Here is a 72089-nt window from a genome sequence, read left to right as displayed (position 1 = left end):
CCCATATCTGAAGCTGGGAGCTCTGGTGATCGCTTCAAGGCCACCACCTGCTCAGTCTACATCGCCGTTGTCTCAAGCCACCCACGTCCCCAAGTGTGGTTGAGCGCACCACACCACCGCTGAAGAGGTTCACAAGGGTGACAACGTGCTGATGGGTACGTTGCTTATGCATTCAAATTCTGTCGTTGCTCCTACAGTTGTTCTTTTCGATTCTGGAGCTTCTCACTATTTCGTAGCGACGAGTTATACATGGTGGCATGGGTTGAGAATCGGCACCACCCCTACGCCTTATCTTATAGATGCACCCAGAGCTAAGGTTCTTATTAAGCAATGCGTGTCCAACGCATCGTGATTATCAACGAGATACCTTTCTGGGCCAATTTTTTGGTGATGGACTCAAAGGGGATAGATGTCATATTGGGGATGAATTGGCTTACCAAGAATGAAGCTGTCATGGATTGTGCTCAGCGGACCGTTACCCTTAATGGTCCGTCCGGCACCCGAATTCATTTGAAGCTCGAGGCCATTGATCCTAACCTTTACACTCTGAAGGTTGTCCCCACCACGGATCTATTGAGTATTCCTGTGGTGTGTGAATTCCCAGATGTCTTTTCGGATGAGTTGCCAAGGATGTCACCTGACTGCGTCATGGAATTCTCTATTGACCTTGTGCCCGGAGCGGCCCTAGTTTTTGAAGAAGCAGATTCAGGAGTTGCTGTCGAAGAGTTTCATACGTCTGAGCTCCTCACCTTGGGGATGCTCAGCACTCTTTGTGAAGAAGAAGGATGACACTCTGCGGATGTGTGTTGATTACCGTCCGTTGAATGAGGTCAAGGTCAAGAACAAGTACCCACTTCCTAGGATTGATATTCTGTTTGACCAGCTAACCAATGCCCGAGTTTTCTCAAAGATTGACTTAAGGTTGGGCTACCATCAAATTAAGGTCCGACCGGAGGATATACCGAAGACAGCTTTCTCGACTTGTTATGGTCTTTATGAGTTCACCGTCATGTCCTTTGGATTAACGATTGCTCTGGCGTATTTCATGTACTTGATGAACATGGTATTCATGGAGGAACTTGATAATTTTATCATGGTTTTGATCGATGACATTCTTATATACTCCAAGACTGAAGAAGAACATTCTGAGCACCTCCGTTTTGTTCTTGGCCAACTCCGAGATAACCAACTCTATGCCAAGTTCAGCAAATACGAGTGTTGGCTCAAGGAGGTCGCTTTTCTAGGTCATGTCTTGTCAGAGAACGGTGTTGCAGTTGACCTGACTAGGTGCAGGCTGTGCTCAGTTGGGTTCAGCCCAAGAATGTCACCAACATCCGGAGTTTTCTTGGACTTGCGGGTTACTACCACCGGTTCATCGAAAACTTCTCTAAAATTACCAAAGCAATGACTGAGCTTTTGAAGCAAGGAAATGTGTTCGAGTGGTCGAGCGAATGTGAGTCTGCTTTCCAGACCTTGAAGAAGTTGCTCACAACCTCTCCTATTGTCGCTCAGCCTGACGTAGGCAAGGGTTTCGATGTCTATTGCGATGCTTCCCACATGGGCCTTGGATGTGTCCTTATGTAAGAGGGCAGAGTTGTCGTTTATGCCTCCCACCAGTTGAAGCGCCACGAGGAGAACTACCCAACACATGACTTAGAGCTTACCGCAGTGGTGCACGCTCTGAAGATCTGGCGCCATTACCTGATGGCCAACTTGTGCCGTATCTACACGGATCACAAAAGTCTCAAATATATCTTCACTCAGGCGGATTTGAATATGAGGCAGCGAAGGTGGCTCGAGTTGATCAAAGACTATGAGCTGGAAGTTCATTATCACCCGGTAAGGCAAATGTGATCGCCGATGCTTTGAGCTGAAAGGCTCATTGTCATTGTTTTAGAGTTGAGCCCGGGAATGCCACACTTTGTGATGATTTCTGCCGACTTGGGCTTAAAATGGTTCCAGATGGTTATCTTGACAATCTAGAGATCAAATCCACCCTCCTGGATGATATCAAGGCAGCTCAGAAGGATGATAAGGGCATGGCCAGAATCTGGGAGAAAATGAAGATCGGCAAGGTCGTGTGCTTTTCTGAAGATGACCATTGTATTCTGTGGTTCAGGAACCGTCTAGTGGTTCTGAAGGTTGAGGCACTAAGGAAGAAGATATTGGATGAGGCTCATGACTCGTTACTATCCATTCATCTAGGGAGCACAAAAATGTATCAAGACCTCAAGCCATGGTTTTGGTGGACTCGCATGAAGCGCAACGTTTACCTATTCCCTCCTGGAAGTGGGAGAAGATCTACATGGATTTCATTACTAGATTGCCGAAGACCTTGCATGGCTATGACTTGATTTGGGTCATTGTGGATTGGTTGATGAAGTTCGCTCACTTCTTGCCCGTTAAGACCACATTTTCGGCCAAGCAATATGCAGAGCTATACCTCACTCGGATTGTTTGCCTCCACGGGATCCCGAAGAAGATCAGTCAAACTGAGAGGGTGAGTTAGATTCCGGAGGACATGCTCCGAGCATGTGTTCTCACTTATGGGAAGAGGTGGGACATTTGCTTGCCATTTTCTGAGTTCTCATATAACAATAGCTTCCAAACGAGCATTGAAATGTCACCATTAGAAGCTCTATACGGCCGACGATGCCGAAGGCCATTGAATCGATCCGAATCCGATGAAAGGGCTTTTCTAGGCCCAGATTTGGTCAAAAAGGTCGAAGAGCATGTTCTAGCTATTCAAAAGTGTCTTCTCATGGCACAATCACGGCAGAAGAGCTATGCGAATTGTTGCTGCCGAGACCTCGAGTTTGCAATTGGAGATTATGTGTATCTCAATGTTTTTCCTCTCAAAGGCGTCCGACGTTTCCAAGTTCGAGGCAAGATAGCGCCTCACTATGTGGGGCCTTTTCAAATTGTTGGCCGGCGTGGAGAGGTATCCTATCAATTGGACTTGCTGCCATCTCTCTCCGTCGTGCATGACGTGTTTCACGTCTCGTAGTTGAAGAAGAGCCTCCAAGTCCCAACCGAGGTAATCGAAGTGGCAAACCAAGAGTTGCAGCCGGATCTTACATATTGTGAACGACCAATATGGATATTGGACGTAGTGGAACGCAAAACTCGGTGTCATTCCATAAAGTTTGTCAAAGTCCAATGGAGCAACCATTAGAAAGCCGAAGCGACGTGGGAGCATGAGGATAAAATCCACTCCGAGTATCCTGAACTCTTTGAGGATTTGTAAATACCATTGTAACATGTGTACATTTGGAACCTCTCGCATGTATATATTCATCGCCATGATGAATGGAAATCAAGTCTCAAAGGAGTTATGTTTGGAAGATGACCCAACCTGAAGCAAGTGGAACCTGTTTTTGCTCTCTGCTGGCTCGCGATCTGACTACAATTGATTTGCCGGTCTGACCGTTGGTGGGCGGTCTGACCACCACAAGACCTATGGTCCCACTGTCAGAGCCCAAAACTCTCTGTATAAATTTTGGTCTAACCTACAAACCCGCGGTCCAACCGTGTCACAGTTTGACCGGTCGTAGCGTCGGTCTGACTGCCAGGACACAGTGGGGTCCGTTGGCCTTCTTTTCATTCCGACGATGAGTTTTGGTGAAATTCTTCTCCGTTCATGGAAGAAACCTTCCCTCCTTTTCGCCGTCAACTTCACATGAATTTTACCGAATCTCGGGACGAGATTCTTCTTAAGGGGGAGGTTTGTCATGTCCCAAAATTCGTAATTGCATAATTAAGCATAAATATGCTTCTTAAGCATTATATTTAATTTTATGTAATTTTGTTTTGTAACTCTAGAGCAATTCTTTTAAAGTCATTCGGATGAGAGAAAGAAATTCTTCATTGTTGTTCATCAGAATGGAGACATTTTTATCAACTGCAAGATAGGCTTGAATGCCCATTTCTTGCTGAATCATGGCTGATGGTTTGGCAGCAATGCAATCTAGTTCTGACTCATGTGTCGTCAAGGTGCAGCTAGATCCGGATGATTGCGAGTTGCTCTTTGAAGATGATGATTTGGTTGACATTGTCCAAGTTTGTCAATCATCTTTTTGCTAGCTAGGTTTATGTGTTTTAAACAATGTGTGATGTTCTTAACCTTTATGATATGTAAATATCTGTGTTTTATATTCTAAACAAGGTGTGATCAATATTCTGAATAATGTGTGATCGATGTTTTGAATAATGTGTCAATGTGTTTAATTTGTGAATCATAAAGTGTGTATTCATGTGACCCTTTACCCCCATAGGGAGGAAGCAAATTTGCTTATAGAGGGGAAAGGGATGCACAGACGGTTTTTAAAAAATTGTCTGTGACTCTTAATATTCAGAGACGGATATAAACAAACACCGTCTATGAATCTTACTACGCACAGAAGCTTATCTAGAAAATCCAACTATGTGCAAGTGTATTGCAGATGCTTCTGAAACCGTCTGTAACAAGGTCGATATCACAGATATTTTTGCAGAGACAGAACTTATAACCATCTGTGATAGGGTTTAAAATCCGTCTGTAATAACCTGTTCTAGGATAGTATTAGACATGAACCAAACATGCCTTATATTTTTCTATAGAAATTCTTTTCAACTAGGCGTAAGCTTTAATCTGTCTTTACTGCAAAAAACCGCTACTATTTTCAACATTACCTATAATTAATATTTCGGCGGTTAGATACTATGGCCCCGTTTGGAACCGCTTCTGGCTAGCTTACCATGGAAATAAGCGGCCAAACAGTACCAAACGGTGCAATTCTTCCCAGCTACTAGCGGATGTGATTTTGGGAGATGCCACGGATTGGCCTGCAACGCGAAAGTGACCACGAACCCGCTTCTGAGCAATGCGCTAGCAAGAAAATGAAAGAGCCCAAAAATTATGGGTGTAATTACCTGCACATGCCATCCACTTACCTATTCAACCCGCTCCCTCCAGACTCGCCCCTCAATGTCTAAGCACATGCAAGCGAGTAACAAGGGAGAAGGTGATAAGGGTTAGCAGTAGTGGCTCCCCGGAACGGTGGCTCACCGGCGCCTCATTCCTCATCGCTCGGCCCCCTCCTTCCTCGGTGCTCGGCCCGCCTCGATGCCCTCCTTCCTCACTGCTCAGCCCCCTCCTTCCTCAGCACTAGGCCCGCCTAGACACCCCTCAACTGCTGGACGTTAGCCCATTTGCTGGTTGACGCTATACGCTGGAAGCCGTCAGCTCACCGAGATGCCTCCTCGACCGCCCAAGTGCACGTGCGACGTGTTAGACGTCGAGAAGTATAGGTGAGACTTCATCCCCTTTCCCTCTTATGTGATAAAAATGGATAGATGTGTGTATGTAAAATCAAAACTAGATGTTCTTATTTGGATGGATCTAGGGTATACTAGCTTTTGTACATATGTAATTTTGTTCTTGGTTTTGGTTTCAACTATCTGCATGCCTTCCATCTTTTTGGTGATGAAAAATGGCTTCTATGGATGGAAAAACAAAATCAATTACTTGTTATAGATCGATGGATGTCTGTATGAACAATTTAATTCGCTGTTGTGCACATGTGCCATGTAGTCCCAATTTTGATTGCTAGGTCAGTATGTATGTTAGTTTTTGAAAGAAATAGAATGCACATATTAGATGGAGCATGGCTTTGGAGTTATAAAGATGAAGTGGCGTATTTTGTTAAATATGTCAAGCTATCCAATAGAGAAGTAATCACAAATCATAATTGCTTCATAATCTTACTAATACAGTGATATATGTCTTTTGATGTAAATAATTCCTGGCATTTTTACTTTAATAACCAATGTGCTAAAACTTGGAACTCTTAATAGATGGGGGAAAAAAAGACCATTGCAAAGTGGGATTCATTTGCCAGCAAGGTGTTCATAGACATTTATGTGGAAGAGGTTGTTGCCAACAATAGGCCACAACAATGCTTAAATAGTTTAGGCTATGTTAATCTGATAAGGAAGTTCCATGAACGCACTAAGAGACCATACAGCCGTGACCAACTTAAGAATAGGTGGGATGTTTTGAAGAAAACATATACACAGTGGAAGACATTGAACATAAGAGCCTCCGGTTTGGCAAGGGATCCCATCACTGGCTGCATTGCAGCTAGTGAAGAATGGTGGTTAGAGCGATATGCGGTGAGTTGCAATTAACATGTTGCTTTTATAAGCCTGAACATTTATTTGCATTGGTCAAATGTCTGTGGTATCTCTATTCTCAGGCTATACCAGGGTGTATTCAATTTGCTACTGCACCACTAGAGCATGAAGAACAACTACGGATCATATTTGAAGATATTAGTTGTACAAATGAGAGTTCAGTGGTTCTAGGAGTTCATGGAGCAGCCCCTAAAGATAATGAAAATGGAAGTGGGGATAAGAATGGTGCATCCAATGTTGAGAAATGTGGCAAAGAGAAAAGAGTTGCTAATGATTCTCCCAAGGGGAAGAAGGTGAAGAAGACTTTTATAGACCAGTGCATGAAACGACTTGTGGATGCATATGAGAAGGCTGACAGCAGCAAAAATTATGCAACTTATGCAATGGTTGATCATGTTAGAGAGGAGATAGCTCAACTGATGAATTTAGTAATTGAGGATGGGGCAAAAGAAGGGAGTGATGAACACTACTATGCCACTCAACTTCTAATTGGTTCTCCTGTAGCTGGATTCCTCGGAACCACAAGAATCCTTAGAATATTGGACCCAGTGCTCAAGTTGTTTGGCCATACGATTCCACTTCGACAAAAGGAGAGCATACCCAAGTTCAATAGCTTTATGTCCGTTATCGACTTTTCCACTATCAACCCCAAAAAACCCAACTCTGCCTTATGTAAAGTTCCCAGTGTATGATTAACCTTTGGATTTGAAATCACTGCTTATATACCTAGTATTGAAAGGAGTATCGTGACATGTTCATCTCTTTAAAGACACTAAATGGAAGACTTGGTTGGCTAAGGAGGGCATGGGAGGACATGAAGCATTAGACTACTATGTCATTACTTGCATGTACTAATTTTTATCATGTTGTTCTGTTATGTAATAATATGGCTTTGTTTCTTCATGTGTAATGAACTTATCCGTATTGTATGGTCTTATTTTCATATGTGTGGATTGGATGGTTATTTTCATATGTGTGAATTGGGTGGTCATATTTTTATATTTTTGTATATGTGTATCATGTGGTAGTAATCCTATCATTCTTTTAACTAGTGTTTAAATGCATACAAGTGAGACTGATGATGATGATGACTTTATGGTTGCATATGCTGCTTTGGAATGCATTGATACTTATGGTGGCTCAAGTATGGAAAAGAAGGCTACGACAATACCTATCATGACTGGAATTCAATGGATTGAGAAACAACTCCAAGACAATGATAAGTGTTATGACATGTTCAGAATGAGAAGGTCAGTTTTCCGATGACTCCATAAACCATTGGTTGATGATTATGGCTTGAAATCAACTACAGAACATTGTAGTAAGGAAACGTTAGCAATGTTTTTGTGGACATGTGGTGCACCCCAATCTAATAGACAAATGAAGAATCAATTTGGCTGTCACACCTTGAGTTTTAGATTTCTCAAATTTCTAAAATTTTCGAACATTATTGAATAGCTTCACCAGTAGAATAGGTTTAAAACCTATTTTCATAAACAATTAATCAATATAGGTTATTATTTTGTGTGCATTGCATGCTGAGTTTTGTTAGGAGCCAGGTAAATGCATTAGAATTCTTTTTCGTTTTCTTTCTCTTTGGTGTTTTGAGTGAAAAAGGTTTTGAAAAGGTTTTACAAAACTCTGTAGTAAGCTAGTTAAGGATCTTAATGGTTGGAATTCAAAATCCTTGAATTCATCATCTATTCAATCTTTGATCATACTTGATCCTTCTCTAGTTCAATTCAAATCTTATCCAAATCCTTATTTAAAGCTAATCTCTCATCTTTCTCAAATTCTACCCAAATCCAAATTCAAATTCCTTATCTACTCCTATTCTTGTTCAACCTCATTTTTCATTTCTCTTAAATTCACTCCAAGATCAATTCAAAGTCAAACCCTATCCAAATTTCTCTGCAAAAGTTTCTTTTCTAAACCCTAGATATACTTAAAGTGTCTTTGGGCTCAATCTTGCTCAAGCCCAAACCCTTAGCTAAGTCTTTTAGATGGCCTAATAAAGGATCTACGAAATCTGCAAATTTTCGTAGAGTCCTGGACAGCCTCATCTTCTCATGAAGTTTCGGAGTTCAAAACGGCCATAAATGCAAATCTTGACAATACCAAAGTTATAGGTATCGTCGAGAGCTTCGATTTGAACCTATGTAAGTCCCCATTTGGATAATGGAGCTAGGAGTTATGGCCCCCCGAAATCAGTGTTGCGTAGATAAGTCTGAGTTCAAACAGTTTATCTCATGGTGCATTTTTGAAAATCAAGATGGTGTTTTCAAAAGTTCCAATGAATACTAAAGTTATAGATATTTTTTATTAATATAATTTAGAGTCCAGAAACGTCCAATTTGGAGTCTGAACGATGGAGATATCGTCCTCAAAATAGAGAGCTGTGAAAAAGAAAATCCTAACCGACTTGAACTCGAACTCGATTCGTGTTCGGCTTGGACTCCACATCAACCAGCCACCCCTAGCCCTATAAATATGAGTTGCACGCCCTCTCCTACCCCTATTCCATGCCACCAAGCCCTAGACATCGCTGTTGTCCTGTCTGTTCGCCAGAGCCGCTGCCGCTACCGCCCGTGATGCGTTACGTCGTCTTCTTCGCGAATCCTCCTTCCTCGACCATCAAAGCAAGGTGAGGACCCCTTCTTATCCTCCCTTAGTACTTTTTTATCATCATACTAAGTCCCTAGCCAAGCACTAGCCCTGGCTAAAGCCCGATCTACACCACCACAGTCGTCGCCATCGCGGACAACTGCGTTCTAGCCGATTGGTATCGACGTTCCCAGCCAACTAGTGCACCGTTCGCCATGCCCTTTCACCAACGCATATCCCATGATATTCCCCACGCCCTCACCGACTAGGTCTACCAGTAGAGCAGCCAAAACACCGGGATCAAGGACGACATGCCCGCTATCCGTCTTCTGGACGCGTTCTGCGTGTGCACCGGATCTGCATTCGCGTTCTCCGTCCGAAAGTCATATGGATGCACCAACTGTGTCACGGCGTGTCCCATCAGTCTTTTACGTGACCCTAGGAGCCCATCCCCATTTGTGCAGCGACACGACCGGAACGCGATTGCCAACCACAGCATGTCACAACCATCACCCGTCTCATCTCTGCTGATTGTTCTTCCTCTCATGGGATGATCTACCAAAACCCATACCATAGCGTTGTGTTCTCGGGATATATGAACATCTTTGTTCAAACGGTTTCTCAAATTTCATAGCCAATCCCCTGGAACGGCGAGCATCTTCATTGCTGCGTCTGTTCGCGGTCACCACCAAACCTAGCAGCAGTCATCGCTGTTTTGCAACTACCTCGGATGACCCCTTCCAAAACCAACCATACCGCTGAGTTAGTCTTTCCGTATTCTACGCCATGCTTCCCTCATTTCACTGAAACTCCATCGAAGCCCGACATCGATGTCAGTGGCCACGTGTCCGATCGCCATCTCCGACGAAACCCGAACCACTACCGCTACATATAGCCACCGGTAGTATCCTTAACCAAGAAGCGCAACCTTCGGCCTTTTTGATCCATCATAGGCAGTCGAGACTAGATCTCAGCGTATCCCTTCTTTAATCCAAGATGGTACTTGCATAGCATACCAAGTCAGCGCCACATCATTCTCCTTAGCCTAGTCAGCGAAGTCTGGTCTGCCCTACACTTCTTAAATCTTGCACAATGATGTTGTCAAGCCTGACACAGTGATTGTGCAATAAAGCCTTTTCCCATAGGAAGATAGTTCCGGTAAATCAGCATTTTTTTCAGTCTAATCCATCTTCTGAAAGCTAATTCTCTTTTCATCTTAACTCTGATTTAGGCAATTCTTACATCTAAATATTTCTCAAATCATCCCTATCCAACCATAGTATTTTTAAAGTGTTTTAATGATGTTTGGTATGTTGTTCTTAGTGTTTTCCTTTGTATTGTTTGTCCGTAGTTCTCGCGATTAGTCGATAATGTTCCAGAGTAGTTCGAGGGACTTTAAGATCAAGATTTCGACAACATTGAGCAGCATTGGGTAAAAGACAAGTGTCCTTAATCATCTTGAACATATGATTTAAACTGTTTTGTTTTACAAAATTGCATATAGTATCTGTCAATATGATAAGTAGTCACCTATGTTAGGGTTTTTCCTAGATTTTCCCTTATTATCCCTTGAAACACAGATGGTTTATGGTTAGGTATTTTTGGTGGGTAAATTGCTTAGCCATGCTTTTGGGATACTGTGAAGTGTCATATACTTGATTAATGAACTTACACAACAATGATGGTTAACTTGTTAATGGTATAGCAACATGGAATCTTAGACCTTGAGCAAAATAGTGTTGTTAATGATGATGGTTATGTTGTTGACTTAGTGTTTGCTCAAGTGACCTAAGTAAAGACCGGTTTATGGAGCGACAACCCAAGAAATATCGTACCAACCACGAGACCTGGTATGGGACAGGCCTGGCCTATTAATTAGTGGATTCCAGTTTTTGTGCGTGCCAAACGGAAGAGTGGATGTGTGGGGACGGCTAAGGCCAGAACCATTTGGTTAGTGGTATGAGATGTGTAGTGGAAGGGAAGGGTGAAAACTTTCTAGAAACTACAAGGAGCAAAAGGGGGCTTCTGGGTGGGGCGAAAACCACTTTTGACGGTGGTGAAACCTAGTGGGCATGCACATATTGGATGAAACTTTGTAACGGCTTTGAAGTGACTTTCTGGGCTACACACCACTAGCGTATGTTAAGTGTCTAGCTAACACGGTAACATGGAAATCACGACTTGTGGGAAAAGCTGGACAACCTCTGCAAAGTGTAAAATCCGATATACCAGCCGTGCTCACAGTTATGAGAGACTTGGATCCTCATATGATTAGTGGGTTATGGTTATGGGTTTGGTTGTGGTTTTGGTTATAGTACAGAGAATACTAGACGGTTATGGTATGTAAGGTGAGGAGCCTTGTATGCTGGGTATTGGACTGTATGAGTTACATTCACTTAATAATTGTTTAATGTTTTTTTAGTCCAAATATGTTTTCATTACTCGCATTTACGCAAATATACCATGTATTAGCCTATTCTTGATATAAGCATTCATATCATTATCTTTCTCACACTTATTGAGCGTGTCATGTGCTCACACTTGCTATTTTCTCTATACCATGCGACATGTGTGCTGCTGCTCAGTGAGTGAAGATGTTGAAGACTATCAAGACGAGCTTATGACGTTCTAGGTGCGTGTCTCCCGGTCTGTTGCCTGCGGTGTTGTTGGACACCAGTGCTTCTGTCCCGCTGCAGATATCTTCATAGAAAATAATATATGTCAATTGTTGTAAGAGTTAACGTTTATTTAATAAAAGCATTGCTTTTGTTACTTCACCTGTGACGTCCTTATGTGTGTTGAACATCCTGGGCATACATAAGTCGCATCTGGTTTTGTCTGTTAAAACCGGGTGTGACATTGGCCATTCAACGAAAACTGTTAGTAGAAAGTTTACTGAGGTATTAGATTGTTTCAATTGTTCGACTATCGACATAATAAAACCTAAAGACCCCCAATTTTTGACTGTGCATTCTAGACTTCGAGAAGCTAGATTTTGGCCTTATTTCAAGGATTGCATTGGTGCAATTGATAGAACACACATACATGTAACCATGCCATTAAGTGAACAACCTAAATACTTTAATCGACATGGATATGCTTCACTAAATGTTATGGTAGTTTGTGATTTTGATATGAGGTTTATATTTTCTATCACTGGTTGGCCTAGATCTATTCATGATACTCGCATACTCTTGGATACTTTGGTAACCTTAAAAAATCAATTTCCACTTTCTCTAGAAGGTATTTTACTTTCTTGTGATATTTTTTTATTAATTAGGCATCAAGCACTATACTAACTCTTATACTATGTAGGGAAGTATTATCTTGTCAATTCAGGATATCCAAATCGAAAGGGTATCCTAGCACCATACAACGGTCAAAGGTATCATATTTCTAAATTCAATATGGTCACCACCCAGTTTGATGAAAGGAGGTGTTCAACCATGCACATTCATCCCTCCGGAATGTGATCGAGCATTTCTTTGGAATTCTAAAGATGAAATGGCGTATTCTCTTAAACTTACCTATCTATCCAATGGAGAAGCAGTAAAAAGTCATAATTGTTGTAATGACTCTTCATAATTTTATTAGGGATAGTGCCACGCAGATTTTGAAAAATATGCTGCTGAGAATGCGGCCACTCAAATTCCAAGATATTGTGGATGATGGTAGTGTGAGAGATGAAATTGACAAGGGCGCATTGCACAATTCTATTGCCATCACTTTGCTACCATGAACTTTGGAACTACACTTGACTACAATTTTGTTGGACTTATTAGTAATTAACTTTGTTATTGTCCTACTTTAACTTTATATGAAATTATTCTCATGTTAGATGAGTTCATACGATTATACGATTCAGGTGCATAACGGTCATGAAAATAATTATTCTCATGTTTAAATGCAAAAAATTTAATGAAAAATAATGTCATATATACGATTATTCAGATGCTAGACGAGTTCATACAATTTAGGGGCATAACAGTCATTAAACACTCAGGACAAACAATCTCTCTCAAAAAAATCAGGGTTGTCAAACGGCCAGCTTTTCCAGCTAGCCGATTCTTCAGGCAACAACTTCTTAGAAAAGCCAGCTTATTAGAAAAGCTCATCAGAAAAAAAAAGCTATCACAAACAGGGCCTATATATCCTAGCCAGAGAGAGGCAGATTAGAAGAACCTAAAAAATGATGGTGGGCGGTCTTTATTGTAACAATCTTGAGCATTCATATTGTTAGAAACAAAGAGGTGTTTGATGATGGTGCAGCACCAGCAGAATGAACAAAGGATAACTTCATAGGCTACTGGAGCTTTGGTCCCATATGACCAAAAGGTGGTAGCATCCTAAGTGTTGCGACTTGCTACAAAACCATGATATGCAACCAACTCTATTGTATCAGAAAGCTCTTGCCTGAATGAGCACTACTACAAAATGTTACATATCTAACGGCATATCACAGTGGGTTAAGAAAACCTTATTGCAATAAAGATAAGCCAAATGATTCCCCCTTATGGAGCTGTCTGCTATTAGCTCGGAGGAGCTCGAGAGGTAAAAAACGTCTGGGATAAAGGCACATCACAGATGACTATTAGAGTGGACCATCTGCTTTCATATTGTAGACGGCTAACAACAAAAAAATGATTGTATGGACCGTCCATAGCATAGACAATTTTTTATACTAAAACCCATCTATGATATGAACCGTTTTCATTTCGCGCTGAAAAAGTAGTGTCCCTCGACAGTTGCTCTTGAGCACACAACACCTATGATCGCGCAAGGACCGCTCCAAGCATCAACCCCCTGGTTGAGCAGTGACACTGCCCATGAGCGCATGCTAGCCTCGACTGTGGCAGGAATTTCAAGTAACTACCGAGAAGCGCCCCTCAACATATATGTGTTGTACATGCCCTTACAAATAGCCTACAAATGATGTGTTCAATCCTGATTTTCCTCAAGTCCCTATTGGTGGAACACTCGTTTGAAATATGTATGACATGAGTCGTATATTTGCGTGGAGGTGATTAGTGTTTCTTGCACAGTCACACTTCACTCGCTCCACTCACTTCGTCATGGCATCCTCCTCCTTATCATCACCCTACCCATTGGAGTCACCACCTCTTTTGCCCTTCAGTTGGCCCTAACCTATGTTGTTCTCCAATCATTGTACAATCATTGTGCGATGGCTCTCTTTGTCGAGCTAGGATATGGCAATGAGGAGGTGTTGACTGACTATCTGCCAGCCAAGGATGAGGAATAGGCATAGGACCGTGAGGAGCTCGTGGAGTTGGACAACGAGGCTAAAGAGGAGGAGGAGGTGGCTGAGGATAAGGAGGAGCTCATGGAGGTGGACGATGACAAGCCCGAAGAAGAGGAGGAGGTTCCCAAGAATGACGCCAAGCATGAAGAAAAGAAGGAGGTGTCCAAGACTGATGCCGAGCATGAAGAAGAGGAGGAGGTTCCCAAGACCGATGATGAGGACCCAGAGAAGGAGGACCCAGAGGAGCCAAGGCCAACGACAAGTAATACAGAATATTTTTATTTCTTAACCATTTGCAATGATTTGTGATAGCGGATAGTTTTTAGTTATTAACCATCTACAATATCTTGTTTATTCCTGACATTTTGCAATAGACGGTTGTAGAAATATCTGCTTTGTACCTTTTTAGTGAGGCACGAATGTAATGCAGTCAATGGCAATGATATACTCTCTCTCTCTCTATTCCTTTTTCTCCACTGAGTTTTTGGAAGGAATATGCCCAAGGGAAAGCGTTACACAATGGCCGCTAGGGAGGTCAAGTATGGGAGCTTGTGGTCGTGGAGGAGTGAACCCGTTGCGGTCATGAGCGACACTTGCAGAGGTCAAGTATGGGAGCTTACAACCGACGCGCTTGCGAGGGAACTCTAACACCTTCTCTCATTCTCCTCTCTTGATGTGGAATGGGGAAAATGGGTTGCGAGGAAAGCAAACCTCCATGTTTGACCACATGACAGCCACGGAGTGTAACTGCTAGGTGGAGGATTATAGGGTAACCACAAATTAGTGTTTCGGTAGTGGTGGTGGTAGAGAGGACCGGGAAAGTGAAGCAGGCTCAGAGGAGTGGATTAAGGATGGCTGGCCCAAGCAACGCTTTTGACATTATGAGAAATTGCTGAGAAAAAGGGATTTCAGTTCAAGAATAATTCAAATGACTAATGTGAATGCATATGGTAATCAAAGGTACAATCACATCCCTCGTCATAGTCTGAGCATTGCCGACGCAAACATTCAGGTTAGATTCAAACTTAGTGAAGATAGAAGTAGGTAGTCCTTTGGTGAACATGCCAATGTATTGTGGCGTATGCTGGAATATGAAATACCCGTAGATCACTGAGGGCAACACGCTCCCGAATGAAATTTAGATCGATCTCGACGTGCTTGGTGCACTGGATTTGTCAAGAGATAAATGACACTGGAGGGTGCATAAGCAGCAGCATAGAAGAGCCCAATGGTGAGAGGAGAAGGCTAGAACAACATGTGGTGACCGGAGCATATGAAGCTGGAGCGAAGAGAAAAACACATGCATGCATGCAAATAAAAAGACGATGACATTTAAGGGTGCAAAAGCAGTAGCAAAGAAGGACTCGATGGTGGTTCCAATGTGCTCGACAGTGAGAGGAAGAAAGCAGAACAACATGCAGAGGCTCGAGGAGCGCAAACTGATCTAAGATAAAAACAAAAAACAAAAACAAAAATATTGGACAAGCGAACGTCAAGAGAAAATCGATCTAATAGAAAAAAAAACTCTACTGCAAGCCTATCTGAAGGATAGTGACACAACCCTTGCACTAGGAGCTATGCAACCCGCATCATAGATCATGGGGATTGATCTAGAGGAGCACCAGACGACGAGGAACATTGGCACAGGGTAGCAGCGGGTAGCGACACGTGGAGGCATGGGTTGCACAATGGAGAGCACGTCGGGTGCCACCCTGACAAAGGAGCATCAGATGATGAGAAACACTAGTGCAATGACACTTGGGGTTGTGCAACTTCCAAAGGAGATTATGGGGATTGATCTGATCTCCACGAGGATAGCGCGACAGAAGCAATGTAGTGGCTAGGTCGAGGAACAAAACTCTCCGATACCATGTAAGCTGGGATAATCATGTGCACTTTCATTGATGCAAAATAAGTCACAAGAGGTTATATATAGTTATATATAGCCCGTGAAGGCTAATATGAACATACGACTAATGTGAAAATATGACTAATATAAACACATGACTAATGTGAATGCGTGTGATAACCAAAAGGTATAGCAGGTTGGGCTGTTACATTCAACTCACGAGTGTACATTACATGTGAGGGTTTTCATGGTAGAAATTATAGAAACAGAACTTCTAAACAGTAGTCAGCTAATTAATTTCGTGTTTTTAGTCAAATTTTGAACCCTCCGATCCACCCCACGATTCGTGCCGCGCTCCTTCACGTCAGTTTCATTTGTCGTCGGCTGATTTACTTTTGTTAGTGGGCTTTGGTCATTGTTTCGGCCTGTGCTGAGGCGGTGTGGACGAGGGGAGGCGAGCACACCGAGAAGGAAGGCAACATGCACTCAACCTGTGATTTTCAATATATTTTTTAATAAAAATATAAATCATTTTGAAAATTATAAATCTAGAGTCCTTTTAATGGGTGAGACATATAAAAATAAAAAATACCGCATTCCAATGCTCACAAAATTCAAAAAAAAAACTATCAAATAGTTATGAAAAATTATGAAACAATTCTATCATATAGAGAATGATATCATCTAGCTCTTTAAAAAAATTCAAATAAAAATATAACATGTACAATAAAAACAAAAAAGACAATTTTCAGGGATCTTGGAATTTATCTTTTTTTGCTTATCATTGCACAAGTAATTTTTTGAGTTAAAATATCCTGGAGAGTTATATGATAGCATGTTTTTACACCACCAAATTTTTTATGACCATTTTGATAGTATTTTGAATTTTAAGAGTATTGGAACGTAATATTTTTTTATTTTAAAACCTGTTTCTCATTGGAAGAGCGATATCTAAATCTCTAATTTTTCAAAATGGGTGTATATATTTGCAATTTTTATTATAAAAATATATAAAGATAAAAGATTACTATTTCGATAGTAATGAGAGAGGGGAAAGCGATCGGTTGTCCGTTAAGGGAGAGGGAAAGGTGAATCGCCGAGTCGATTTGTTTCACCCACAACTTGTCTTTGTGTGAGAGTGGAACCACTGCTGGTGTCACTTCAAATCCCTATGCTTTTTGTTTCTCACGTCAGTTAGTACAACTCACCTCTATTCATTTTTTTTATTTTCCTCGAGCCTCTCGCCCTTTTTTATATTTTCCTTTATGTTGTGTTTATTTATTTTTGTTTGTTAGCCCTGAAATTGACACTCTAATAATTTTACAAGCAAAATGAAACCTTGATTATGTTTCTACCTCAATCCCTGGTTAGTCCTTTTGTTGTATTTGATAAATTTTTTATATTTTAGATGGCTTTTTTTCTGTTTTTAATTTTTTGTTTATTTGTTGCAGCTCCTAAAGATTCACCCAATGAATAAGAAAATTCAAACCAGTCTGTAGAAATACTGCATACACGAGTTTGTTTGAACAAGCAAAGAAGCCCGTATGGGAGCAGGCCCATCAGGCAAAGAAACCTAGGTGTGGAGGGGGACCAAGCCTGCCAGGTAGCCCACGTGCAGTGCAAAGAAAAGCCTGCTGAAAAAGGAGTCCAAACTTGTAATCGATTCTTTGCGCAAAAAACAAAAAATTGACTGAAAACAAACAAAAAAACCAGTCACATTTTCATTTACAGGAAACTGTAACATCCCAGATGGCTTAAGCATGTTATTAAGCATCATAAACATCATTGGAATCATGTTTAATTGTTTTGGTGAATTATCAACATGCTTTTTCAATTAAACATAAATTGTTAAAATCGATGTTAATTGGTGCATTGTTAAGCAACTCACAAAATTTCTATACAACATAGTGTTGAAAATAATTTCAGAAATTAGTCCATGCAATATGAAGAATATAAATGAATTTTTCCAAATTTTGGGGATGGTTTGGAAGGCATAAAATTACTACAAGTTAGAAAAGGTTTTATATTTGGAGAATTTTAGTTTGAATTTGGCTCAGGCATTATGGGTCAAAACTAGTTAAAATGAGTTGCATATGAATTTTAGTTTCACACAAAATTTGTTCCATAATTTTTGGACCATGGGAAGATATTCTTTTGAATAGATGAAATGGAATGGATATTTTTGTCGGATGGCTACTGTTCATCACCCATCCCTCCTGCTCTCTCTGTGCTCTCTGCCGCTGCTGCTGATTTTGATGACTTTGGAGGCTAGCCACGTCACCGGCAAGTTGAGCACGGCACCGTGCTCCTTCCCGAGGTACTAGCGTTGCCCTTATCTCCTTCCTCTCGGCCTCTCTCTGCTCCGTCTCTCACTCAGCCGCGCACACAGAGTAGAGCCGAGCAGTGCAGAGCACACGCACGCGCCCCGCCGCTCAAATTCACCGGAGCTTTGTGGTCTTGAGCCCGCCCGACCGTCGAGAAGCTTGAAGGAGCTTCGTTGAGCTCTCCTCACGCAATTTCCCTAGCCGAATTCGCCCTCTCCTCCACCGGACTGAGCTTCCCGCACTCCTGCCTCTTCTCCGGTGTGTTTCCTCCGCCACTCACCGTCGACTCGCCTCACTGCAGCTCCTCTGTCCAATTCGAAACCACGATGAGCTTCCTCGAGCTCTCTTCTTCCTTCCGCGCGTGTTATTTTGGGCTTAGCCCACGGCCGGTGCGCCTCCCGTTGTAACGACTGTGCACCATCGAACCACCGCGCACGTTGCCGGCCGAGCCGCCGTCGGGCCCATCGGCAGCCAGTCGCGCCGTTGTGTTCGCCGTCATGCGTAGAAGCTGTTGGTGCCCTCGGTTATCCGGGTTTCACCGCCGTTTCACCGTCGGCTCGCCGAACTGCGTTGTCGTCGTATTGTTCTCGTCGTGCGCCGCCGCTCACCGCCCACTGGACCTCGCCGTTGATGACATGTGCCACCGGCGGGTTCCCCTTGGCGCGCTGATGCTCGTGTTGCCCTCGGCTGGCCGGAGTCCGCCGTCGGCGAAGCCAGCCGAGCCGGCTGGCCATGCGCCATGGGCTCAAGGTCATGTTGACCTGAGTCAACTAGTCCGACCCCACCAGTCATGGCTGTGGCTAGCTCAGCGTGGGTACAAAAAGGATTTAGAGCATTTAATAATCCGGTTAATTCAAAAATCGTGAAATAGATTGTTTTCAATTGATAAATCGACTGAAACATTGTTTAATGTGTAGAAAAATAAATATTACTCCAAAAATTGTGAAACTAATTTTTATTAGATTTGGATGATCATTATCTACATATTAAAAATACTAGGAGCTATGAAATGTGTATTTAAATTGCATGGGTTAATAAAATAGGTTTGAGCTTCATTAATCCATAATTAAATATTGGTAACTCCAAAATTGATGAAATTAATTTTGTAAATTTTGTTAATTGTTTTCCTTATCATTAAAAGTAATCACCCTCATGTTAGACATGATTAAATTCCAATTTAGGGTTAAGCTTGGTGTTAAGCTTAATTAATCCAAGGAAATGAGTAGATACTTAACATTAATCCCAAATTAAGAAAATTTTGATGCTTTAAAACTCATGTCATGATGCATTTCATCTCCACCTTGTCATGCATTGTGGAGCATCCATCATTGCATGTCATTTGTGCTCATCATAGCATGCGTTCTTCAGTAGTGAACGAAGAATCGGAGCGTGACGCGAGTGTGATCGAGGGTGACACCGAGGCACACCACTTCTGCAAGTTCTGTTCGGGAAGTATCAGGAAAACCTTGGAGCAGCAAGGCAAGCATCTAAGCATACTGCACCCTTTGTTCAAATTAAATGGAGTCTAAAATTGATAAATTGTACTTTATATATGTTTGCATGTGTTGAGTTCAGTGTCGGGCTAATATGGATAGAACCTATGTTGATGCATTATCTCTACCTTGACTTATTGATGAATCTTTATCCTTGTAGCCTTGATGATATAATTGTGTCTAGCTTCGAGGTTTATTCGAAATGCTTAGCAATGCTTAGGTCATCGGTAGAAGTTGAGCGACGGTGCTACCGTTGTTCGTGAGCTTAGGGCTCAATCACTGTTTACAGATACAAAGATGAGGTTGAGATGAATGCTTGAGGCGTGAGATTGAGACTAGATGTGTGTGGTGTTAGGGGTATCTTCTGCCCATGAGGAGTCCTCTGGGTAGTTCAGGAGAGGAGCCCGAATACCATAGACCGCTTGCATCGTTTAAGGCCGTCCGTCGGTACAGTTAGCTCTAGCACTTACCGTACTCACCACATGCTAATCTAATGGTAAGGTAAGCCGATTATCTTATGCCATACTGACACTTGCCTTGCGGCTCTATGACGCGTAAGAGAAAAAGAAAAGGAGAAGCAAGGTGGCGGGGAGCCGGAGGTGTCTGGGACATGCTCGCGAGAACCCCGGTGCCATAGGGGTATTGCAAGTGGGTGGTTCCGGGTATGAGAAAGGTCGACTCGAGTACCCCCTTGTGCGTACTTTCGTGAGTAGCATAAGCCGAATGGTCCTCAAGTTGTGTGGTTAAAGTTGTACCCCTGCAGGGTGTAAGAACAATTTGAATTATCACGCTCTTGGTCATGAGTATGCTATTGTTTCATTTGTATCGGTCGTAGAGTTTATGAATGTGGGATAATAAGGTTGTGGTGTGATGGTTTAGTTGGTGGTTTGTTGATGAGGTACTATGGTTACTATACATATATGTTCAAGTTGTGGTTTATAAGGTAGAAAGGTAGTGGTTTTTGAGTTAAGTATAGATGCTCATACATATGTGTCTAGGTTGCTTACCGTATATGTTTTACTTAACCTTGTGGCCTACTCTTGCTAACAGCTTAATGCATAATTTTTGGAGTCGAGCTAAGTATATGTGCTCTATATGGATTAAATCTTGCGAGTACTTTCGTACTCATGCCTGCGCTTTCAGGTTTTGCTGGTGAGGGTGATGCGGTGTTTGGCTACTTCGTGCCCGCTGATGCAGGTGGTGAGCAAGAGTAGTGCATCCTACATTGGTGAGGTGTAGCTTTTGAGGTGGAGTCTAAGGGCATATGGTTCCACTCTCATTTTGTTGTTGTTAAGGTTTTATTTTTCCGCTGTGTAGTTCCTCTTTATGTAAATTGTTGCAAATGGTTGCATGCTTAAGAACTTATAATATAACTTTAATTACTCGCTCTTTCTTAAGCTATGTTGTGATATGTATGTTAAAAATGCATGTGTTTCGATCTTGGATATAAAACACATGTCGGGACTATTAGAATAGTATTTTGATTAATCACTGAGGTTATGATTATAAATAATGATCCTTCTAATAATTAATTAGAATACTATTTAGACAGTTCCTTGTCGAAATCATTTGATTCATGATGAGCTGCTTTTTCATTAGTTTAAATCTGACTGTAATTTGTAGCTATCAGGGAGTCATTCCGTATATTGGCCCTTCTGTGACAACTATATGTTCTAGAAGGTTATAATATCAATCACTTTGTGTCCATTTGACGCATCAATTAGAGATATTTCATATCTTTTTCTTTACATAGTATTTTTTTCTATATCTATTGACATAGCATTATAGACAGTATCGTTACTTTTGCTATCAGGTATGGACCATACCGAGGAAAACGTTACAGTAAGAATTAAACTCGTTTGCAGTGGTAGTCTAGATGTTAAAAAACCTCAGCAAAACTGCAAGAAGAGAACAATGTTGGGCCGTGTAATGTGAAAATCCATATGGGCCTGATTTCTCCTCGTCAAAAATTCCTTCGGGCCCATGGACTAACTGAATTGGGCCCAAATTTCGTCCAGACACGTGCCATAGTGCTGTCCCTCCCTGTTCTTCGCTAGTCTTGCCGCTTCTCCTGTCCCCTTTGCAACTGCAGGCAGCTTTTCCCCCACCTCAATTTTGTTCGCCACCCGCCGCCGGCGAGCTCCGCTCCGCTCCTCTCTGCTCCGCCGCGTCGTCGCTGCCGCCCCCGCCCCCTCTCAGAATCTCTTCCCTGGCACACTCTCTCTCTCGCGCGCATTGATTTGTTTCCTCTCTTTCAAAACCACCCAAGCGGGGTAACTAATTAAGGCTTGCCGAGCTGGTTGGTTCTGTTAACCTAGACGGGATCCCAGCGCGAGTCAACCAGCCAGAGCAGGGAGCAGAGCGCCGCCGGCTCCTACCTCTCTCTCCGGCGTGGCGGGCGGGTCTTCCACCACCATCAGGCACTAGTCTCTCCTCCGCCCGCCGCAGCGCCGCCCCTCTCCCTCGGCCTAGTGTCGTGGAATCGGTTGATTTGAGTTCTTCTCCTGTTGGTAGGAAGGAAAACCCTAGATTTGCGTCTTTTGGGTGGTGGATCCACCAAATTGTTGTAAGGGAGAGTGGGTTGGTTTTGTTCCCATTCAAAATCCAAATCTTTTATCTCCAATTCAGAGAACTGTGGATTTTATTTATTCATTTATTTTGAAAAGAGATAGCTGCGGATTTGTCCGCCCCAACCCATCCGTCCATGGTCCGAGCAGGCTCTTCTTCCTCAGCGCGCAAGGTGAATCAAGCCAAGGTGACGGTGCTCCCAGTTCCTTATCCAATGCACTTTGGCTTCATAGTTTGTCTTTGTTCTACTAAGCCTGCTTACTGTTCCTGCTTAGTAGTAATAGCTTACTTGCACTGTTGGGTACTCATCTTCTAATTTTGTGCAATAGCAAGTTGAGAACGTGTTTGAGGAATTAATCAGCAAGATAGAACCTGCGGAGTTTGATCTGCCCCCCGTGTTGAAACAATGGAAGTTAGGCTACTATGTACCAATCAAGCGGAGTATCCTTACCTACCAATACCATTCTTTTCAACCATTGCCTTATCTATTGTTTTCTTAATATAGATGGTTTGCGCCTTTGCTGGATTTCGTTAGGTACTGTCTCAATCAATGTCTCATATTATGACACTTCACCATTTCACCGTATGCTACAACTTTCCATGTCTCTCGTGTAGCAGGTCAGATTGGTGTTCCATCCAAGCGATTCTGTAACTTGTTGAGAATCCCTGTTGTATTGTAATAGTCCTTCTTCGGAGTAGAAAGCGGTACATGAAAGCAACTGGCTATACTTTCCAATACTGTGCTAACACAGGGATGCATTTCAAGATGGCTTAATGTGGTCTGGTTCCTCATTTTTTCAATGAGAGCGGAGTCACAAATTCCCGATTCTAATGCTATTTTCCCATAGCTTATTTTCAATTCCATGGCTATAGCTTCTAAATTAAACATAGTAATGGAAATATTACTGTACTTTGATGAAGCTGAACATGTTCCTTTTTATGGACATATCCGCATTACTATTGTCCTTAATTCTGTTAAGATGTATATCGCACTAAGAGGCGCATTGAAGATTATGGCATTTACTGTTCCTGTACCCCTTCTTCTGGATCATCAGTTGCTTGCGACAAAGACTGCCAATGTGGGTAAGTTTTCTCTGTCCTCCTCCATGTCAAATACTCATGGGACTTTTACTGGCTTCATAGGATTCCAAAATCACAAGTTTTCATGAAGTCCTTGCTCATATCTCTCATCAAAAGGTGCTATTTCATAATGTTTCTATAACAGATCTCTTGCTATTCATGTTTCTTCCCCCAATTTTTTATCTGTAACGAATCTAATTTGTTCATCAATTCTCCATGGTATTTCTTTGCACACGAGTGTACACAAACTTTTAGCACATACTATCATCTTGATACTGCATTTTGTAATCAGTTATTTGGATATTGATTTCTTCAGTTTATTTAGAAAAAAATGGAAAAAAGCATGCAAATTTATTAGCTATTTGATTGATACACCTGTAAGTTTTATCGTTGTTGTGACTTACTTAAATACTGGATTTTGTTGATGCAGGATGCTGTTCTCCTGTTGTTCGTCAAACTGTAATTGTGACAACACATGTGCCAACAAATCATTCCAACACAGACCTCTTAAGAAAACAAAACTGATTAAAGTAAGTTTTCATAATTCTTTGTTTGGAAAGGAATGGCTATTTAGGGAGAGAAGCGATGATCAACAGTCAATGCATGTTGTACCGACATAGCCTATCTTTACTGTGTTGGTCCCTTCTAAAGAAACTCTTTATGTTCTTTGTAAAGCGCAGTGTTGCATGAATAGGAAGGGGATTGTAGGTTACTTTACAAGATTAGAGTAGCTGATAAAGGAACAATAGGTCGATGTATTGATGCAGAAAGAAGTTCTACTTCAAAGAAAAATCTAAATACTAATCTGTGAGGTCAGTAGCGATATGATGGATCCTACCAGATTGTGATTGCTAACAGAAGTTTTCTGCCAAAAATATACGGTTGTCTGTTTCCCAGAATATTTCTTCGGGCATGTTTCTCTGTGTCACAGCCGGTGCTTGATCGTAGTGCGTAGTCATGTGAGACAGGAGGCCTAGGCCTAAACCTCGGGCCAGGAGCCGTGATGGAGATAGGGGTGGCGTAGGGGAAGGGCATCGAATAGACTGGAGCTAGGAGAGAGGAGGCAGAGGAGAGAATCGGATGATTTCTGCTTGATTATTTCTTGATTGCGCCCCATATATAAATAGGGCAGTACATATCTAGTAGGGAGAGTCCCTGCCGCAATCAATATCACTTTCCTAACCGACTCCATATTTCTTTCCTAACGACTCCATATTACTTTCCTAGACTGACTCTATCTCTTCCTAACCGAATAACCTTCCTCAAATAATCTCTCGTACCTAATCTGAAAATCACCTTTATTTTGTAAATTCGAACCTTCCTTCTAAGCCCGTGGCTGCCTATTCCTGCGGTTGTACTGTTGGTCCACAATAACATCTCTCCCCCCCTCGGAGATTAGCTCGTCCTCGAGCTGAAATGTTGGGTATTGACGCCTGAAATTGTCAATAGGAACCATGACGTTTCAGCATTGGGCTGACCTTGCCATTGCATGTTGGGTACTGACGCCTCGAGCCAGCTTGGCGCGCACGACTGCCCATGAACAGAACAAACATGCCCATGTTGCATCTCCAGAAGTGGCGGTGGACTACTGGTTGTTGTACCGAAGAACGGCTTGAGAAGTCCCACGTGAAATACATCATGAATTCGAGCGCAGGATCCAGCTTGGAGAACTTTGCACTCGGAGTTCGTCAAGAAGTTCGTCCACCATAGGGATGGGGAACTTATCCTTGACAGTCTTATCGTTGAGGGCGTGGTAGTTGATGCAGAAGCGTCACGTGCTGTCTCGTTTCTTGACCAACAGTACAAGTGAGGAGAATGGAGAGTGGTTGGGCCAGATGAGGCCTCGCCGTTCGAGCTTGTCCTTGAGGAGCTGGGGGTAGCGATACGGATGAACCACAATCAGATCCATTCCTGGTAGCAAGTGGATGTGGTGGCTGCGTGAACGCTGTGGTGGCAGCCCTGTTGGCATGGCAAAGATCGGCGCGAACTCATCCAACAACTCATCCATCAAGTTGAGGGAGCAAGGGAGCGTCTGGGGAGTCGGGCCGTGCACCCCCATGCCTTCCCAGGTCACCTTGCAAGCGCCGCGGTGGAAGGAGATCGTGCTGTTGGTGAAGTCCCAAAGGATAGGGCCCAGCGTCTCAAGCCCCTGGATGCCGAGCACTAGGTCGAACTCCTCCAACGGGATGGCGTAGCAGTCGATTGCGAAGTCTTTGGTGCCAACCTGCAGAAGTAAGTTGCGACCAAGCCATGAACTTGGGACACGCTTGCCATTGGCAACTAGTACCTAGGGTCCGCGATGTTGTTGGAGTGTGATGCTAGTGCGCTGCGCTGTTGCTGTGTTGACGGAGTTGTGGGTCGATCCGGTGTCGAGTAGCCCCGTGAGGGGCACGCCGGCCAGGCGGACCCTGATTTGCATCGTGTAGCAGGACCGGGGCTGGATGCTAGTCAAGGCACAGAGGTAGATGCCTGGTGCGGCGATGTTGTTGGGCATGATTCGTCGTCGCCTATGCTGGGCGCGATGAGGACGAACAACCGTTTGCAGTCGTGGCCCAGTGTGTAGCGGTCCTCGCAATTGAAGCAAAGCCTAGCCTCCCTCCGGGCCGCCATCTCTTCTGGAGTTAGACAGCGGCGACGCATGGGCGGGTGGGAGGGACGAGCGGTCCCCATCGGTTCGGGATGTTTCCCTTGACCCGTTGTCAGAGTTGAAGCTGGGGTCGCCGAAGGTGTAGTAGAGGCTGTCTTGGGTGGTGTTGCGTGATGAGATGTTTGCTGGTTGTTGCGTAGAACTTCCTTGGCCGCCACGGCCCGTCGTTCATATGCCCAGGCCAAAGCCATGGCCATTTGTAGGCTTGCCGGGTGCGAATTGGTTCGATCAGCCCTGTAGTAAAGAGTTGCACTTGCTGGCGAGGCTGAAGATGTTCTACATGGCATAGGATTGCCAGGAATTTGCGCTGATAGTCCACGATTGTACCTGTTTGTCGCAGCTCCTTGAGTTCGCCAAGTGGATTGTGTCGGATGGAAGGAAAACGCAGGTTGATGAACTCTTTGAAGTTGCGCCAGTTTGGCTTGCCCTCGTCCCACTCCAGCTGGAAATACCACTGTTGTGCGGCATCGGTGAGGTGGTATGAAGTGAGCCAAACCTTCTCGGTCTCCATCGTCTTCTACCCTCGGAAAAACTGCTCGCAGCGCTGCAGGCAGCCCAAGGGGTCTTCCTTGCTGTCGTACTTGGAAAACTCGAGCCTGTGGTAGTATGGTGATTGTGTGCCGTCGGGCCGTGGTGCTACTGTGTGGCCCGCGTCATGGCTGCTGTTAGGCAGGGACAGCAGACCATCGGTGGGTTGTTTCTCTAGGTTGATGACGCACTCGCGCATGCTGGTGAGTTGTTCCTAGAAGGAAGTGATGGCACGGTCCGCGTTGGTGGATGTGGTTGTGAGCTAGGCAAGTTGCTCCGTAATGGCAGCAAGTTGGTCAGCGATTTGCGCATCCATTCTGGTGCCCAAGACCGGAGTCTCTGATACCAAGATGCCACGGCCGGTGTCTGATCGTAGTGTGTAGTCGTGGGAGACAGGAGGTTTAGGCCTCAACCTTCGGCCAGGAGCCGTGATGGAGATAGGGGTGGCGCAGGGGAAGGGTGCCGAATAGACTAGAGGTAGGAGAGAGGAGGTAGAGGAGAGGTCTAGATAATTTCTGCTTGATTATTTCTTGATTGCGCCCCATATATAAATAGGGCAGTACATATCTGCCAGGGAGAGTCCCTGCCGCAATCAATATTACTTTCCTAACCGACTCCATATTTCTTTTCTAACGACTCATATTACTTTCCTAGACTGACTCTATCTCTTCCTAACCGAATATAACCTTCCTCAAATTATCTATCTCTTACCTAATCTGAAAATCTCCTTTATTTCCTAAATCCAAACCTTCCTTCTCACCTGTGGCTGCCTATTACTGCGGCTGTACTGCTGGCCCACCATGACACTTCGGCCCTGATCTGCCATTTTTCTAACGCACCCTACTTAAACACAAAGGTTCATAAAGACTTCCCATTTTAGGGATTGCATTATGGGGCTCCATTTCCTGTTCCCAGCTGAGCATTTCCTCTATTTCTCTTCTTTTGAGTTGGCCAGGATTTGGCTGAATCCTAGCCCACCGGAAATGGGCCTTAGGGTTCAGGATTGGGCTTTTTCTTCCCAAGATGCAGGGGCAAGGATGTTCTTATGTCCCGTGTCTGCATTCCCATCTAGATCCAGGGACCTATGAGCACCAGAACCATAAAACCCTAGATCTGGTAGCTCCAGCACCCAATTCCATCCCATTCTATTCCTGTGTCCTCACCTCACGCCGCCAACCCGTCCGCACCCAGCTTCTCCACCAGAGGGACAATGGCAACTCGTAGTGATGCCAGCGTCCTCTCTCCACCTCGTCCAATCCCTGCTGGTCGCTGTCATCCTCTCCCTCTGAGTCCTTCTGCTTCTGGCGCATCAAACAGTGGACCTCAGTCTCCTCTGACTTACAATTCATCCCACCATAGTTTCTTGATTTTGGTGAGTGATTGTTGCATCCTTTGTGGTATTTTTTTAGCTAACTGAGTGCATGATCCTTGCTGCATCTGATGTGTGTGTATTGGCCTTCAAGGATATAAATAGAACTGAACAAATGCTCTTTGATGATTGACGTGCAAACAATTGCTGGTACATCTGCCTTGTTGAATGAGGTCCCAACAATGGCTCGTTTTTGTAATTAACTGGTGGCATTTTCCTGGACATATTCTTGCATTTACATTGTAGTGATATTTGTTTTCATAGTTTGATCCATGCAGTAGCTTAAATATATGTTATAACATCAACCAGTAATCTTTATCATGTGATGTCGTGTTTCTGTAGAATGCTTTCCATTGTTCTCTTATTAAAATGATATTTGTTAAATGAACAATTGTAATTTGTTTTTCTTTTTTGATGATATTATCCTTGGAAGCAATTTAAAGAAAGTTTAGAAGCCCTGTTTCATATCTCTGTGTTTTTTGTATTTAACTATTTTTTCCATTATAGCTGCATATTTGTTAGTGTTTAACCATCCTTTTTTGTATGATATCCAGCATTAGCATGTTATAGAGGTATATTGTGTCCAGAACTAAATTCCCTAAGCACATTGAATACTTCCTTCATCTTAAGAGGTAGCATTGCATGAGCAAGAAAGGCTATACTTCAGTCATTGACTACTTTGTAGTTGGAATACTTAAATGTGTTATGAGCAAATGCCGTCATGTGTTAGGTATTGGCCTTTGAAACCCACACCATAAACTTTTATCGATGTGTTAAATTTAATCATCCTATAAACCTTTTCTTAGTATATAATAAAGATTTATCACTTTTTGTCAGATCCTAAAAGACTGTTATTTTATTTCAGACAGAGAAATGTGGCTTTGGATTGGTAGCTGAGGATGAAATAAAGAAAGGAGAATTTGTTATAGAATATGTGGGAGAAGGTATGGTTTTGTTCAAATTTTATGTGAGCAAGCAAATAAATTGCACGGAGATAGTTTTATATATTATGATGTATTTCTCTGTTCTCACATCTGATGCTGTACAATCAAACTGACATCGATATATCTTGCGTAAATGTTATAGTTATTGATGACAAAACATGTGAGGAAAGACTATGGAAAATGAAAAGGCTGGGTGACACTAACTTCTATCTTTGTGAGGTCAGTAGCAATATGGTCATTGATGCTACAGACAAGGGAAACATGTCCCGGTTTATAAACCATAGTTGTGAACCAAACACAGAGATGCAGAAATGGTTAGTTATACTCTATATGTGTCCTACTTAATCCCCATTGATGAACATGATATATGCTACATCATGTTGTTTCAGGACTGTCGATGGAGAGACCAGAGTTGGGATTTTTGCTCTTCGTGACATAAAGAAAGGGGAGGAGCTGACCTATGACTATAAGTATGTCCATCCCAGTCTCCCAGCTTGTCCTATCGTTCATATTTTCTTTTCATTTTAACACATTTCTTTCACCCATCTTGATCTATTGTTTGGTGTATATGGGATTTTTTTCTGTCTTTAATCTCTTAGCATTATTTACAGATTTGTCCAGTTTGGAGCAGGTCAAGATTGTCACTGTGGATCTTCAAACTGCAGAAAAATGCTTGGCACAATGAAGTCAACGAAGTCAGTTAATTCAACTGTTCTTCACAATGGCAATTCAGGAAGCTCACAAGATCAGCCTGTCAGGAAGAAAAAAAAGACAAAGTGTGAGAATTGCCTTGGGCAGTTTCTTCGTTTGTGGCATCCACGAGAAAAAATGTAGGCCTCGACAGCCATGAATTTTTCCACCCTGTGAACAACTGAACATATATAAGTTTCTTAAAATGAGGAAATTTTTTGAGTTATTATATCACCGTTTGGGTAAATAAGAAAAGCTGTCTTATTCAACATTGCTCTGTACTTGGTTAATGAACTCATGTTAACATAGAAAGGGAAATAGCTTTGAAGACTACCTAGGAAGAGTACCTTTCACCTTCCTGCAGTGTTGTCATGTTAACATTGACTTTGAGTACATACATATGCTTTTATAAGATGTATTAGTGTTTATCTGATTAAGTTAAATGTCCTTTTATTTGTTGTGATCAAGTTTTGATGCATTTTGACCTTGTCTTTCCCAATATTCTTTCAGGTACCTCGCATGTTGGGTATATGACTTCGATCAAGAAACTAAACTACATACTGTGAGTTTGTCAACAGATGACTTTGTAATTCTATAATTGATATGATTTCTCATGAATATTTTGTATGATCTTTGTATTAATTCAGCTGCAGTTTTGTGACCTCCATACTGAAAAGTTTAATTTGAAAGAAGAAGACTGGGCCTTCTTACCGGTATGACATTCATAATGACCAGACAAGTTAGAGTTCTGTTTATGTTATGAAGCACTTGGATTCTGTTACTCCTTGCTTTATTTGGCTGCTCCACATATATCTTGGATCTTTCTAGTTACCACATCCTGAAAAGTTACCATGACCTTGCTAGCTTCTGCTTCTGCTATTAATATTACACATTGTTAATATTTTTGTTATGGATTCTGAAATAGCTTTTGAGAGTATATTGCGTCATTTAGCAGTTTTGCATCCCTGAGTCAAGGTCAACAGAGAGCATTCTCAACATTTTTCTGCATATTGCATTGTAATTGAATATTCTTAGATTGGCTTGCCTTGTGCTTCTGTTGGTTGCGCTTGTGCTCCCTATTGAGGGTAAGGGTACCAACTTCTGATCGTACTAATGTCAATGCCCCTACTACCAGCAATTGAACTCTGCCCCGAGAATGCCAATATTAGCACGAATCCTATGTTGGAATAGGATTCTAGCAGGATTAATATTACAAATTTAGGATTAAGATTCCATATAAGGAGTTGATGGGTGTATATCTGATATGGCTTGAGGATTTGCTCGGGTAAGCAAAGATAGATGGAGTGTACTCTCCCTCCAAAGAGGCTCTGAGCAGCTATTTACGTGGGTTTTTGGTTTAATCCTTGCTTAATTCTCAAAGGGAATGTGTCTGGCATATAGGGGATATTTGGTTTTTGGCCCCAACAGGCTAAGCCAAAATTTGGCTAGAGGTCAAATTAGGGTAGTGCCAAATTTTGGCCGCCAAAATGGCATTTGGTTTGAGGCCAAGCCAAAATTTGGCCGGTCAAAAAACTTGGCGGACAATTTGGCCGCTCAAGATTTGCCCAAAAACGCTATAGAAAAATTTTAGCCGGCCAAATTTTTTCGGGGTATGATTTTGGTCTCAAACCAAACGGAGGCCAAATTTTTAGGGCATGGCCAAAATTTGGCTTGGCTCCCTTTGGCCCCTAACCAAACAGCCCTATATATTGCTGGCCCTAACAAAAGATGCTGACCAACCGAAGCAACAAACTAGCAATCTTATCTCTAACTAACCTATCTTGCTAACGAATATGCTAACTTGCTAATGAAGGAACTAAACAACTTGATTAAGGATAATTGGCTTTTCTCTAAGCCATGGACGCTGGGCTGCCTTGAGCTGGGCTGCTGCTGGCTGACTTGGACTTGGTCCCTTTCTTGCGCCTATAGGTCTTGCCAATGAAAGCATCCACAACAATATCTATTCAATCTTTGGGGAAGTCCCAACAGTTAAAAATCAGAACTGATTGAACTACATTGTTGTGGGATCCACATATAATAGTGTTTAGATTGCATGGAACATGGCAAGTTATTGGCAGAAAATTAGTTTTTAGAATATACAAATCTTGGCCAATTGTAAATATTTGTATATAACAAAATTTGAATAACTTGTTACAAAAATAATAAGCTATATTTTATTGAAATTGTTACCACCTCCGGTCCTCATTAGATGACATTTTAGGTTTTGGTTTCCAGTTAGCTGTCCTTTTGGGTGTTCTAGGTAGTCCCTGAAATGCTCCATATTGAAAGTTGGTTGGGATGACTGTTACCACTTCACCAACTTACTTATGCCCAATTATCCAATGTGCACTATCCTTTAATTAGTAGAAATACCCCTCCAGCCTAAAGAAAAATCAGATTCCCCACCCATTTTATTCCTACTCCTTCATTAGACCTTTGATTTGACCTTTTTTTGGGGTATGAATATCTGCATATATACTCGTACACCTGCAATAGGTGTTCAATCTCATGGAGAATTGTCATCAAGTCGTTGCCTAATCGTTGATTAGTCATCCGGTTGGCCTGGGCTGGTGACTAATATTCTTCAACTCAACTATTTAAGCAAATCGCGGGATTTGGTGACTCACGGCAGACTGGGCTGGTGACTAAATGCTGGAAAAAAAGGCCAATAATGGGTAGGTGTGAGGCAGAAATCAATCGCTGGGGCAGCATGGAGTCTTCTCAGCAGCAGCAGCCGCTTCTGCTTCATGACCCGGCGCAGAACAGCTCACCATCACCACTTCACTCATTGTCCACCACCACCTTCCCTTCTTACTTCTCCCTTCCAGTTGACCCGTGTGCCGCTCCACCCCACTATGCCTAGCCATATTAATTGTTGCCTTTGATCACCTAGGTGCTTCGGCTACCCAGCTTTCTGATTATGTTCAGATCACAGCGACAGGGTGGCGCAAAACATCTATGCGCGGCGCTGCCCTCCATTTAGAACACTGGCTTTCATGAAGTTCAATCAATGGTTGCTGTGATTTTGATTTTTTTTCTTTCAATTTCTAAAATCTTCATGAATGACTTCATCACTTGGTGTAGAGAAACTTACTCTGAACCCAACTTGTTTCAATCGTGGAGGGGAAATATGATAGAAGGAAAGATCTTTGAACCAATGGGATTTCTAACAGGATGCTCTCTGGATGGGGAAGAATTTGGGAGATGGGTTGAGGATGAGATTTCTTTCCCCACTATCCATGCGATTAGGCTGATGGGTTAGCTGTGAATAATCTAACTCCTCTACTGTTGACCGAGTGGCTGAGGATTACTTAGCACCCCGTTGCATGTTTGCCAACTCCTACACAAAGAACTTGTTTTATGGCTGCTCAGGTCAACTTGGCCTATTACAAGCATGGTTGTTACGGCGATGTGGTGAGGTGTAGCGACTCAACACCTTCACACCTTTACAGTGCTTATGGCACGTGGCGTGGTGATGCTATACACATCGGTGTGGCGAATACACATGTCATAGTATAGGACAGTAAGAAATTATATTGGCAATTGACTATAAATGTAGCTCAAAATTGATAATCTAGAATGTAAATGTACTCGGAATGGGCCAAGTTGGGACTAGTTTTTGCGCTGGCCTAGTCCACAGAGTCTAGGATGTTGGGCCCCAATTGGCCTCTACCCATCAGCCGCAATTAATCACTCCTCCCTAGTGCGATGCAAACCTCATTCCTAAACAGCTTCCCCTTAAACCCATCGTGATCTGGTGCGGAGGCCGTTGTCGACGCCCCCGTCCCCCCAGGCTGCCACTGACTCCATGCCGCTCCGCCTACCGAAACAATGCGGCACCTCCTCTCCTGCCGCCTCCACAGCAACAGCTCTTCCTCCCACCTTCACCTGCTCCGCGCCGTCTCCTTTGCCCCCTCCACCACCTCCTCCGATGTCGACCTCCGCAAGTACACGCTTCTCCTCGGTTGTGGCCTCGCCACCTACTACTCCTTCCCCTTCCCTACCGACGCGCTCCACAAGAAGGTCGTCCCCTTCAACTACGTGCAGCTCCCCGAGGACCTCCACGCCGTCTCCAACTGGAGCGTCACCCCACGAGATCCACACCTTCGCCCTCCTCTAACCCGACTCCCTCCCCATCCTCGAGGACGCGCTCGTCGCCGCCTAAAACTATTGCGCCAGCCACGGTGCGAGATGTCGCCACAGGACGCCAATTCCGTACCATGGCAACACCATAGTGATATGGCGGATGCCATACTCGCCGGAGCCGTGGCATCGCGTGGTGGCAATGGATTTTCCGCCGCACCGCTGTAACGATGCCTTAACAACTATGGTTACAGCCAGTAATTGACCAGTTTTTGGAAACGTAACAGCAGATTCCAAAATTTAAAATAAAATAAAACAGGAATCAGTAACAACTAAAAAGTAGTCTCCCTTAAGACTTCTGAACTCTGGAAGTATGATACTTCCTCTGTTCTTTTCAATTTGACATTTTTGAATTTTTATGGTCTCTGAATTGTGAATTTGACCATTACTTTTTGTAACTATACGTCACTAGAATTCATAAAAGGTTTCATGTTATAAGAGTACTTTTAATTGTAGATGTGGTGATTTATTTATCCAACTTATAATTAAATATATTTTTGTCCAAAATTTGCAATTTTCGATCGCACGGGTTCTCTCCTGCAATGGCAGAGATCTAGCAGACTGGGATTTAACGTTTCTCTAGGGAATGAGCTGTTCCATTTCTGTTACTTTCTTCTCAAATTGATAAGCAATACATATAAGCGAGAAATCAATTTTTATTGTTTAGATCTTTTTAAAAATATTTTATTAATAGACTTTGGCCTAATTTATTTTCAAAACTGGACCATTTTGGACATGTCATGGGACTTTGGTGTGGCTAAACAGGCTGCCGTGCCAAGGTTTTAGCCACACCATGGTCTATGGTGTGGCCAAATGATGCTAGTTTTGAAAATAAGTTGGGCCAAGTTGTATTAATAAAAAAAATTCAAAAAAGGTCTAAAAAAATATTGGAATCTATCTGCTATACTGAATTTCCTTGTTACTGTGACTGGTTTGACTGAACTAAGGCTGAGATAACTACTTTTCAGTTTTGTAGAGTAATGTCCAGCTTCTAACTTGACCTTTGTCTATTTTCAGGATCCAGACGATCCGACAGATGAATCTGAGTGATCATTGAAGGTACAGTATTTACTAGAATAATGCTATTTCCATAATCAGACCATTCTTTTATGCAAATCCTTGTTCTGTGACAATTATAGTTTGTACAGTTGTACAAGACATTTGTTCATCATGTTTGCTTTGTTTTCTTGTTCAATTATATTGCGCACTTACACTAAGGAATAATCGTTACTGCAAGATGGTATTGACATCGCGTCAAAAAAAGATGTTATTGATATGAGGTGGTCGTTCCCAACTCCGGAACATTCACTGCATCTTTGGAAATGGGATCTGGCGGGTTACCTGTACCTGTGGTTCTGGAGGCCGTTCCAATGTTGTAGAAAAGATCTCTTTTTAGCCTTGGTGATTTTTCTCGAGAGGGCTTTTTGTGTTCTGGGAAGGGGTTATTTTTTATTCATTTTTGAAATGTCCCAAGATATGAATTTATTTTAGGAAAGCTTTTAATTTTTTGCTTCGTAGAGATGGCAGCCCCCATCCATATTCCTTTTTGTCACTTAAAAAATTATGTATCTCCTGCTGCCTAGTAGTGCTGCTTTAACCAAGCTGCAACCTAGCTCTCTTCATCCCATGTTTCTTAGCTAACGCAATTTGAGTCTCGACTGATGGAAGTTGTTCCTTTCTTCGTAGGAACACCATGGTTCGCTGCGCTGCCAGGCTGATTTGGCTCATTGTCATCACAGCAAATAAAATCAATTTGCAGTTTCTCCTGTTTGGAGTTCACTGGAACCCTTAGTTCAGACTTGTGTACGCTCCGGCCTCATAAACTGTGCCTGCTGTTTCCAGTTGCCGAACCGAACGACACCCCGATTGCATTGTTCGTTGCGCATCCTGTGAATGCTTAGAAACAAAATAAAGTCTTGGTGAGTTTTGTACTCTACAAGCTTTGTTGCGTTGTGCTGTGGAAAGTGTACTCTACAGCAGACGATATGTCGGTTATTGTCAAGAAGCTTGAACTGATATGTTGGAACGTCCTCTGAGCCTAGAATGGTTTTGCTTCGTGAGACATGCTCTGACGAGACATCGGGGGAGGGGGGGGGGGGGGGAGGGGCATTAATAAAGTGATTTGTCTCACTGGTTGCAGGTCGATCGATGCATGCTCTAATACTCTTTGTTATTAAGATCTGTAGATAATGTTTGCATGTTATTAACAAATATCTTTATCTACTGATGATGGTCAAAAAATCGTTTCACAGTGGGTAGAAAAACAGACTTTATTTATTTATTTTCTAGGCAAATAAATCAAACACATTTTCTACTTGCTAGGCAAAGAGGCATATGAACCATTAAAACAAGCATACCCTTAGAGCATCTCCAGGAGCTCCTTGGCAATACGCACACGTAATTTTGTCAGTCTCGCCATCTGGCTCCTCTCGCACGTCAAACGTGTCTCTCCACGCCATTCTTCAATTGCCAAAATTGAGCGACATCCTAGCCTTCGTGTTGTTGCCAAATCCATCTAGTTTGAGCTCAAATTGGTTGAGCCCAAGCCATGAGAAGTGAACAGGGAGGCCTTGCGAAGCTTCCTTGAGCTTTCCCTGCTTTTCCTTGCCAGATTTCACAAGCCATCGTCGTCTTCCCCAACATCGATGGATCGTTTTGCCACCTTGTCGTTGACTCGCCGCCTCCAAGCTCCCTTGTTCAATATGAGTCTACTGTGAGCATTGTGGAGTCCTCGTCAATCTTTAGCGTACGCTCATTTCGTTTTGTCCTGACACCAGCCTAGCCTTTCGCGGGAGGCCTGTTGCACCACGCCACCACTCACGTTGCTGACTGAGCTCCAGCCGGAACACCCCAAATGGGTTCGTGCGTGCATCTTGTGGTGCCGCCAGCTCGGTGTCCCAATGCCGAACCTGCCGTCGTCTTGTGCATCTTCTTCCTCTATTCTCCACTACTTCGTATGAGTTGGGAGCGATGGACAACACTGGTGTGCCCTGGTCCCGCCTTCTAAGAGAGCAGCTAGCTGAGCCTCGGTGCAAAGTGTTTAGTGCATTTTATTAAAATATAAAAGAGTAAATATGGATAACCTGTCGGAGCGTGAAGAGATATGAGGGAGAATCTTTTTGGATAGCCCTCTATATAGAGATATATGTAGGTGGAATTTGGTTAGTTTGCTAGAGATGCGTTTAGGCTCGGTTTGTTGCTGTGGCCTTTCTCCCTGGACTCGGATATGTTACTTGAGAACATGTTTGTTTGCTGCAATATAATCAGTGAAATCTAAATCTTACGTACTTGGAGAGTCTAGAGTCGTGCAGTTTGCACAAATAGATAGATTTCACAGCGTAGCACCGCGTACTAACCCTATCCGCGAATCTCGGCCGTTGCTCCTCTCAACAGTCACCACAATGCACGCATGGTAGCATGGTCACCACAAGCACACCGGAGCGAGTTGCAATGCTGATGCTTAGATGCAGCATGCACCACACCGTTTCTGTGGCTTTCGTGCTAGCCCAGATCTAGACCAAGGCAGACATGCGCTGCGTGGCCATCTGAGCTGAGCCCCATGTTCTCCTGCACCGCAGCAACATCTGAGACTTCATTTGTTTCATGCGCCTCCTCCTCTCTGTCTTTCTCCCTCTGGCCACTACTCTCTCTCTCTCTCTCTCTAACAAGCAAGCAGACAATAACACAGAGTGTTACGAGAAAATAGAACGTAAGAGGAAGGAAGGTAGTTGTACGTACGTGCGTACGACAATAGATGTAAATGAAGAGAGAGAGGGAGGGAGAGGGAGAGAGAGAGAGAATGATGCCGGGGAGACAGGCAACAAAGGCCCGATCTAAAGAGAGAGAAAGAAAATGTTGTACCGCGCCAGATCTAGAGAGAGGGTGAGGTTGGCTTTATGCGGCGTAGCCCAGTGGGCCCCCGAGGAGGATGCCGTGGGGGGGACAACGGGAGCCTTTTGCGGGCCCATTACTTTCCCGTGGATGGAGATGGATGCTTCTAAAGCCATGCATGTGGTGGCCCACCCATCCGGTGAATTGTACTGCTGAGGATTTATTTACTGTTCTACCGCGCTGGGATTTGTTACGGTTCTCGCCTACTGGCTCCGGCACAATCTATTGATACTAATTCACGAAATGATTTTGGTTCCTGAATATTTGTTCTTCGGGTTTAAATTTTTAAATAATGGAATAACATGTATCCAATGATACACATAGACGTCCCTATTACTCTGATTTGCCCATAGGCTTAAAGGTAAAAAGCTTGTGCAAAATAAAGGATACTATGATTTACTCCCGCTGGCTAAGTTCTATACATATTGGAATTACTTGGAGGCTGAAAGCTATCCGAACAGTTGGCTGGCGGAAAGGCCGTTGCCATCTTCAACTTGGTTGCCATTAACATATGCCATTGTTCTTCTTCCCCCATCCAAAATGCGGATGAACGTCGAACTTTTGGGGAATCATCATGATCCTACTCAGCAAACATGTGTCTAAATGTCATGGAGTGCATGGTAGTTCTAAGCTAAAGATCTTGGTTTGTTTAGTCCTTTTTTTCTCTTTTTTAATCTCCTAAGGTCGGTTTTTATATGATTTTCTGAACTGATCTGTCCAACTAAGTAGAAGATCCTTTTAGGTGATGAAAGTATATATAACAACTTTGTACATTCTCGATATCTTGATGTCGGTCGAGAGTTGTAGTTCTATTATTAAAAAAAACTCACTCAGGACGCTGCAACGAACGTGATGATCCGCACCATCTCACGGGGGGCTATATCCTGTCCTTTCTGTTGGTTTTTCCTCAAGCGTCATTTAAGGTAGGTAGCTATGATATATAGCGTTGAAGATGCTCTAAAAAACTAAAGGATACGTGCACATTAGTCTGAAATGACTAGAGAGCAAATGAACCAACGATCGATCGATGTAGTCTTTGCAACTTCCAGTTCGATCTCAAGTAGTGATCGAACACAGTACGTATGTACGTACGAACGCATGCATGCATGCACGTCGATCAGGCTCAGCTCGTACATACGTACTCATGTACTACTGCATGCGACTTGACATCTGCCGCATCTTTTGTTTGCGTTTGCACCGGCAACCATCAATATTATACTATATTTCTCCGGGTTACTGTTTCCGTCCTGTGCATGCATATATCACAGCAGCGAGGGGCGGAACCAGGCCAGGCAGGCTAGGCTTCACCCCGGGGGTTAGACCCAAATTTTCTATTATATTTATTATGTAAATAATAGATTTTTTTTTGACCTAGTTTAAATTTGAATGGATCAACCAGGTAGCTCATGGCTGATTCCGCCCTTGACAATAGCTAACACCAATGAATTTTGTTTAGGTAAGTGAAAAATGTTAATTAGAGAAGAAAGTAAAAACATATGACCATCCATCTAAAGTGGGACCAAGTTATAAGGTTCAGATTATAACAACAACCCACATGTGAGTTATGACATGTCTCCATTTCAAATACTTCATGCCACAGGTCCATACGGTTAAACAAAAAGCAGCAGCTTGCTTGTTCTACGACTAAGCTAAGTGAAAAACAGATAAAGGAGAGACAATTTAATGACGAATTCTTCTATGATCCATCACTTATGTAGTCTCGTGTCGGGATTAGATCTTGATCCTTCACTGATATCAAATTATCAGTGACGAGTTACGTTTACGATCCATCACCTATGACTTTATTAATGACGAGTTTTTACCTGTCATTTATGACTAGTTATCAGTGATAGTTCAGAGTGGCATGTGCGAAACCTGTCACCTATAACGATTATCACCCATCACTTATGACGATTATCACCCGTCATCCATAGCCTTTTTTTTTCATGTAGTGCTAGCTAGCATGCATGCATAGCGGTATCCAAATTGTATATCACAACAGCTAATACCAATAAATTTTGTTTTAGGTAAGTGAGAAGACAAAAAAGATCAGGACTCCTTGCATGGAAACAACCTAAAGCAAGGAAAAAAATTCTAAGTTAACGTAGGATTTTCCTAACCTAATATATTTTGTTACGCATGCATGATTAGATTGTAGGAGTCTATGAGAAACCGTTTGGATCACATATTAGGGTCCACTCGGTAGAGCTCTAGATCCAAAATATTTTGGAGCTGAGTATTCCAAGCTCTAAAAATTCGTATAACTGAAACTATCGGTACATCAAATGTATTTAGATGAGTCATTTTATTTTTTATTTTAATCTAAAAAGAAAGATTTAAATTATTTTATTTTAACCTGTAAACTCAAGATCTGATATGGATTCAGAGAGCCGGAGGCCTTGATATGTTCTCTACGGCCGTCCTGGCTTTGCTCTCTGCGGCTTCTTGCAACGTGTTCACGGGCAGCGGGGGGCTGGATGAGCTGCACCACGGCCGTCCTGATCGTGCGCTCCGTGTTTCTCCGGAACTTTGTGCGATGTGTTCGCGGGCAGCTGGGGGCTGGATGAGCGACTCCTCACACTGCCCCTCATCCATGGCGAGTTCAATTCCACCGCTTCGGCCGACTCGGTGCACTGCCTCTTGATCGTCTGACTCGGTGAACTGCCATCCGTCCGGACGAGTTGTACCTTAATTTCATAATTATTAGTGGCAATCCAACTTCCCCTACTCGCTTCAGAAGTTGGCGATTGATGGCAGTACATGTAATAATCTCCGTGTGTTTTTGACACCGTACCATAAATTAGTGTCTCTGAGAGTACGTGAGAGAGGTGCATGAATCGGATAAATAATGATATTACACGTACGTGCTAGCTACAAGCCATGGATGTCATAACACAGTTGACAAACGACCTTCTGAATGTTTTTAGTTTAGATTTGATTTTTAATCCAATTTTTTAAAATAATAGAAAACAATATCTCAGCCTTCAGCTTGAGAGCTTCTGGCCATCCACCATTATTACATAGTTCAGCCCTTAGGCTTCAACATCACATATCGTAATGGTAGAATAACTTAAACCAATAAAAACCAATATAGTTTAGATGACGAGACTTTATTAAAGATGAATCATATTGCTAAATCTCTATCCATTGTTGGTAAAAATCTGCATCACCGCCGTTTCAAGAGTACGACATGCAGTCCGTATTATATCTATATCTTCCTCACACCTTTGCAGCTGCGCCCAAAAATGGAGTAGTGTGTCCCTCAATATAGTACCTACATATAAGTTTTGAAAAGTTATTTATCAAAAACCATATCATTTCTGCTAAGCTATAAAGCCCAGTATAAAGCTGTTGCTCCTACCAACATCTGTTTCTTAGTCTTTTTACTTGGTCCAACAAGCCATTCCCCAAACATTTGAGAGGTACTAGTTGGTGAGTTAATATTAAAAACAATTTGGATCACTCTCCAAAGAAACTTAGCATAGTGACAATCAAAAAATAAGTGTTGGATAGTCTCATTGTTACTGTAAAAGCAACACTTCGTACTGCCATTTTAATTTTGTCTAGTTAAGTTATCCTTGGTTAAAATTACTCCCTTTTGTAGGTACCACATAAATATCTTAATTTTCAATGGAAACTTCACACTCCATAGAATACTATTCGTCTCTATATTTCCATTGTTGGTTAGAGCTCGATACATGGAATGGACCAAAAATTGGCCATTTTGATGTAAGTTCCATCTAAACACATTATTACGATCATTTAGTTGCACATGAACAATACGGGCTACCAATTGATGCCAAAGAGTCAAATTGTTTCCAATCAACGCTCTGAGGAAAGAAGTGTTTAGAGGAATCCTATCAAACACCGTTGCAACGGATGCATTTTTCTGTGACGCTCGATCTTCTCCTCCCCTCCTTAATCTCTCCCTCTCTGTGTGTCTCTCTGTTGTGTGGGGCCCAGCTGTTAGCTACTTCCTCCTCCCCGTCGTTTCCTCCTCCTTAGCCACCCGCCCGTCTGTGATTCCTTCAATTCCACGCGATAGTAATGGAAGGAGGCCACGATTGTTGGAAACCAACGCTGCATTGAAGAAGGCAATCGCGTTAGTTCATTTTCGTGGTGGAAAGTGGACGAAATCAAGGAAACCGAGCCAATTTCCGCCCGCCTGTTTCAATGCCGCCAATCGATTCAATTCTCCCTCTCCTCTCTATAAAACCTCAATTGGTCCCTTGGCCGAGCATCTTCGCACTCCACCGTGCCCAATTTCATAATCCTCGTCGAGTTTCCTCAAACCGTGAGCCCTAGCACCGTCGCCGAACCTTTTCTGGACCCCGCCGTCGTTGCTGAGTCGCGTAGAGCCTTCCCGACACCATCCGAGCCTCCGCCGATACTCTCCGTCCGCGCGTCGACGTCCTTGACCGTTCACCGTCAAACTCTGACCTTCGCTCGCAGCTCCGAAGGCCACCGAAGCTCGCCGTTGAAGCCCCACCGTCACCGAGCCTTCCAAGTCTTCCCTGACGCCCGATAAGCTATCAAACGAAGTCGTCGCACCCTCTGCTTCCTCTTCCATTGCTCGTTGACTTCGTCCGACCACCACAATGCCATCTCCGCCGTCTCTAGCCATCCTCCGTCGCCCCGAGCTGTCATTGCTATCGCCATCTCGCCGGAGAAGAGGTAGGCGCCCTCTCAACTGTTGGATAATCGTTCTGCGGTGTAGATTAGAAGCAGCGTACCCCTTCGCGTTGGTTAATCTCAGTCGTCCGATCCGAGATCAACGGCTTCGATTTAATGAATCTCACGCCGAGTCAGCCTAGCCTAATCAGCAGCCACGTGTGCGTCCGTGTCCGACGTGGCTAGTCCAGTCAGCGCTCTCTCTCCGAGTCAGCAGCCGAGTCAGCAGATGACGTCAGTGATTGCGCAGTAATTTAATTTTCCCGTTAGAAAATAATTCACGATAATCCGAATATTCCGAAAATAGGTTTTCTTTAATAGAAAAATTCCAGAAAATAGAAAATAGTTTAGATAAATGTTTATAAATGTTTTAGCTCTATTTTTTTATTCTGTAAATGATTATTTAATGTTTTTCTAGTCTAAAAATTATTGGAAAATATTAGAATAAATTAATAATTTGGAGAATGGTTTAGAAAATATATATTAATTATGGTAATGTTTATAAATGAATTCTTTAATAGGATAAATGATTCAATTTTTTTATGCATATAAAAAATAGTTTATTTCCATAAAAATACAAATAAATTCCATAAAATTGTTTTAATCATTTCTATGCTATAAAATGATTCTACAAAATTATAAATAAATGTTTTAGGCCTTTTAAAAATTAGGTTTAATTCCAGAAAATAGTTTTTGTCATTTTTAGTCGTTTAGAATTTTGTCTGGCCATAGTTTTCGCTTCGTTGCTCCGATTTGGGCAGTTCTTGCGCCCAAATCTTCCTATTTTTGTGCCCTAGCTTGTACCAGTGTTTGTTTTATGTGTTTGCTTTATTTAGTATCTGTTCTAGTGGTGCTTGTTTGCTCGCTTGTAGAGGAGTTTGTTCCAGAAGCGTTCGAGAACATCCAGGATCAAGACTTCAGAGATTTTGAGCAACTCATCAGAGAAGGCAAGTGTCCTTGAACATTTTGCGTCTACTTTTTTAAAGTTTTGTTGTACAAATTGGATGCTCGTCAACATGATATCCCATTGTTAGGGTTTACTAGTTTTTCCTCAATCTTCCTTGTAACCATAGGGGTTTTCATTTTGGATAGAATGTGCTTAGTTACGCTTACTCATGGGTAGCATAGTCAAATTATGTTGATGTTGATGAACCTGGGTAAAAGTGCTTAGCCTAAGATAGTGGGGTCTGGGCAAGTTGGCATGTTGGTTGGCCTGTGGATGTGTTCCAGGTAGAATTGTGGGCTTTCAGATATTTGGTTATTACCATGTTGATGGGTTGATGGTAGTCTTGCCCAAACCATGTTAAGGACCTGTTCATGGAGCGACCACCCATGAAAACAGTACAACCACAAGTTCGGAATGGGACGGGCCTAGCCTAGTAATTCGCTTTTCTCTCAGCATTGTGAAGATCACTTGGTGGTACAGGGATGGAAGGGTGTACTTCCTAGAACCGTAAGGCGCAAGAGGGGGCTTCTGGGGTGAAGGGTGTACTGCACTTATGTACCACGGTGAAACCTTAGCGGGTCATCACGTGCTGAGAGAGATGATGGAAAGGCTTTGCAGTGGAATCCTGGCCGCACACCTCAGAAGTGTGTAAGTGTTTGATCGACACGTGCAAAAAGGAGCACGTCTTGTGGGTAAAGTGTACGACCTCTGCAGAGCGAAAACTGATATATCAGCCGTGCTCACGAACATGAGCGGCATAGACTCCTCACATGATTAGCCAGGTGGTTCTTCGGGTTAGTCTTGGGTTGGATTTGGTGAATTACAGTGGTGGCAACTATGATTCCAGTTAGCTTTGTTTAGTTGCACATGAACAATACGGGCTACCAACTGATGCCAAAGAGTCAAATTGTTTCCAATCAACGCTCTACGGAAAGAAGTGTTTAGAGGAATCCTATCAAATACCGTTGCAATGGATGCATTTTTCCTACGAACAATGTTATATAGAGAAGGGTACATATCTTTGAAGGTAAAATTATCCAGCCACTTATCTTCCCATAATCTAATTTTGTGCCCATCGTTACGATAGAACGTCCCCAAACATAGAACTTGGTCTTTAACTTTCATAAGCCCTGACCAAAACTGTGAGTCCCCTGGCCTTTTCTCCACCTGAGCTATTATTTGATTTTTGAGATATTTATTCTTAAGGATATCTTGCCAAACTTCTTCCTCATTAATCAATTTGAAAATCCATTTACCAAGTAAACATTGGTTTTGTATGTCTAAAATTGTACCCCCAGACCGCCTTGTGAAAGGATTTTAATGGCCTTAGAGGGGGGGGGGGATGAATAGGGTACTAATAAAAAACTAAGCTAACTACCAAATTCTAGAACAAAGAGCAACCTTAGCCTAGAATGAATAAAAGCCAACGACCTAGCAAGCTAGAATGATAAGCACAAACATGCAAGCATATAGAACATAAGTCAAGTGCGGAATTGAAACTTGCATGAATGAAATGCTAGAAGCAAAATACAAAATGTAACAAGAGTAAGGGAAAGGGGACACCGAGTTTTTCCTGAGGTATCGAAGAGTTGGCACTCTCCACTAATCCTCGTTGGATCATCCACACAAGGATGTCGCTCCCCTTTGAGTCACCAAGACTCAAGTGCTCACTAGTGATTGCCACTTCTCCATCTCTAGATTGGCGGGCATCAAACCAAGTACACGAGCTTCCCGGGGCTCCTACAAGACCTCCAAGAGCTCACCGAGAACACCTTCAATCTCCACGACCGGCTAGGTGTTGCCAACCACCAAGAGTAACAAGCTGGCTGGTTTACTTGATCCCTATTAAGCCTAAACAACAGCTAGATGCACATTCGCTACTCTTGAAGCACTAATGGAGTCCTTAATATTCAATTAAGAACTTGCAAATCACCTCAAGTGCTCTCCCTTGCCTCTAGATGATACACACTGTGTATAAAAGCTTCTGGGTTGTAAGAGAGACGAATGAAACCTAGTGAGTGGATATATATAGGCTAGAGGTCCAAATCTAGCCGTTGCCCAACCACTCACTTTTTCTATGAATGCCGGATGGTCCGATGAACACGCCTCTATTAACACCGGATAATCCGATGAGTTTACTTTCTCCACACGCTAATCTAACAGTTGTCAGTAGCCGTTGCAAAATGCTCCGGTGTTCTTCCACATAGCATCACCGGATAGTCCGGTGAGTTATAATTCATTTCCTCTGAAAATACACTACTGCAGATCAGGTGATCAGTGCCGGTTCAAAAACGTGATCAGTGTCGGTTTATGAACTGGCACTGATTAATCGGCACTGATAGTCAGTGACTATCAGTGCCGGGTATGGAACCGGCACTGAAAATCACTATTAGTGCTGGTTCTAGGTGAAAATCCCATATCAGTGCCGGTTGGTAATACTAACCGGCACTGATAGGTGCACTATTAGTGCCGGTTGTTTGTTACCAACTGGCACTGATATGTGTTTTCCGCATTTTTTTTTAAAAATGTGGCGGTTGCCGCTAGTACAGTGCCATTTTCAAATTTTGGACGTTGTTGGAAATAGACACGCATACATATCAAGTTTCATCACAGCATATATACACAAGCACATATAAATTTTATTTATAAAACATCAAGTCTTGTCATAGTATATATGTACACCGCATACTTATCAAGTTTCATTACAATAATCTTATGGAGTTTAAGATTTCTTGTGAACCGATGGGTCTGAACTATGCCCTTTTTTATGGGTTGAAGGTAATGAGAAAGACGATCCAATTTCATGGAACTCGCCGGTTGGATTGATGATTTCGTCATTGATAAACCCAAAAAGTTGTTCTTGAAGTGCGTTAATTTCATGAGGCATGAGACGTTCTTTGGACAGCTCGATGATCTGCAATTTCAAGAATTGAATAAATCAATACATATGATTTTGGCGTATAGAACCTGAAAATTAGTCATCAATGTGTATACCGCCTACCTCAGGATCTTCCGGCAGGATTGAATCCTCTGTGTTGAAGCTGTGCATGAATTCCATTACATAAAAACCACATAAATTATTGCCCGGACCCTGCTTCCTACAAGGAAAGCCATGTAGGACTGTCCATTCTTTCGTGTATGGCCTGTATCTAACACTCTTCTTGGTGTATCACGGGTACACTCTGTATGTGTGTGATTATTACCGTAAGTAGACTTAGATTCAATCTAATCAAATATTACAAGAGCAGTAATGAAATGGTCAGTTTTTACCTTTGTAGCAAATCAATGATGGGTTGGTAGGTTTCTTTCGGATTATTTTGTGAGTCAAAAATAAAGATTTTGCTAATATCTGACTGGATGACAAGGAGGATCCAGTGAAAACTGTACATAGGTCACTATAGGTTAGTTGGTCCTAATTTCTAACGATGTATTGCTAAAAAGAGTCAAAACACGTACCCCCAGTGGTAGGGTAAAAGTATGTATTTCTTCAATTGTAGCTCCAAAAGACACTTCAATACATAGTCCTCGGATTTTTTTAGGTCGGTAGATTTCATCATTATCGGGTTGACAAGATATGGGTCGATGAATCCCACATGCATGATGCACTCCTTCCTGCATCTTTGTACCTCCATTCTACACAAGGAATAAGTTAAGAGATTCAATACAATGGTACAAAAATGTATATTGTGAATTATACGTATACGACACTTACAGAGTCCAACAACTCAAGATAGACACGTCGAGGGCATCATGCTGGTACAGTCGATACATTTCCTCGAAGAATATAAAAATACTGTCATCCCTGTGGAGGAGGTCTTGTTCCTTGACTTTGGCCTCGAAACTTTCCCTACCCTCCTTCGACTCATTCATGTACCACGCATGAAATTTCCGAAGTTGATATGTCAGTTTGGCCCACTCGTCCGGCACGACGAACAGTTCGCCCAGCTTAAATTGCCATCTCTCGGCTACTTTGGGTGCCACGGACTCGTTAAAAAATTGCTCTCTTGTCATATTGGCATCCTTAAGAAATCTTTCTAGTTGTTGTTCTTCCTATACCTGATCGATAGAAGCCTGCCTCAAGGATTTTTTTTCCTTTGATATGCTCGTAGTCTGATTGACACTTATCCACAGTAGGTTTGCTCAGCATCAAGAGAAACTTTTTCATTTTTGCAGTGAGTGGTTTTTTCTTCTCAGGCTCTCGCTTTTTAAAAAATTTCTCGACTTCGGCGTTCACTATCGTTCTGTTTTCCTCTGCAGTTCTTTCATAAGGCAACTTCTCAGGTGCTGCCACCTTCTTAGACTGAGAGCGTGTTGTCAACTTTGGAGGAGGAGTTGGCAATTTTGGTGGCACTGTTGCTAATTTTGGAGGAGGAGTCGGCTCTCTTGGAGGCACTGGTGCTGACTTCAGAGGGGGAGGTGTTGGCTCCCTTAGTGGCACTGTTGCTGACTTTGGAGGGGGAGGAGTTGACTCTCTTGTTGGTGACTTGCGTGGGGGAGGAGTCGGCTCTCTAGTCGGTGACGGTGGCAGTGGCAGCGACAGTGGAGGAGTTGGATCTCTTCCTGGTGACGGTGGCACTGGCGCTGACCGTGGAGGAGTTGGATCTCTTCTGTGTGCTCGGTCTGACTCCACATTAGACGACTCGTCTGTCTCATCTTCAAACAATATGTAGCGCTTGTGCCACAAAACAAAGCCACCCACGTTTGATCCGAGCCTCTTAGAACTCGTCTCTCCAGGGTAATCCATGTCAAGCTTACAGTACGGCTTTCGCATGGAGTCCACGTGGACCTTAGCGTATCCTCGTGGTATCGGAAGATCGTTCAAGAGACCCCCTTCGACGCATTGGTCGACCTGCCCCATAGCCACTGTGATGGTAATCTTCATGGTGGGCACGACAAGCTTGCACACCTTGCTTTTTGTGATGTCGTCCACAGGGAAACGGGCTAATTCTTCTTCTCCAAACCCCACGGACACGTAGCTGCTCTGACGACCACCAGATCTCACAACATTTTCTTCGCCTTGCTGCTGCCTGATTCCTTGCTAAAATGATTCTTTGATTTCTCTGATTTTGGCGTCTGTCATCTGACGCTCTTGCACAAGTTCTTGTCGCACTACAGCCAGCAGGTCTTCCATCTCTTCTCTCCTTCTCTTTCGACTCCTATAACTTTCGGCGGATTCTTGGAATCCCTCTTTCCAGGGCACCACACCCTTGCCTCTGGTGCGACCTGGGTGCTCCTTGGTTCCCAGTGCCAAGGTTAGCTAGTCGTTCTCCCTATCAGGCCTAAAAGAGCCTTGGGAAGACTGGGTGTGGGCATCTGCAATTCTCTGCATCACTTCCTATTCTCTGTCGCTTTTGAAGTTCAGACTGCCATCTGCCGCCAAGGTCACCCCTCTCGCATATAGATTATGCTTCGCTCGTTCAATCCAGGGGGCCGTCTGAGGTGTGGCACCACTACGGGTTACCTGTTCTTCCATCTCATCCCACTCATCGTATTTCCTCACATACCCACGCGAGCCAGCTCTGTGGGGGTATACGTTCTTCTAGGAGTTGGCTTTGTTGATCTCACTTAGTCGTTGTGCTTCCTCTGAATGCTTGTGCTCTATGAAATCATTCCAGAATGGTTGAACCGTCGGATAATGGTCCCATTCTCCATAGCTTACCCTTGAAATTCTTGAACGCGATGGACATTGTTGATAGGGCACGACTCTTTGCTTTGGCCATGCTGCATCCTTCAGGGAACTCAAACTTTGCCAACAACTTGCCCCACATAAGATCCTTGATGTTTTTGGGAACCACCCACACGTCATCCCGTCTGCCTCTCCAAGTTCTATATGTGACTGCGACATGGTCCCTCACCAGACACCTGATTGCTATCTTGTACGGGCCCAGAATAACTTTTGGTCTCGTGGGCTCCCTGACTGCATTGACCTCCGCGATAATGAAACATCCCTCAGGCATCCTGCTGGGACCTCGTCCACTCCTCTCTTCTCCTGTCATCTCATCACCACCCGGAGCATCAGCATCAGGGTTGATCTGACCCTTCGGTGCATCACCTTTGGCCGTGCCTTGCGCAGCCTCAGCGGCTGTCTCCAACTCAAACTGTTACATGTTCAAGTACAACCTTGGGTTACCACCCATGTCTAGTCCGGCTCCATGTTTGCAGGCTCATCATGTACTGAGGCTGGAGCCGGACTTGAGGGACCTTGTATCGGAGGGGGGATGGGACGTGGCCGTGCACGGCGGTTGGATTTCGTACGTGTCATTCCTACATCAATATTTTAGACACAAGAAGCACTTGATTTATAGATAATCTAAAACCGAATGCTATACTGGAACATAGAAGAAATGAGGAGAAAGGGACGTAAAATGCAAGGGCATAAGGCACACAGAAATGCAAAAGTACAACATATTGATCAGGTCTATAAGTACAACATACATCAGTTTCAGTTATGCAAGTATTCATAGCCAGAGTACAGAACACATAATAATCAGGTCCACACAAGCATTATACATTCAAACTACTCGTCGCTATCATCACTCGGCAACCACCAGTACTCATCGCCCTCAATGTGGCCAACATCATCGCCCTCAATGTGGCCAACATCATCGCCCTCAACGTAGTCATAAGGAACCACGTTGTTCGGGTCCACGCTAGAATCCACATCATCGCCCTCAAGGTGGCCAACATCTTGACGGTCCAACACCTCGGCCGATTGAATGGACAACTTCTGAAGCCTGCTCACTACCTCCTCAGGTTGGAGTACAAGCCGGTTCGCATCCATAGAGCACTTGCACGAACAGAGATCGAAGCTTTCGTTAGCCATCTTTCTTAGGTCTACAACTATATCATCGATCTTTTCGATGGTCCACGCCCAACTATTAGTCATTGTTCTACAACCATCCAAAATGGATAGAAAAACACATATGACATACCAATTGATGACAAAGCTATATATACAAAGCTATATATTCAAATGAAAGGCACATATTAGAATCAATGACAAAGCTATATATACAAAGCTAGTTCAATTATTGGAAAATTGCATGGTTTGAGATAACAAAAATGCAGATAATATTTCCATTGATATGATCTTTATCAAAATATTTAGTGTAAATAGCAAATTTGACAATATAACCTTGAGGATAAAGAATGCAACAGATAGAATTAATTATAAATAGTAAGTAATACATATACTATTAGAGAAACACATTTTACTAAAAACAAATCAAGGTAATATAGTAGTAAGAACACAACAAGCATAGTTCTTAATTACTGCCTCTTTGAGAAATAAGTCCAAAGATTGTTGCCTCAAATATATACAGACGTAAAGAGAGAAAACCGAGGTAGCTTCCTTCTTGAACCAAGAAAGCTCATCACTGAGAGAAGCTACTCCACCCAGGATAATTTCCATGTCTGAGCTATCTGCTTATTTGCAACACTTGAGCAGTACACTAGCTACAAATTCCCTCACAAACATATAGTCCTGGCTCTGAATATGGCAAAGCGACAAGGTTATTTACTATTTTTTCCCATCCATGAGCATTGATAACAAAAAACCAACACAGACCAATCATTAGAAAACCAACCGTGAACTCCGTTAGTGATGTATAAAATATCAGAATCTAACTTGTAAGTATCAACCACAAAATACTTTGAACTACTGCAAAGTTACACCATATTGCAGTCAGATAAGCTGTCCGACAAAAATTATAGGCGCAAAAATGAAACATGGAGTTTCTTTTGCTAAGTAAATCTTAAAATATTAATGTTCCTACTTCCTTCTCTACGCTAGTATGCTTTAATTAAGTTCATCGAGGACTCTATGTTCCAAGTAACAGGAAGCATCATACTGCAGAACATCACAAGTGTTTTTTATTTGTGTGTATATGTATGCCATACTATCTCATAAGAATATGCACATATTGGGTGTAACCGATCAACCTAGGAAGAATTAGGTGGCACTATATAAAAAAAAGAAATAGACTCCAAAACTCAAGTTGAAGAGAACTCGAACTTGAGTGTTTGGGCCAGTTCTATGTCAAGAAGAACTGAATTCTAACCATTAAAGGGACAAGAAGCCCTTGGAGCTGAATTTGATAGCCTCAAAAGTACCTAAAAAGGAGCCCAACATCATACAAGATAGCCAGCTTTCAATATAACACTATGGTCGACTGAACAACACATGGTACGAACTGAGTCCCCCCCCCCCCCCCCCCAAATCTAGCCATCCCACACGCACACGCACAGTTTCCTGAACATGATCCTTGGTCATTCTGTGGTTTCACAATTGGACAATGTCAACTAAGAGTCAATTCTATCCATCAGTTACTTTTGGCAATCAAGAAGAAACAATGCAATGATGACATTTCAGTAGTCCTTCGAAATGTCACCCAATTCTCACTAAATCAAGTCAGCCATGTTAACTGATCACTCAATTCTATAGCCTTACCGAGTTCCCTCCACACTAATTTTCATCCTCTCACTAGCAACTCTAGGCTCCATATGTACTCCTCGCCGAGGGACGCGCGGCCAGGGCTAGGAGAGTTTGGTGGGAAGAGAAGAACGACCGTTGGGCTTGAAGGGGATGGAGGAGAGCAGGAGAGGTGGTCCTCGGCGTCGGCGTCAGGGGCGGCGGCGGCTCCTCCTCCATGGGGGGTGATGGCGGTGAGGGCTCCGGGGACGAATCGGCTTCGGGAGGAGGCGGCGGTGCGTCGGGGCGGCGTCGGGAGGAGGCGGCGGCGCATCGGGACTCGGGTGACTAAAGCGAACGAGGAAGGCAGCGCTAGGGTGAATAGAGGAACGAGGATGCGGCTAAGTGTTGGAGATAAATATAGGAGACGTATCAGTGCCGGTTCCATTTTCTAACCAGCACTGATACTAGTATCAGTGCCGGTTCTAGTTAGTAACCGGTACTGATACTAGTATCAGTGCCGGTTATATTTACAACCGACACTGATGGTTGAAGTATCAGTACTGGTTACTACATAGAACCGGCACTGATACAAGTTTTCTCAGCAAATTAATTCTTATAATGTGCTTTGTTTGACAAAATAAATGCTTTAATGTGCTTTGTTGCATATAAAATTAGTTTTAATTCTAGAAAATTGCAAATAAATTTTATAAATCTTTTTAACTTGTTTTATGTTGAAAAATAATTCTACAAAATTTCAATATGCACTCGATATAAATTAAAACATATTATTACATCACCCATACATGTCCTTGGTACAAAATAAAGCTTAACCTAAATATTATACAAATTTCACCAAATACATGAAAGCTGCTTTCACTGAACGATTAATGCGTCGTTATGGTCGCGGCGTATGTAGGTAGCTTCCGCAGTGTCATTAACGAGAGGCAGTTCGACATTCTCTCCAAAAGGAGGAGGCAGATCTTCGAATTTGTCGCAGTCTTCATCGTCGACAACATCCTCAACACCGACGATTTTTCTTTTTCCTTGAAGAACCATGTGACGCTCCTCCTTATTAGCTGGGTCCGGGTCCTTTACATAAAAGACTTGTGCAACATCGTTGGCAAGCACGAATGGTTGTTCTCTGTATTCGACGAGTTTGAGGTCCACGGTAGTCATACCGTACTTGTCGACCTTGACTCCCCCTGGGAGTCTGACCCATTGGCACCGAAATAGAGGGACCATCAACTCGCTATATTCAAGTTCCCAAATCTCCTCTATGAATCCATAGTAGGTCTCCCTGTTGCCAGCGCGGTCACAGGCATCAGTACGGACACCGCTATTTTGGTTAGTGCTCTTGTTGTCTTGTGCTCGCGTATAAAATGTATAGCCGTTAATCTCGTATGCTTGGAATGTGCGAATCGTAGTTGATGGGTCATTTTCCAGCAGTTCCAACAGAGCATCATCGGTATCCTTACCCATCATGAGTTTACGTAACCAATTACCAAAATTATCTCTGTGCTCTTTTGCGATCCAATCATCTAACTTCGTTGGATTTATGGAGCGTAGCATGCTCACATGCATTTTGACAAACGGGATCACTACAACTGCCTGTTGTAGAACTGTGAAGTGTGCTTGAGTGAATGAAGCACGATCTTTGATATGGATTGAAGTATGACCTATCGTCCCTTCCCCTTTAGCCTCCCCTCATAGTGAGATATAGGCATACCAATCGCGTTCAGTTTCATATAGTCAATGCAAAACTCAATGACCTCCTCCGTACTCCACCCTTGGGCAATGCAACCTTCCGGACGACCTCGGTTACGAACATATTTCTTCAGAATCCCCATGAACCTTTCGAAAGGATACATCTGATGCAGAAACATGGGGCCAAGGATCTTTATCTCACCCACAATGTGAACAATTAGATGGGGCATTATATCAAAAAATGTCGAAGGGAAAATAGTCTCAAACTGACATATAGTATGGACCACGTCTTCCCGCAGCTTTGCCAGTTTGTTTGGATCAATGACCTTCTGTGAAATTGCGTTGAAGAACGAACATAGCTTAATGATTGGGTCTCGGACCATATCCGACAGAATACCTTGAATTGCAACTGGAAGCATCTGTGTCATCATCACGTGACAATCATGAGACTTCATGCCAACTAACTTCGTATCTTTCATGTTTACAAAGCTCCTGATATTGGAGGAGTAACCGGTCGGAACTTTGACATCACGCAAGCAACCACACAGGCGGATCTTCTCTTCCTTGCTCATAGTGTAGCAAGCTGTGGGAAGTTTCTTTTTGCTGTTGTCTAATTGTATGTAGTGTAGGTCCTTCCTGAGGTTCATTTCTTCTAGGTCGAGCCGTGCATTTAGTGTATCTTTTGTTTTACCGGGTATGTCTAGTAAGGTACCAATCAAGCTATCTAACACATTCTTCTCCACGTGTATCACTTACATTTCTATCCATACCTTTAGCCATAAGACACTTGTGAGATGACTTGCGTGATGATGACTTATGTGATGATGACCTTGAGGAAGAGCTTCTCTTAGAGGAATAGATGGTGATGCTCTCATCACTTGAGCTTGAATCTTCATTATCACTCACCCATCTTCCTATGGTAGCAAATGCCTTGGCTCTTCCCCTTGTCTCCCTCTTGTTCTTGGTCTTCTTTTTCTCCTTCTTTATATGATCAATTGTGTTGACCAAGTTTTCAATGGAGATAGGATGATCAACCTTGGTATTGATCCTCTACTTGTTCTTCTCTAACTTTGTAAGAGATTGGTCATCTTAGGATCAATTTCTTCATTACTTGATGTGCTTTGATCACCCTCTTCATCGCTCTCTTCATCGTGATTACCATCATCTTTGCTTGAGCTTGACTCTTGCTCTGATACCAATTGAAGAGATTGGTGACGTCATAAGAGGAGGGGTGAGTTAGGACACTTAGAACTATTTTGACAAAAAAATAACACAAGATAAACCTATATCAAATTCTATCTAGATGTGCTCTAGATTTATCTAATGTGTCTACTCTACCGATCAAAGTGTTTGCAACCTATCTAAGAAGGTAAATTGTAACAATGTAAATACGGAAACGTAAATAAGGTAGAGAGAGCAAACTTGGCATAAAGATTTTTCCCGTAGTATTGATGGCATGAATGCACCCCTAGTCCACGTTGGAGCTTCATCAAGGATATGCTCCCGATCGACACCTGGTCATGGCTATTGAGTCACCAAGTCACAAAGACAAGGTCTCAACCCGGATGAGCCACCAAGCCATCAAGGCAAGGTCTCACCCATAGCCTCTCTTCCGGTTCCTTGCCGCCATGATCACTTCGGAGCTTGTGCCACCAAAGAAAGGGTCTCCGCGTCCCTGTACACACTTCTTGTCACCGCTCCACGCCAAGTCGGAGGGTCAACAAGCTTGCCAACGAGTCACCAAGACTCCAAGATGCCGGTGTACCACTTGGTACAAGGTTGGATCACTCCTTGATCCACTCTCTAGGCAGCAATCACCTAGCAACACTCTCTCTAGGCCTATAAGCACTAATCACTTACTAATCTTGTGCTTAATCATCTTGAATAATCACTTTAAGCACTTTGGTGGCTTGGATGTCTTCTCAAGTGTGTATGAGCTTCCTCTAGACTCCAGCAGCATGCCACTACTTCAAATGACTGAGTGGAGGAGTATTTATAGCCTCAAACTTGCGTACTAGCCATTAACCTAATGGCTCAGAAAAGTTGTTAACACCGGATGATTCGGTGAGAACAATAGTACTAATACCGGATCATCCAGTGAGTACACTCTCACAAATTAGCCGTTAGAACCCCATTCAAGTCTCTGTGAACACCGGACACACCGGTGTATATTTCATCTTCATCACCGGACTATCCGGTGAGTATATACTTAGCATCTGAGCCAACTGCATCCTCTCTGTGTAAATTACTCTGGTGTAAGCACCCGGTGCATATCACTTCATCACCGGACTATCCGGTGAGTTGACTTCAGCCAACCGAGCCAATGCAACTCTCTCTAGAAATAATGCTCCGATGTGCATAACCTTCATCACCGAACCATCTGATGCATTGAACATCGTTCTGTCTCTTTGTACTGTTCATTGTTCGATGTGTGCAACACATTAATCATCGGACCATCTAGTGCTTTAGTCTTCAACTTCAATGGCTACAACCTTCTTTGGACAAAAAGCTCCGATGTGTATCTTCTATGATCACCGGACCTTTTGGTGAGGTCTTCAAGCCTCTCTCCCCTTTGCCAAATATGCTCCGATAGGTTCAACACCCAGAGCACCGGACCATCCGATGAAGCAAATCTTCTAGGGACTTCTCCAATTCAGTCCATTTTTGTCCCAGCTACAGTGGCTTCTTCATGTATTGAATCCATGAGACCTACTAACATATATTCTTGACAAATATGTTAGTCCCATTTACTATATTGTCATTAATCACTAAAATCACAATCAGATCTAATTGGGCCATTTTCGCTACAGCCTTATTGTGCTCCATCTGGAATATGGCTTTTCTAACCTCGTTTTTTGAGAAAGTCGATATTAACATATCATTTTCCAGGTTAGATACCTAAGGAATATCTTCAATGAAAAATGATTACTCTCCTGAGGTCCAAAAAGTTCTTTGTAATACATTGTTATGTGCCTTTGGAGATTGATATCTCCTCTTATTATTGTCCCCTCCATGTTCTAGCTAAAAGATTCTTATTTTTCAGTGTTTACCATTGGCCACTAGATGAAAATACTTAGTTTTAGAGTCACCTTGAAGTAACTCATTTACTTTTGCCCATTGGTACCACTTAATTTCCTCCTCTTGCAACAATTTGGCTAATTTCTTATTAAGGCATTATTTTATATTAATTTCATTCGATGTTAGGAGTGTTGATTCTGCCTTTTTATCTAATTCATCCAATTTATCTAGTAAAGCTTTTATCTCTTTCTTATAACTTCCACTAATGTTTTTTGCCCAACCTCTCAGATGTTGCCTCAACCTACAGATCTTTGCCTACCATTTCTCCATCAATGTATTACCTCTATATTCATTTGTCCAGATATCCGCTATAATGTCAAAAAAACCTTCACGAAGTAACCAACCCAATTCAAATTTGAACACAGGTTGATTATTCCCTAGAGAAGCTTCTCCAGAATTTAACAATAACAGGGTGTGATTTGATATTTCCCTTGTTAGCACTTGAACAGTTGAGAGTGAAAATTTCTGCTCCCATTCTGTGCTCATTAGGATCATGTCCAGCTTCTCATAAGTTGGAATGTCCATAGAATTAGCCCATGTGAATTGTCTCCCCGACATCTCTAATTCACGTAAATTTAGCCCATTGATTATCGCATTAAACATTAGCGGCCATCTGTCATCGTAATTGTCCTTATTCTTTTCCGGTGGGCTACATAGGATGTTAAAATCACCACCTAGTAAAATAGGTATGGTTTCATGGCTGTGCATGTTCACTAATTCAGCTCAGAAAGCATCTTTAAATTTTGTTTGTGCTACACCATACACTGTTACCGGTGCCCACTTAAAACCATCAAATTTATTACGTAGTAAGAATATAACATAATAATCTCCCTCATCAATAGTTCCAATCAATGCTCAATAAAATGCCTCTAGATCTACCTCTTGGTGCTTTACTATGCCATAAGAAATCCTTTCCCCTGCATAAATTCTTAAGAAACAAAGTAGAAAAATTATCCCTACCCGTTTCTGATATAGCAATAAAACCTAGTCTTTGTTCCTTGGCCAAATCCGAAATGTATTTATGCTTTTTTGAGTCTTTAAACCCATTGCTATTCCAGAAAACACCTTTCATCTTGAATGATTTTTAGATCCTTTGGAACCACCACCAACTCGGATTTTCCTATTTTTTTAAAGCCACAACATTTGATTTTTTAGGTGCAGCTTGTTGATCACATAAGTGATCACTGCCCGTATCCATTACATCATCCATGAGTTCACCACATAAATGGCTTAGGACGAGGTAATCAGTTTCCTCTTCTTCTTGCAACTCCTTTTCTTGTTCTGCTAACAAATCAGTCATTTTATCATTTGTTTTATTTTCCGTATCTCTTGAACGTTCTATCCTCTTAACTGTATCAATAGATTCTGATATGCATTTATGATCACCCCCAAACAACCCCTAAGCTAGTTATATTTGTAAACATGTGCTCATCGGTAGAAGACAGAATTGAAAAAGCATTTAAATTCTCACCTTTTGCGTCCAGGTTGCGGGTTGTCTTGATCGACTCAGCCCGCTCAGCCAAATGCTGGTCCACTGAGTCCGCCCGTCTCTTGCTTCTCTAAGTTCACAGTGCCAAAGTGGCCTCAGTCACTATTGCTAACGCAGCAGCAATAGCCTTCATTTGGACCACCTCTGGTTTTTAATATATATTTTTAATCCATTATGTTTCAGGCTTGATCACAAAGGCCAATTTTACCAAAAAAATAGTACTGTTATTACTAGCCTTTTTCTACTCTCCATTTATAATACCATCTAGATTTTATGCTCTGATTTCACTTACAAGTTGGTACAATTCGATGTAGCTAGAAATTCCAACATTAATTCAAGAAAAACAAATACATATAGTCGTCAAGTCAATTAGGTGTACAGTTTTAGCAAATTTCTGAAAAGATTCCATGACAAATAGAGCTTTAGCAATTGAGGTACATTGATATCTACTTAGAAATACCAATTGACAAGCGATTAAACGACTTTTTCCTAATTGAAAAGAATACTTTATATCGAATACATATTGAAACTTGATCCAATTTTACAAGCCGTAATAAGGTAATGAGTATGTCGTTATTTTTCATCAAATTTGTTATAGTTCCAATAATTCAAATAATATATGCCTAGACCGTGCATTCGCAAGGATTGATGACTAGTAATGTTAATTGTTTCAGGGTCGTCGACCGAACATTAGAGTAGTTTCAAGCAATGGTGGAGGCTGTATTGGTTTCGATCATTTTTTTGGTCTCTATGTATAGAATGATGGCCGATTTGGGGCATTTTCTAGGTCTTTACGTATAGAATTTCATTGATAACCCCATAATCCAGCCTTTTTACCATCACTGAGAGGTACCAAATTCTAATAATACTAGTTAACAAATTATACCTTCGAAGATATGATTTAGTGCCTCATGGTTCCTTCCAACGACCATAAAAACACATCTAGCTAGAAAGATACCTATACACCACTTTTCCACTGTACATTAGCCGCGCGTACGAAAAACACAGCTAGAGGTAGTTAGCTTTAGCTTTACATGGCTCTGAATTCACAAAACTAATTACAGATCCATCGATCGGTACTGCTGACGTGAACTCGCAACGTACGTACACAATGATGAATCATGTCGGCCTTTTGTTGATTGTCTCCTCGCTTTTAGTTTTCAAGGCAGTGTTGATATATATAAGAGTACGTACTCCATTTCAGACCATCGATCGAGCTAGCAGAGACTGGTGAAACGGACATGCGAGGTGAAATTGCCTTTTCTTTTTCCAGCCTTTGTCTCGGAAATTGGATCACACAGAAGCTGCTCTTTGAACAACAAGAAGGCCGGAATTGCCAATCTCTGATGACGAAAAGTATTGTATTGTGCGTCGCGCACGTACGATCGAGTTCTTGCTACGACTGATAAGATCTGAGTTTTTATATGTAGGAACTTGTCACCGCACGACACAGCGTACGTTCGTGAAAACCTTTTTCTTTTCTCTCCTTTTTTCATGTAGTGATATATAAATTCGTGGTTACCAATTAATAATTGAAGATATGCATGCGTACATATAATCTAAGCCAAATGCCGGAAACATCGGACTATCTACTTGTTTGGATCGGTGCGTGCCCATGTATGACACGCTGCTTGGATGTCATGTTCGACTCAATCATTGCCATGGGGCCCGCCAGTCTTACATGAGATATCATAGTGCTAACGGTATAGCCTGAAGCCTAGCTACATCTGTGGCTGAACTGAACACCTCTCAACGTAGGTTGTCCGTTCCCATCTCCCTGATATATATATACAATACGCACTCAAACTCTTTGAACTTTGATCGTCGCTATTATAGATCAAATGTTTAGATTTGTCATTTGTCACATGCTCACATGACAACGCAATGATATTATTAATAGATTTATCGTCAAATGTACTTCAATATCATTATTATTATCGTCAACAGTGATCCTAAATTATTATCGTAAGTTGAAGCAATCAGAGTGGAAGATCAAGTTAGGCCATTTCATATAGCATAAATGACCATAAATTACAAGAGATAGTATAATTTTCGCATTAACTTTTATCCTCAAAATAGATTTCAAGAAGTGGTAGAATTCCGCAGCAACTTGCAGGTCAAATTCTAGACAAGGAAGTTTATATTTAAGACGACCGGTGGGGATCCAAGGCACTTCAATAATCTTTAAATGACACAAAGATATATGAGTGCATAATGATGTGCCGTGTTTGGAATTTGCTTGAAACTCACATCTTCAGTTTGAACATTGAAAGTCACCTCTGGTTTCAAAAAGTTTATGTATTGAACTACAAGTTTCAATTTTTATAAAACTTGAATTAAATGCCTGTTAACCTTAAACTTCAGTATTCAACGTGAGGTTCCTCTGAAGTTGCTTTTAAAGTCGGAAGTTTAAGTTTGTAATGTTTGAATGGTATACTGTCCTCTAAAAGTGCTAATAGATACATGACGATGTAGTCACGGAATGGTCTCCAAGAGGAAATTTTGATTACTGTTTTTTAATCATGATATGTTGGTAAAAACTCCGAAAATTTAAATGTAAATTAAGGAAGTATATATGATGAATACACTAATATTACCAAACTTTGATCACAGTCTGTGGTTCTCAATAAGCAATATGAAATAGCTAGTTTATCAAGGAAGATATGCTACATATATCTACTTATCTTTTTTGCGGGTATGCTACATGTGTTCTGATTACTCTTAAGCTGTGCTGAATTTAGAGTACATATGCAATTAATATGTAATGAGCTATGCAGATTTTAAAGTACATGTTGCGATCATATATGCATACTAATAATCATGCAATTTGTATGATACATATCACAAATATTTAGAGATTCAAATAATTACGATGTATGCAGCATAGAGGAGCCACCATGCATGGCTACAAGAACAACGACATAGCGGTCAACATAACGGCTATATATAGCTATTGTAGCTGTGTTTTGCTGAATTTTATTCAAGTGCTAGATAGTTTGGTGTCCACAAAAAGCTTCAGTAGCCACGGAAAACATTGAGTACTACTTTCATTTAGTCAGTCCAGATATATTTTCTCACAGATTAAACATTGACTGAATATTGGCAATGATGTATGTAAAAAGGGAGTGTACACGAACTTTTTATACCTAAATCTTTGCATAGGTTCAATATGTATTTATATATAGTTGTTTGTGCATATTGTACATGTGTGAACATGATATGCAAGAGGTGGCCTTGGATGGAGCCAAAGTCCTGAGTTAGAGATTCGAGAGGGAGCAGGGGAGGGAGAAGGCTACACCTACACGCAGTTAGGCAAGCCATGGCAGTACACCATCGACCAGTCCATCACCATGCAAGCATCGATCGCAGCTTTTGGCTGCGGCACTCACTTGGCGCCTACAGGGGGAGAGCTGGAAATAGCCTTCGTCACGGCCTCCCATCCTTCACCTGGCTTTAACGTAGCCCCTTTTGCCTTTTCCAGTACTGATCTACTGCCTCCTCCTCCTCCCCTCTCGGCCCTCTGCCCAAAGCTAGATACCCCGGCCCTTCTCTCTCTCTAGAGGTGCACATGGAGATGCAGATGAAACGAACGGGCTAGCCTTTGCTTTGGTAGCAAGGTTAGAGAGAGAGAGAGAGATGGGCGTAGGCAGCCATGCATGCATGCGACGGTGCGTGGCCTGTGCACGTGGCAGCGGCCGGTGAGAGAGAGAGAGGAGACTGCGTGCACGCACGCACGCACGCACGCAGAGCCGGCGCAGCTTGCATGGGCGGGAGGGGCGTGCGCGCCAACGTGGCGCGGCGCAGTTGGTCGAGGCCCTTCCTGCAGGGTGGGACCCGTGGCGTGGTGCCGGTGACCGACCAAGGCGCGGCCTCAAAGTGAGCGCGGGGCCTCGCACGCTCCGCAGCAAATCATGCTGTGTGCGTATTCTCCTCTCTTCTCTTCCACACAACAATCATTAATCTAACATCACCTGCTCTCTCTCTCTCTCTCGTGTTAGTAGTATCACGTACTAGAACTCCTACGTGTACTCTCTCTCTCTCCAGTGTTCGAACGGCTCCAAGCGGATCAACGGCTAGCTAGCTCCAAGGGTGAAGGGTCTAATCTAACATCACCCAGGGAAAACGAAGTACCCTGTACGTCGACACGTGCCTGTTTCTGCACGTATATGACCTCGACCTCACGAGAGGCACGCACGTACGTACGTATTGCTTCGACTCATCACAAACGTCACTGTACATGCATACGCTTGCGTACGGACACACATGCAGCATGGCATGGCATACACGCGTGTCTTACTCTACCGATCGATCGAAGCGGCAGACAAACAGACAGACGACATCCCGTATGCGTGCACAGTGACTGTACGTGCGTACATGCATGTGTCGAGTGCGCATGCATACGCATATGTGCATGGCTCCAGCTGCTGCTGCAGCTCATGATCGACGTGCTAGCGAGCGAGCTCGCGTTCGTGCCGTGAGTTCAACTCAGTTCAATTGCTCGATCGATCGGTTCAGTCGGCAGGAATGCATCGTTCATTGTGCTAGCTGGCACTACTACAGTCGACCTAGCTGCAGCAGCTCGATCGATCTATCACCAACTCAATTCAATAGTGCGCACAAAGGTTAACGTGCATGCATGTGGACCATTGTGATGTGCAGTTACGTACTACGTACATAATATATGTATGCCTGTTTATCTGTACGTGTGATAGAGAGAGAGTGTGTAGGAGTGATTGACTGAGAGGGAGATGTATTGTGATGCTATTATTGGAGGTGCCTACGTGTTTGACTAGTAAATTCTATGAGATCTCCGAAAGAAGGATCCCTGTAAGACCTCTATTTATGTTATGCACTTTGAATCTAACGGTTCATACACGTGAGAGCAGACGTGATGAAACACACGTATCACATAAAATACATTTAACATCTCATTATTTACCTTCCATACCTAGATGTTCAATATTTTTATTTCATATATTCTAAAAATACATTCAATCTCTTATTTATCTTTCATACCTAGACGTATAATATTTATTTTTCATACATTCATCACCAGGGTTCTCCAGATGGTGCGCCGCCTCTCGCACATCGCATACATCATTGACTTTCTAGAGAGGGTATGTCGCCACCCACACATCACCTCCACCGCCATCTACCATGGAGGTTGTCTCTATCATGCTATTTTTACACCAATATACTATGCAAGAATTGTTTTCGTCCCATCACAAATTGGTCACCATGCTAATTCTTCTCATAGCGTTATTACAGATAGCCAACTTTGGACAATACGGTTCCCTCCACCCTAATCCTATCTAGGTGCTCGTCATTCTCCTCCCTCTTGAAATTACATGATCATGTTGTGAATTCATGTATGCAAATATCTCTTTTGTTATACTATATTTCTTTACTTATTCAGATTGATATATCCTGAATTGATAATCACATGTGTGAAATACGTCTAGAATTCCTAGTAACTAATAAAACAGCCTCTTTGCTCGCAAAAAATCACATTTTTGGGTTATTAGCACTAATAAATTAATTATTAAGCTTGACCTATATACAGGGGTGGCCGGCCTGCATCCAGATGTATTTATAGGCACCCAACCCCCTTACCTACATGTACGTATTTCTTTGGACCGTCGGGCCCACTGGTCACTGACATGGGCTCCCAGTGCTCCATTTGTGAACTACAATCATATCGCAAGAGGACAGAGCCTTGCCTATCTACAGCTGCAATTAATAGTGCCTCTTCTTTAGACCTGTCCCTGAAACACTGCATGCCTACCGATGCTCCCTGTCTACAACTACTTTTTTGTCACGAAAATAATCTAGAAACGTACGTCGTACAAAGTGGCTGGATTTCTAGCTCCTTTTCAGTGCGATGTATGGCCACGCAAAAATAGTTGGATCATATTCTCTCTCTATATATTTATTTTCTTTTTTTTATGAGGCCACCAGACACTACTATAAAAGATATATCAGTGCTGGATGAAAAATAGTTTCAATACCGATTTTTCAATCGGCACTACTTACTCGGCACTGATAGTCTCCAACTATCGGTGTCAATTGTCCACATGACACTATTGCCATTTTCAGGGAATAAAAAAAAAAGAATTGACGACGGCGGGAGCAACATCTGAGCCAGCTTAATTCCGAGCCGGCTTCGATGCCACTCCCGCCGAGCATTGCCGAGCACACCTGCAAACATAATGGATCAAAGGCTGCCGCCACAGCATAGCCACAACCATAACACACGCACATGCACAGCCATAGCACACACTCTTAGCCACCGCTCACCCTGGATCTGTCGCTCCTGCTCAGTAGTTGCTCCCCTCGATCTGCCGCTCCCGCTCGGCCGACCTGAAGCTGCTCATCATGGGGACCACACGCCATGGCCACGGTTGGACATGCGGCCGCGGGCCCAGGGAGAGCGTCACGCTCTCTAACATGCTGAGCGGCGAGGAGTACACGAACGACAGCGCGCTGGTCCCGCACAGCTCGACGGTCATTGTGCGCTAGGTCGCTGGGTCTCCCGCCGAGACCATCACCGTCGCCCTGGCCCCTCCGCCACCTAGCAGTGGGAGGGAGAAGGAGATGGGGAGGGGAGGAGGTGACTGGGGAGGGGCCGGTGGGGAGGGGAGGAGGCAGTGGGGAGGGACAGACAATGAGAGGGAGAAGGAGATGTGGAGGGGAGGAGGTCGGTGGGGAGGGGCCATCCGTGGGAGGGAGAAGGAGAGAGAGAAGAGATCGAGAGAGAGAGGGGTGGTTGGGAACTAGAGGGAAAGGAGAGTTCAAGATACTACGAGAGAGAGAGAAAGCTGAGGAAAATATCTAAGTCAGACTTGAAAGTGCATCTAAGCCCCTTTGTGGGTTTTGGCTAATTGATGACAAACGATTAAAGGACTAATAAGTTATCGAGATTATGAACAGGTTTTAGTCCCATTGAAAAGGTTAAAAGAAGTTGGCATCCCTAAAAAAGAAAAGAGAAGCGGTATGAACTATCAAGAGGGATGCATTTTGATAGTCACTTTTGAACTTGAGTTTAGGAATACCGTACTATCAAGAGGGATGCATTTTGATAGTCTTGCTGGTGTCTCAGTGCTCAAAGCATCTTTTTAGAATCAAAAGTTGAGAGACACAATCACCCACGGACATTGGGAAAAAGGGCAGAGTTGTCTGAACCCAGAGTCTCCGGGTTAGCCCGGATACTCCAGATTCTATTGGTGTCCTGGAATCTCCGAGTGAGACTCCGGGAGAGAGTCTCTATTTGGCATAAGTGTTAAAGCCGAAGTCTCCGGGTTAGCCCGGATACTCAGGATTCTTTTAGTGTCCCAGAGTCCCGGAGTGAGACTCCGAGAGAGAGTCTCTGTTTGATGTAGGTGTTATAACCGGAGTCTCCGGGTTGGTCCGGAGTCATCGGGTTGGTCCGGAGTCTCCGGATCCTGATGCTTTAGGACCCTCCGGGCAGACTCCGGACTGGGATCTCGGCTGTTTTCACAAGTGTCACCTGGAGTCTCCGGGTGAACCCGGATACTCCGAGTCAGTATATCAGTATAAAAGTCCTGTAACAGCTAGTTTCTGACAGGGTTTGGTGCGTGTAATTTGTGCTACCCGGAGTTTTCGGGTGAACCCGGATACTCCGGGTTTTTTCGAAAAACACTATAATAGTTAGTTTTTTGGGGAAGGGTATACATACATCTTCACCCCCTCCATTCAATGCTGTTGAACTACCTGTGAACAAACACCTCAAAAGCATTCAATAGCCCTCCCAAACCCCTCTAGTGCTTTGATCTTTGCAAGATTTGAGAGTTAGGGTTTGGGGAGTGAAATCTAGAGCAAGAGAGCAAAAATCCAATCTTTGAGCATTTGAGTTCTTCGCCAAGCTGTGATTTGCATTCTTTACTCTTGAAGCTTCGTGCTTCTAGACGACAAGGCGTCACCCATAGAGCACCCAATCTTTGTGGAGTGCTACGGGATGTTTGTATCACCCTTGATTTGAGTAAGAACCCTAGCTCGATCTTTGTGGTCACTTGGGTGAGGATAGGGTTGAAAGAGACCCGGCTCTTTGTGAGCTCCTCAACGGAGACGTAGGCGCTTCTTTGTGAGGTGGACAAACTTTGGGAACAAATTCTTGTCTCCATTACTTTCTTGCATTTTACTTGTTCTAGTTGATATTTGGGGATTTGCCCCAATCTTGTTGCTTGTGAGTATTTGGGTGCAGATTGTTGTTGAAAAGGAGCATATCTTATAGAGATTGTGGTAATTCGTAGACCAAACTAGACTTTCTTAGGTTTACTTTGATTTCGAGTTTCTGTATACTCCGGATAATCCGGGTGAACTTGGATACTCCGGAACTCGGAGTATCCGGATTGAGCCGAAGTTTCCGGGAATTGTCTAATCCGCTGCAAAGTTTTATTTTTCAGAAATGACTATTCACCCCGCTCTAGTCGACATCAAGTACTTTCAGGACTCGATGAACTGACGACATCGAACGACCACTCCCTAGGCAAACTACATTTACCCGGGACCCAAGTGGCACAACCAGGTCCCACGGTCATGGGGAGGCTTGGGGGCTACTGTCAGTGTATTAAGTAAAAGGGTACCCTGGCTAACGGGCTCCACAAGGGACCTAACAACTAGAGGAGCATACTCCCCGAGGTTTGGTCGATCTTACGACCAGGGTGCGACCATAGCGACCAGTCTAACACCCGCATGACCAGTCTCCCTATACCATCGCTAACACTCGTAACCAGCCCCACTGATCGCAGGGCCAGATTTGATGCAACCTGTCTAGAGCGCAGTTGCTAATATCCACTCAAGTGTTTTCTTTCCCTAGGCACCAGCACGAGAGGATGAAGTCATGGATGACGCAGTTGGGCATTGTCCCATCCCGTAGCATTAAATGCTGCGGGATAGAACTTTGCATGTCGGCACGGCAGATGGGACGTCGTAAGTAGCCTGACTATACAAGTGGACGGGGTTGGTGCAGAAGGGCATTGTCCCATCCTGTAGAAATAAATGCTCCAGGGTAGAACTTTGCAGGCCGACACAGTGGCGCATGGCCAATGGGACGCCATCAACAGCCCGACCAAGCAAGTGGATAGGGTCGGTGCAAAAGGACCTTGTCCCATCCTGTAGAATTAAATGCCGCTGGGTGGAACTTTGTAGGCCAACATGGCGACGCACGACAACAAGATGCATGGTGCCCTCAGAGAAAGTGGGCACTCCTGGTCCTCCAAAATGATGGTTTAGATTAGATATTAGGATGAGTAGAGGTCTTTTGTTTGGACCCACATGTAAGTTCTCCTCCTCCCTACTATATAAAGGGACGAGGACCTTGTTCCTAAGGGGAGGGAAAAAAGAAGGGTCTAGGAACTAGCAAGAACATCATCTGTAATCATCTGAGATCCCTCATAACACACATTGGACGTAGGCCTATTATCCTCTGGGAGGCCGGAACCTGTATAACTCCTTGTGTCCCCTAGTTTCCAGAACACACACACACACCCGTTTCCAGAAACATCGTCCACGCACCCACTATTCAGCATACCCCGGAATCACAGTCAGGGATCTACCCTCGACATTTGGCGTGCCAGGTAGGGGACGCGTTTTGTCATTTTAGGAAGTTTCAAAAAACTTGACCAGACCACTCATGGCCGAATCCACATCAACCATTGAGTCCCATTCCGAGGACCCTAGCCGCCGCAAGGTGTTCTTCATGGGGTACCACCCAAATGAACCCAGAGTGCTCTAGGCATAAGACACCGAGCTGGAGTCTGAGAACTCCGAGACCCAACGCGAGGTCTACATGGAGGACAATATAGCGAGAGGCACTAAAGGCCCAAATGCCTCAAACGCCGATGGTGAACCCTGGGCTTTACACCTAGAGGGAAACCAGCATGGTGCCAGACAGGCAGGTGCTTCAAGACAACCCCCACATCCCTAGCACAGTCCTGAGGAGCCCCTACAGAGAGCATAGTCCATGATGGCGTTGACGCCTAGGCCATCGTACCGCCCAAAAGCTGGGGGCTCCCTACCACACGACTTATTGCCGCTATGAGCCCAGCATCTCGATTACAAGATGATGACGATAGCGTAGAACCTACAGACCTTACGGATCCTCCTCAGCCACCCACCGGTACCTGTACTGGAGGGCTTGCTTGTGGCACCATGGCTACGTGATCTTGCCCTCCTGGTCGAGACCGCCCGGTGCCAGACCATGTCAACATGCACTGCTCCTATCGCAAGGGCCGGTGAGGGTCATGATTGCCAGGGGTCACAACAGGGCCCACAGCAGAATAGGTCCCGTGCTCCCTGAACCACAGGGACTACTTGTAGACCACCTCCACATCAGGAAAGCCAACCCTCTAACCTGCGTAACTCTCTACGCCAACGTGACCTCCAGGACGAGATCAAGAGCCAGGTGGCCACTAGAGAATAGGAGGACCGGGCTTGTCGCGAGCAGGAAAAGGGCAAGCAGCCATGCCGCATGCCTTCCCCCTGTAGGGAGGCATCGTACGGCTCCACCCCTTCACTGGGACCCCGAGACCGCCGTTCTCACCCAGGGTGCACGCCGCCGCCCAACAATGAGTGGATCCCCGTTATGGGATAGGGTGTAACGCCCTATCTGTCAGGTTACGTGAAGTGCGCTAGCCAGACAAGTTTCGGCCGGTCCTAGCCGAGAAGTATGATGGCTCAACCAACTTGAAAGAATTCTTGCAGATCTACACCACCATGGTGCAAGCTACGGGAGGTCATGGGAAGGTCATGGCCAACTATTTCCCTACTGCCCTGACCAGTTCTGCCCGGTCTTGGCTGATGAACCTCCCCCACGATTCGGTTCACTCCTGGGAGGATCTATGTGACCATTTCGTCATTAACTTCCAAGGGATCTACGCCTGACCAGGGGCCGAGGATGACCTATATCAGATCCGGCAGCTATCGGTGATATGGGATCCAGGGGTTTCTGAGTCTCGAGGTCAGGACAGCGCGGTACCACATGGCTCCTTCCGCCGGGGACCACCTCCCCGAGGACCCGAGGGAAGCACGGTCCGGGAGTGGGTGCTCAGGGTCAAGAACAGTTGGTCCCCGAGCACCCAGAGAGCCCCGAGCACCCGGCAAGCCTCATGCCGGTGGACCCTGCAGGGACTCCACGATGAGGTGTCGGTCAGTGGGAGGCCCGATGCCGCATTTAATGGGGAGTGTGGACGATCACATCCAACCACTCTCCCCCACGCCTACCATTCTGAATAGTCAGTCCCTACCGCCACCTGGCAGGAAGGTGTGGGCACAATTAATACGACAGGTCCCATCGCATGTCCCCTCGCGGGGCCCATGAAGAAAGACAGCTTGAAGATATATTTGATGGGCTTGAAGGCTTATCGCCCTGTTACATCAGACCACGTCAGACCTACTCTGACCAAATGGGCATGAGAGAGTACTCAGAAGTGGGCTGGTGGGTGCCCCTACGCCTTCTAAAGCTGGAACGCGAAGACCGATGGAACCGTCCGAGGGATGTATTTTCAAACCTCTGTAACATCAACTGTAGACCAATGATGGTCACTTTTTATTTATTGTTTACGAGAACTTGTGCCCTCGTTCTGGGCACTCCCTGAAGGGCCTCCCCCCGGTAGATAAAGGGGGGGACACCTTGTAGAGAGAGATAGAAAGAAAGGGAAAAAGAGGGAGACGAAAGGAGAGGAGCATTGACAACATACTGGACACACAGGAGTAGGGTATTACGCCTTCGCGTGGCCTGAACCTGTCTAAATTCTTGGTGCATTCATTTCTACTAGCTGTTGATCCATCTTGCCTAAGTCCCACTCGCATTAATCTCGCGTATGAGGTCGTTCCAGGACCAGCCCCCGGCCGAATCTCAATGGGGGTCCCTCAGGATCCCTACTCGTGGTGTTCATACACCGACAACAGCGACAAGGAGAGTCGTTGCGAGACTTCATCCGGCGTTTCACTGAACGTCGGAACACCATTCCAAGGATCACAGGAGAATCCGTGATCATAGCGTTTAAACAGGGGGTCAAAGACCAGAAAATGGTATAGAAGCTGGCCACCCGGGTAATCCAAAGCACAACCGAGCTCTTCAAGCTCGCGGATAAGTGTGCGCAGGCTGACAAGGTTCGGGAACGACAGATCGACACAAGGCCACAACTTGTGTCCGAACGGACTGCCCCTGCCAAAGGGGTCGACCAGAAGGACAAGAAGAGCAAGCGCAAGGTTGGACCTCCTAAAGTCTTGGAGGTCGAGCAAACTGGTCTAACACGCTGGTGCTTCAATTATATTTTTCAGCAACTAATAACATTGGTGAATATGAGGGCCTCTTGTCCGGAATGCGAGCAGCCTCCACACTTGGGATTAAACGACTGTTAGCGATAGGGGACTCGCTTCTAGTCGTGAACCCGATGCAAAAGGAGTTTAAGTGCTCTGACCCAATGATGGTAGCATACCTCACCGAAGTGAGAAGATTAAAGTGACACTTGATCCGCTTTGAGGTCAAGCACGTCCCTCGCAAGGACAACTTCCTAGCCAATGAGCTGGCCCATATAGCTTCTTCTCATCAACCTGTCTCGGTCGAAGTCTTTGAAGAAAGACTCTCACGACCATTCACCACAGTCTCAGGCTAAGGTGAAGGGGATGCTCCGCTCAAAAATGGAACACCCGAGGCAACACCTTTAGAGGTAACGCCTCCCTCGGTGCCATCGGCCTCGGGAGGCCATCATGTAGTTGCCCTGCTCAATTTGGGTACGACCTGGATGTATCAGATCTCGAACTACCTTTAGAATTGAGCAGCTCCTGACGATGATATGTCAACAGAAAAGGTCTCGCGGCAAGCCTGCAGATACTCCTTGGTAGAGGGACACCTCTACCGCCAAGGGAGCAGTGGCCTTTTACTGGAATGCATCACTCAGAAAGAGGGGAGCATAGTGCTCTCTGATATCCATGGAGCCATATGTGGTAGCCACGCTTCATACCGCACCCTGGTCGAGAAAGCATTCCGAAAAGGATTTTATTTGTCCACTGCCCTCCAGAATGCCTGCGAGCTGGTGAAACGGTGCGAGTCATGTTAGTACTATGGCCGAAATACCAACCTACCTGCCTAGGCACTGCAAAACCATACCACTCTCTTGGCTTTTCGCTGACTGAGGGCTCGATATCATGGGACCATTCCTCAAACCCCAGGCGGTTTTTGAATTCCTGTTTGTGGCCATCGACAAATTCACTAAGTGGATCGAGGCCGAACTTGTCAGGAAGATCACCGCCACAATAGCGATTAAGTTCATATGAGGGCTGGTAGTGCGGTTTGTTAGTCCAAACCGCATAATCATGGACAACAGAACTCAGTTCACCTGTAGTGCTTTCCAAGACTACTGCGATGAAATCGGGACCAAGGTTTGCTATGCATCTATGGCTCACCCCCAAAGCAACGGACATGTTGAAAGGACGAATGGGATGGTACTACAAGGGATCAAAACCCGAGTCTTTGACCAGCTGAAAAGCTATTCAAGGTGTTGGGCGGATGAACTCCCCACAGTAATCTGGTGGCTGTGGATGACCCCCAGCCGGGCTACGACCGAGACCCCTTTCTTCTTGGTCTTTGGCGCGGATGCCATGCTCCCCTAAGAAATCGCCCTCTAGTTGCCTCGAGTCAGCAACTACTCGGACGCCGACCAGGTGGCACAATGAGAGGATGAAATAAACCTGATCGAAGACTTTCGCGATCGTGCTCTATTTCGAGCTGCCCGATATCAACAAAGCCTTAGATGCTACCATGACCAGAAGGTACAAGAACGAACACCGGTTGTAGGTGACCTCGTCCTTAGGCAAATTCAGAATAAGGTAGGACAGAACAAGCTCCCCCCCCCCCCCAAGTGGGAATGGCCCTACAAGGTGGTCGATGTCACCCGGCCTGGTGCGATCAGGTTAGCCCTGGAGGACGGCTGGGAAATTACACAACTCTTAGAACATCCCATGTTGTGTAAGTTCTATGTGTAGGGTCGTTCGAAAATGGGCATATTTCTCTATTTTTGTAGGGCCATCCGGACGAGTGTGGAATGTGATATATAAGTTCTAAGATTCAAAAAAACCAAACTCCCTATTTTGCAGGACTCCTGACTAGCAACAGGCTCTCGACAGGTTAAATCTCCGACCACAACATGCTACCACACTTAATGACCATTACAGGATAAGCCAAACAACAAGGCACCCCAGA

At 43.6% G+C, this 72089-nt stretch overlaps 1 protein-coding gene across 1 annotated transcript; it reads left to right on the top strand.

The window, feature by feature from the left end:
• Window positions 1-21771: 21771 nt before the first annotated feature.
• Window positions 21772-35728, top strand: LOC133897090 (histone-lysine N-methyltransferase ASHH3-like). The gene is made up of 13 exons (XM_062337662.1): window positions 21772-22284; window positions 22371-22459; window positions 22602-22713; window positions 23253-23355; window positions 23783-23882; window positions 28762-28840; window positions 28983-29154; window positions 29230-29310; window positions 29452-29670; window positions 30041-30092; window positions 30178-30243; window positions 34691-34732; window positions 35360-35728. Exons 2-12 carry the CDS (start codon window positions 22409-22411, stop codon window positions 34721-34723), a joined length of 1068 nt encoding a protein of 355 aa, XP_062193646.1. The 5' UTR covers window positions 21772-22284; window positions 22371-22408; the 3' UTR covers window positions 34724-34732; window positions 35360-35728.
• Window positions 35729-72089: the final 36361 nt, after the last annotated feature.

Source organism: Phragmites australis, chromosome 17, assembly GCF_958298935.1.
Source record: "Phragmites australis chromosome 17, lpPhrAust1.1, whole genome shotgun sequence".
NCBI lineage: Eukaryota > Viridiplantae > Streptophyta > Magnoliopsida > Poales > Poaceae > Phragmites > Phragmites australis.
This window is presented reverse-complemented; position numbering and strand designations above follow the sequence as displayed.

Coding starts and splice junctions, on each gene's coding strand:
- LOC133897090 (XM_062337662.1), top strand. CDS start 22,409: ATGGTCCGAGCAGGCTCTTCTTCCTCAGCGCGCAAGGTGAATCAAGCC. Junction 28,841..28,982: donor TATAGAATATGTGGGAGAAG/GTATGGTTTTGT, acceptor TAAATGTTATAG/TTATTGATGACAAAACATGT. Junction 29,311..29,451: donor GAGCTGACCTATGACTATAA/GTATGTCCATCC, acceptor CATTATTTACAG/ATTTGTCCAGTTTGGAGCAG.